At 46.9% G+C, this 72,089-nt stretch overlaps 1 pseudogene across 1 annotated transcript; it reads left to right on the forward strand.

The window, feature by feature from the left end:
- The first annotated feature begins 4,033 nt into the window (after positions 1-4,033).
- LOC308578202 (protein CIMAP1C-like) lies at positions 4,034-43,198 on the forward strand (annotated as a pseudogene). The gene is made up of 4 exons: positions 4,034-4,085; positions 11,140-11,250; positions 11,871-11,984; positions 42,449-43,198. The product of its transcript is annotated as a protein CIMAP1C-like (transcript).
- The last annotated feature ends 28,891 nt before the right edge of the window (positions 43,199-72,089 follow it).

The following is a 72,089-nucleotide window of genomic DNA, read 5'->3' on the forward strand; positions in this document are numbered from 1 at the left end:
CTCTCCCCTAGTATGGAAGACGAAGAGCAGACTCCATTTGAGGATCTCTCCCTCATTACAGTCGATCAGGTATATGAAGACGAGCAGCAAAGTCAGTCCTCAGGGAATGTGCAGGCGACCTTGGAACGGACAGCTCACGGAAGAACCCCGACCAAACCCAAGAGGAGGCGTGTAGTGGTGATAGGGGATTCCCTACTGAGGGGAACAGAAGCAGTGATCTGTGGGCCTGACAAGATGTCTCGGGAAGTGTGCTGTCTCCCCGGGGCTAAGATCCAAGATGTAACTGAACGACTGCAAGGAATCATAAAACCCACTGACAAATACCCCTTCCTCTTGGTTCATGTGGGAACCAATGACACTGCAAGCAATAGCCTCCAGAAGATCAAAAGAGACTACGAGGCTCTCGGCAGGAAATTGAAGCAACTAAATGCACAAATTGTCATCTCATCTGTCCTCCCAGTTGAACGACGTGGCCCAGGGAGAGAGGGGAAAATAGTGGAAGTGAACAGCTGGCTTCGCAAATGGTGTAAACAGGAACGGTTTGGATTCTTAGATCACAGACTGCAGTTTCTTGAAGATGGACTTCTGGCAAGTGATGGGCTGCACCTCACAATGGTTGGGAGAAATGTTTTTGCCAAAAATCTCAGAAACCTCATCAGGAGGGCTTTAAACTGACTAATATGGGGGAGGGAGACAGTGCTCCTGAAGGTAGGAGTCTATCAATTAATGAAGATGATCATCCAAATGTCATAGACCAAATGGAGCAAACAGCACGCGGACCTAGTGGTGGGAGGAAAAAATCCTTAAATAGGAGACACGGGGGAATGATTAATGGACTTCAATGTCTGTACACTAATGCGCAAAGCATGGGAAATAAACAAGATGAGCTTGAGCTCTTGGTACAGCAAACTAAATATGACATAATAGGCACCACTGAAACCTGGTGGGATAAGTCCCACGATTGGAATGTAATAATGGGGGGATACAATCTATTTCGGAGAAACAGACCAGACAAGAAAGGAGGAGGAGTGGCGTTATATGTCAGGGATGTGTATACCTGTGAAGAGATCCAAGATTTAGAACCTCAAAGCCAAAGTGAGAGCATTTGGGTCAAAATTAAGGGAGAGAAGAATAACAGAGACCTCATTGTGGGAGTTTACTATAGATCCCCAAGCCAAACGGAGGACATAGATGATGCCTTCCTGGAACAGATGGCCAAGCATGCAAAAGGAAGGGAGATAGTAGTAATGGGGGACTTCAATTACCCGGATATTTGTTGGATGTCAAACTCAGCCAAGAGCATAAGGTCAAACAGATTCCTCACTGGACTTGCAGACAACTTCATTGTCCAGAAAGTGGGAGAAGCAACAAGAGGAACAGCCATTTTAGATCTGGTCCTAACCAATGTTGATGACCTGGTTAGTGGGGTAGAAGTGGAAGGATCATTAGGCGCGAGTGATCATGCTCTTCTGAAGTTTACTATACAGCGGAAAGGAGCAGCCAAGCATACTAGGACTCAATTTCTTGACTTTAAGAAAGCCGACTTCATAAAACTTAGGGAAGTGCTGGGTGAGATCCCATGGACAACAATACTAAAAGGAAAGGGAGTTCATGATGGCTGGGAGTTTGTTAAGAGGGAGATACTAAAAGCACAACGTCAGGCAATACCAATGAGACGGAAACATGGAAGGTGCCTAAAGAAGCCAGGGTGGCTATCTAAAGAACTTTTAACTGAATTAAGATTAAAAAAGGATGTGTACAAAAAATGGAAAAGGGGGGAAAGCACCAAAGAGGAATTCAAACAAATAGCCAGCACGTGTAGACACAAAGTCAGAAAAGCTAAAGCACAGAATGAACTCAGGCTTGCTAGAGAGGTTAAAAGCAACAAAAAAGGCTTTTATGGGTATGTTCGTAGCAAAAGGAAGAACAAAGAAACAATGGGGTCACTCAGAGGAGAAGATGGTGAAATGCAAACAGGGGACACAGAAAGGGCTGAACTACTCAATGCCTTCTTTGCCTCAGTCTTCTCCGATAAAGAAAACAATGCCCGACCTGAAGAATTTGGAGCAAATGATTCAGCAAAGGAAACACAGCCCAGAATAACTAAGGAGATAGTACAAGAATATTTGGCTAGTTTAGATGTATTCATGTCTCCAGGGCCAGATGAACTGCATCCAAGAGTATTAAAAGAACTGGCAGATGTGATCTCAGAACCACTGGCAGTCATCTTTGAGAATTCCTGGAGAACAGGCGAAGTCCCGGCAGACTGGAGGAGGGCAAATGTTGTCCCTATTTTCAAAAAGGGGAAAAGAGAGGACCCAAATAATTACCGCCCAGTCAGTCTGACATCAATAGCAGGGAAGATTCTGGAGCAGATCATTAAGCAAACAGTCTGTGAGCACCTAGAAAGGAATGCTGTGATCACCAATAGTCAGCATGGATTTCTGAAAAATAAGTCATGTCAGACTAACCTGATCTCGTTTTTTGACAGAATTACAAGCCTGGTAGATGAAGGGAACGCAGTGGATGTAGCCTACCTTGATTTCAGCAAGGCATTTGACAAGGTGCCCCATGATATTCTTGTAAAGAAGCTGGTAAAATGCGGTCTTGACTATGCTACCACTCAGTGGATTTGTAACTGGCTGACTGACCGAACCCAAAGGGTGCTCATCAATGGTTCCTCTTCATCCTGGAGAAGAGTGACTAGTGGGGTGCCACAGGGTTCTGTCTTGGGCCCGGTCTTATTCAACATCTTTATCAACGACTTGGATGATGGACTCAAGGGCATCCTGATCAAATTTGCAGATGACACCAAACTGGGAGGGGTGGCTAACACCCCAGAGGACAGGATCACACTTCAAAACGACCTTGACAGATTAGAGAACTGGGCAAAAATAAACAAGATGAATTTTAACAGGGAGAAATGTAAAGTATTGCACTTGGGCAAAAAAAATGAGAGGCACAAATACAAGATGGGTGACACCTGGCTTGAGAGCAGTACATGTGAAAAGGATCTAGGAGTCTTGGTTGACCACAAACTTGACATGAGCCAACAGTGTGACGCGGCAGCTAAAAAAGCCAATGCAATTCTGGGCTGCATCAATAGGAGTATAGCATCTAGATCAAGGGAAGTAATAGTGCCACTGTATTCTGCTCTGGTCAGACCTCACCTGGAGTACTGTGTCCAGTTCTGGGCACCACAATTCAAGAAGGACACTGACAAACTGGAACGTGTCCAGAGGAGGGCAACCAAAATGGTCAAAGGCCTGGAAACGATGCCTTATGAGGAACGGCTAAGGGAGCTGGGCATGTTTAGCCTGGAGAAGAGGAGGTTAAGGGGTGATATGATAGCCATGTTCAAATATATAAAAGGATGTCACATAGAGGAGGGAGAAAGGTTGTTTTCTGCTGCTCCGGAGAAGCGGACACGGAGCAATGGATCCAAACTACAAGAAAGAAGATTCCACCTAAACATTAGGAAGAACTTCCTGACAGTAAGAGCTGTTCGACAGTGGAATTTGCTGCCAAGGAGTGTGGTGGAGTCTCCTTCTTTGGAGGTCTTTAAGCAGAGGCTTGACAACCATATGTCAGGAGTGCTCTGATAGTGTTTCCTGCTTGGCAGGGGGTTGGACTCGATGGCCCTTGTGGTCTCTTCCAACTCTATGATTCTATGATTCTATGATTCTATGATTATAGGATAGGATAGGATAGGATAGGATAGGATAGGATCCCTCAGAGGAGAACACTCCCCCCTCCCCAAATAGCCCAATGTGAACTTAGCATACTTATTGGAAATTGAATACTGTTTGGGGTGGGGTAGAACGGAGTAGCTGGAACCCTGAGCTGCAACACTCCATGGTGCAACATTTTATTGCAGGTTGGACTTGCATTCATTCATTTACTTTCATTCCCCAGAGCACTGGTGACACATACGACTCCCCACTGCAGTGGGCACACTCCAATGCCGACTTCCAGAGCCAAAGGTGCAGCTCAGCCTGTTAGTTGTCTTTCTGGTATCTCTAAGCATCCAGCCAGAGTGCCGGCCATCAAGAAGCAGTATGCGTCCATCAGTGCCAAGTATAAAGGTGAGCTGTGGGAATAGATGGGGCAAGAGAGAGAAGGAGATCAGGAATACAGAGGTACCTATATCTTTGCCAGTCTGGATGTGTTCAACAGCATTGTTGAAAGACCCTCTGGCATCTGGTTAGCCCCTGTGAGAACAGGATGCTGGACTCGGTGGCTGGCTGGCTTGATCCATCAGGGTTCAAAGAAATTTCAAAGAAATTTTATTGCGGCCGTAGGCCCATACAGATAAAAACAAGACATAAATAACAGTTTTTGCACGTGGGAAAAAACAGCCACTAAAACACCACTATAACAATAAAATACTGTAGTATGGAATGGAAGGAAGGAATGACATGCTGCACCTTAATTAACTTGTAGTGCTCCTTGGCAGCGCTTTTGGGTAAGGACAGCGACCAGGAACCTAGCCACTTTCAGTGTCGTATGGATGTCCTTATCCTGCAAGATTTGGGCAAGGTGGAATTTTGGTGGGGTACCCTCTAGCTTCTGTATGATTAATCCCAACAAATTTGCCCGTGGCACATTGAACAAGGGGCAAGTGAACATAATGTGCTGAAGCGACTCCGGCGTCTCCTTATCACATTCGCACATGGCGGAGGCTTGGCCCTTTGAGAATCTATGTCTCAGGACATTAGAGGGGAAAACGTTAAACCTCGCCTTGGTGAAGGCCAGCCTATGGGCAACAGACGAAAGGGAGGAGAGGTATGATGGAACGCAGTAAGTTAAAGTGATACCAATGTTCTGGGGCGAACAAACACCTCCCCCCAGCGTATAATTTCGCTGTAAATCGATGTCGTCCAGTCTTTGGCGGATCAGTCTTTGAGCAGTGATTTGATCTAGTTTTAGGGAATCTAGGGGAGAGATTCCATAACTCAGGAGTTTGGCATGAATTCTACTAGTCCAAAGGCTGGAGAATTCATCTCGCCATAGGCATTGGACAAGGTAATGGTCTGGTAATCTGTGCCACAATGATAACCAATAATTGAAGACTTGCTTCCACAGGCAAGTTTCTAAGGATGCGATCTTCAATTCTAATCGGATGGCTGCGTTGCTTACGCACAGGGGGAGCATTAGGAGCCGACGTAGGAATTGGTTTTGCAAAGTCTCAAGAGGAGCAAGATCTGTCATCACGGCCCAGAGCGGGGCAGCATAAGCAAGCACGGGAACCACTTTTGCCTTGAACACCTTTAGGGCCGAGGGAACATTGCAAAGCTCCATCCGAAAAGAAAAATCGGAGGAGCGCATATGACAGAGTTTTGGCCTTGTTGAGTAGGTGTTGAATTTGTGCTTTCCACCCCAAATTGTGTTGAAAAATAACTCCTAGGTATTGAAATTTTAGGACTTGCTCTATTTTTGCTCCACCAAGCTTCCATTTGTATAATCTCCGATTTCTGGCGAAAATCAGAATCTTAGATTTAGCATGGTTGATGGTTAATTGGTTGAGTTGACAGTACGTGGCAAAGATCTTCAGAGCTCTGGTTAGTCCAACACGTGTATAAGATAGAATTACCGCGTCGTCCGCGTATAAAAGGAGTGGACAGCGGTAATCCGCTAGTCTAGGCGCGTGTGTACTTGGAGATGAGTTGACTAGGGGTGCTCGCATGTCGCTGATGAATAGGTTGAATAGGCAGGGAGCTAATATACATCCTTGGCGCACTCCCTTGTTTATTGGAATCGAATTTGTGAGGTCGCCCGCAGGAGTAAGTCTCACTCTGGCAAGGGTACCTTCGTGGAGCTGGCTTATAAGCCATAAGAGTCTTCTATCGATGCCCTGTTTTGCAAGTTTCTCCCAAAGAATATTTCTAGGAACGCTGTCAAAGGCTGCCTTTAGATCTAAGAAGGCAGCACAAAGGTAGCCCCGGGGGGGGGGGGGGGGCGAGTACTTCCGTGCCAGATGGTAAAGAACTATCGCATGATCAGTTGTTGAACGTTTAATTCTGAACCCTGCTTGTTCGTGACCAATCTGATTAGTCTCGTCTGCCCATCGCAATAGTTTAGTCAGCAAAAAGCTGGCATAAATTTTCCCTATGATCGAAAGGAGGCTGATGTTACGGTAGTTTTCCGGCTCCATTGGAGAACCTTTTTTATGAATTGGTACTATAATGGCCTCCTTCCATATTTTGGGGATGAGACCAGAAGCGTTGATTGCGTCGAAGGTTTTGGCCAAGATGTCAGCCCACCATTTTGGGTGTAGTTTGATGGCTTCAGCAGGGATCAGGTCGGGCCCTGGGGCTTTGCCCGGTTTCAGCTGGGCTATTAGCTTGGCTATTTCATCCGGATCGGTGGGAGGCCAAATAGGTAGGTGGGAAAACAGATGCATCAGATGGTCGGAGGGAGCATCTGCCTGTGAGAAACATTTCTTCAGGAACAATTCCCATGTCGGTGCTGGGATGACTGCCCTTGGGAATTTCCTCGCCCTTCTGTTAATCAAAGACCAGAATTCCCTGGATCTATGTGGTTTTGAAGCAGTAATCAAGGCCTGCCAGCGATTGTGTTGCCACTCGCGTTTGGCAGTTTTCTGCGTGCGTTTGTAAACTTGCTTGGCTTGTGCATAACTAGCTGGCAGAGTAGATGCATCGGAGGTCTTGTACACATTATATATAGCACGGAGGCGCTGTCTTGCTTGTTTACACTGAGAATTATACCAGGGGGCACCGTAAGTATACTCGTTTCGATTTAATATTTTGGGTGGTAGCCTGAAGAAGGACGTAAGATCAGTCGTATGGTGGTGGAAGCGTTTCAACACTATGCTATACTCGTCTGAGGCAGAGTCTATGTTGGAATGGGGCCCGAGGATTTCTTTTTGAAAGAATTCCTGATACCTTTGAGCCTGGGTCTCCGACCATTTGATTCCTCTTACTTGGAGAGATTCGTTGGTTACCATCTGGGTCGCATGTCTATGGGCCTCTGACTGCCAGTTCAGGGAGAGCTTGGCTACAAGGGGAAGATGGTCACTAGATTGTACATTCTCGATCTTAAAGGTGGAGATACACTTAAGTATATCACTGGAAACCAGCAGGTAATCGAGAACGCTGTTTGATTTAACGCTCAGATGAGTGAAATCCCCTGGAATATCAGGGAGGCATGTTCCATTTAGGGGGACCAGATTTAAACGGATGGCCATTTGATAGAGGAGTACTCCAGCCTCGTTAACTCGTTGGTCTTTAGAAGTTCTCCTCATGATATGTTCCAGCTCATAATTATCAAGGTTTGGGGTAACCCACCATTTGGCTTTGGTTAGCGAGTCCCAATTTGCTGCTGTGCGGGCATTAAAATCGCCACCTATTATGGCCGGGGTGTTAGGAAACTTAACATAGCATGAGAGCAAATGCTCTTCTAGCGAGCCCCATTTAGAGCCCAGTTCGGAGGAAGAGCCCCCAGGTGGCAAGTAAGCATTTGTAACTAGAAGTGAGATCTTTTCCCCCGCAATCAGTCCAGTAAGGGCGTAAGGAGGCAAGGCCTGTACTAGAGTAAGTTTAGAATGTAGGTTGAGGGAGATGCCTATTATTAGGCCCCCTTTAGGGCGGCCTCCTTTCAGGGAGGGGCAGGCAGGGAGTTCTAGAAGCTCAAAGCCATTTAGGGAAATTTTCTCTACTTCCCACGATTCTTGGAGCAAGATGATATGAAACAGGTTAATATACTCCAGAAATTCTGGGTCAAGTTTTTTCCCCCTCCAGCCCGCAATGTTCCAGCTGAGGACTGATAGGGGGGAGTTCCTGTTGTGCCCAATTCGCTGTCATTTCAGGGAGAGATGTGAGTCCTTTGGAGGCAGGGCAGACCCCGCAAAAAAGTCAGTTATTTTACTTTGCATGGCAGGCACCTGCTGAAGGTACCTAGTCTTGAAGTTGGTAGTGAAGTATTCTGACTGAGGCGACAAAACGGGTCTCCCGCTGGGTAACCCAAGGGTGGACACTTCAGTGGGAAACTCCACAGGATTTGCTGAGACTGCCCCACCGCGAGGGCTGAAGGTCGCCAATGAAACCATTTGATTTATATGTCCGGCCGGGTCTTCAATCAAATCCGGGCCATTTTTTGATGTAGGTGGAGCACTCCCATGACCTGATGCTGGTGAAGGTACAGGGGATGCTTGGCGTACTGGTACCGTTTGTATGTCGGGTCTATGCCGCTCAGGGGAATAAGAGGACTCCAGTTCCGGCATTGATGGATTAGATGGTAAGGAATTGTTTTGGTGGAAGGAACTCTGAGATACACTCCTCAGCAGGGGACTCTTGGAGGGCGAGTCAAAATTTATCAAGAGTTGCGGTGAGAGGCCAACTTGTGGGGCAAGACCTGGGTCTGCCAGGCGTCGGTGGGTTTTGCCCACAAATGGGGGAGACATGGGTTTAGGAGCAGGACTAAGGTGAGGAAGACTTCCTGCTTCCTTAAAACACGACTCCGAAAAGCTGGCAGGGTAGTCCTGAAAAGTGGGCAGAACTTTTCCGTTCTTCTGGACATGTATGAGCTGATGATTAAGTACTTCTAGTCTATCAATTATTTCTTGTTATTCTCTCGTTGGAAGGTCGCCAAAGGTGGCTAAAAGCTCTCTTTCCTCCGGCGGGGTCAGAGAATTACTTGCGCCAGTGGGTTTCTTTAGAGCTCGTGGGGGCGTAGGGTAAATCCAGTTTCGGTGCGGGTGGATATCCTCCGGGAGAGGAGGCTCAATGTCCTGAGGTACTCCCGACCTCTCCGACAGAGTCCGCTCCGTGCCGTGACCGGCAAGTAGAAGGGGGTGGATCATGCTATCCATAAAAACTCTTGTTGGGATGATATCATACCTAGCCAAGAGTGATTTCTGCCTGATGATAGCTGAAGGGATCCTTGGAGAGTAAAACGCAAGCATCACTTTCTGTTGCCTGAGGTGCTGGTTCAAGGGTAATACTGCAATGAGATCACATTGTGAGATTTCTATGTTTAGGAGATTGCTTAGATGCTTTTTAACCCCACTCAGAGTAAGCCACCTTGGTGACCCTGCCCCGATGTTTAGGCAGATTTTCTTAGGTTGTAGGGACAACGCTTGGTGTTTCAGTGCAGGATTTGGTTTATATTTAGGGATCACACTTCTTTTTTTGGTTGAAGGTATGGACCTCTGGCACTTCAATTCCCCTGTGTCTACAGTTGGTTTAAACTTTGACCAGGAGTTATCAATTTTCTGTTCGAGGTTACATAGCTGGGAGGATAGCACATCAATCTTCTTGAATATGCAATTAAGGGTTCTGACCACAAGATGGAGATGTTCATGTTGTTCTTGTCTTGCGCAGTCCTCAGCTCCGGCGTCCTGCACCACCCTCAGTGGGACACACCCTCTTCCTCCAAGCTTGCCGTCCGCAGATTTAATCTGAGGTAAAAATAATTCCTCTGGTGTTGACATTGTTTCTGGAGACGTTAGAGGGTAGAAACGGTTCTGAGTTTTCACCCTATAGCAGAATTCAATGGGGTCACTCCGTTTGCCAGGCACGGGGGGGTCGGTTTTTAATTGTTTGGCTCTTGGGGAGGGCAGAGCCTCGTCACAATCCCTTAGGCGTTTGCCTTGGCCCATCGTTATAAGTCTTTTAAAATAGCGGTGCTTAAAAGGTAGTAAAAAGTGGTAGAAAGGTAGTAAAAAGTGGTAGAAATAAAAACAACAACTGAATGTGAGCTGGCGGAGAGCCAGTAAGTCGAAGGCTGCTTCCAAGGCTGCCGGAGAATACAATTATCTGCTCATTAAAGCTGATTTACGATGCAGGCTTTACAGTTATCAACAATGTGAACTCCTGGCATGGGCTCCAACACCCTGATACAATCTTCAGCAAAAACTTGCAAGGCTGGGAGCCACAACACAGATTTTAAAGAGGATTCGAGATGAACTCCGGCAAATGCGTCTTACCTCATCGCCATCTTGACGCCGCCTCCCATCAGGGTTCCTTTTTTGTTCTTGTGGAAACCAAAGAAGGAAACTGATCTACATTTCTCAGTCACCATCAGAACTTTCTTCCAAGAGTACTGCTAGCATGCGAGACAGTGCATATTTCCTTGTTAATAAATAATAATAAATAATAAATTTTATTTATATCCCGCCCTCCCCAGCCGAAGCTGGGCTCAGGGCAGCTAACAACAATAAAATAATACAACATTCTAAAATCATTTCATTATAAAATTTATTCAAATCAAATTGATGGCAACCATTGGGCTAGAGTTCTGTGAAGATTGCCAAAGGAGGGAGTCAGGCTAATAATATTTTTTTTCTTTTGTTTTCCTTTTCCTGTGGCTGGTATGTCACCACTGCTGTTGTCCTACCAGGGTAACGCTTGTTTAAAGGGGATGAAGGAAGGGGGTTGGGAAAGTACAGGCAGAGCATAGGTGGTTGAGTAAAATGGGAAATCTTCTCTGGCTTGAATTATAGTCCGAGCCACAGAAGAATTCAGGTGCCTTGTAATGCTCACTTCCTATTGCAATGCAAATATCCTGGCCCAAGGCTAGCGAGATTTTACCAGAGGGAGAAGAAAAGTATGTTGTGGGACTTCCATCAGCCCCAGCCAGTCTGGTTCAATGGTCAGAGATGATGGGAGTTGCAGTGCAGCAACACCTGGAGATCAAACACATCCATTCTTAAGGAAATTAGCCCTGAGTGCTCACTGGAAGGACAGATTGTGAAGCTGAGGCTCCAATACTTTGGCCACCTCATGAGAAGACTCCCTGGAAAAGACCCTGATGTTGGGAAAGATGGAGGGCACAAGGAGAAGGGGACGACGGAGGATGAGATGGTTGGACAGTGTTCTCGAAGCTACAAACATGAGTCTGATCAAACTGCGGGAGGCAGTGGAAGACAGGAGTGCCCAGCATGCTCTGGTCCATGGGGTCACGAAGAGTCGGACACGACTAAACTACTAAACAACAACAACAACACCTAGAGAGCTGTAGCTCCAAAACCCAATATATTATTCAATATATTATTCAACACAATATATTATTCCATTTTGCCCTTTTACCCAGTGTGGCAGCTCATAATCTGCAAATGCTAATGGTTCCGGGTTGTCTTCCCATTATTTTATTCCTCCCCCCCTTGTGGTTCTCTTGCAGGGCCAGGACCTGGGAAGTATGGTAGGTAGCCTCTCACTGGCATTAAGGACCATGACTTCACCAAGTATGCTGAGCCAGCCTACACAATGCGTGTGAAATCCAGTGAAAGATGTAAGATGCTGACAAGTTAGGTTCTGTGTTATTTGGGTTTTCCCAACAGCATTAACTGACCCACAGGGTGAAGCTGGCTAAACAACTGTTAAATTTGCTGGCAAAACATTTGAACAGAGATTGACAACCTGTGTTTTTGGGACTCTCTAATTATCGGGGCCACAGTTGATGGGACCTGGGTGATCCATGATCAAGAGCTGGTTGGCTTTCCAAAGTTTCCATTCCAACTGGATCAATGGCACTGCATGTAGGGGGCTAATGTAGTTGTTTCTTGACTACAACTCCCATCAGCCCCAGTCAGCATGGTCAAGAATGATAGGAGTTGTAGTCCAGCAAGGGCTGGAGGGTCTTATACTGCTGATTATTATGGTTGCACAAAAATCAGGGTTCTCAGTTGTACAGCTGTGGACCTTAGTGGGAAGAGGATGATCTACACTTAAGACATGTTGAAGGATAACAGGAATGGAGGTGCAGGGGGGCGGAGCTTAACATATTCACTGCTATCTAGCTAGTGGGTGCCTTTAATTGATATCGGATAGGAAGTCAGTCATTGCAACCAAGCTAAATAGCTCAGAATCCACACCATGCCTCATGCAGACAGTTCTTCTTTCCTTTGCAAGTGATCTCGATCACGGAGAGTCCTGGGCCCTGCTACTATGTGGACCCAAGCATTTCCCGTCTAGGGATATGGAGACCAGTTTCATTCCGCATGGTGCAAGAGAGAAAGCGGGCATGTAAGTTGAAAGATGAGAGATACTATGATGGTCAAGATGGGGCTGGAGTGGCATCTGTGCAATTTTGTGATGAAAATGTTTCTTTCTCACCTTGTGCAAAGAAGGCTTGTTGGTCAATCCCTGAACATGAAAGAGAGGGAATGAAAAAGAATGAGTGTGAGTGAATGAGCAGGTGTGTTATGCATGAAAATGGATGTGTGGGAGCATTATGTGTGGAGCTGTGGTCTTAAACCACTGAGTCTCTTGGGCTTGCTGAGCAGAAGGTTGGTGGTTCGAATCCCTGAGACAGGGTGAGCTCCTGTTGCTCTGTTCCAGCTTCTGCCAATCTCGCAGCTTGAAAGCATACCTGTGCAAGTGGATAAATAGGTACTGCTCCAGGGGGGAGGTAAACGGCGTTTCCATGCACTCTGGCTTCTATCACAGTGTCCCGGTGCACCAGAATGCTGGCCACATGACCCAGAAAGCTGTCTGCTCCTTCAGCCTGAAGTGAGATGAGCGCCACACCGCATAGACGCCTTTGACTATGTATGTAAGGCCCTTTACCTTACATTTACCTTTTACCTGCATGCTTGTGGATTTGTGTATGAATGACAGAGAGCAGGGGTAGACTTTGGTAATACGGTTTTCTAAGTGAGGACAAAATTTGGCACTTCCCCCAATATATTTTATTTCCACAGTAATTCCTTTTGGTACAGTTGCTTTTTAATGGGGTTTCTCAGTAGGTACCCACATGAATATAAGTATTAATTATTACTATTATTATTACTATTATTATTGCTACTACCAATATTATTATTACTATTATTATTATTTTATGCCCCCTTGGCTCAGCACCCTGAGCAGGGGAACAGCCTGCACTGCCCTAGATCTGGCACTACAGAGAGAAGCATATGAAAAAGAGACAGGTGGCCTCACCCTCTTTTTTTATCAGCCACACTCACTGTTTGTCCCAGCCCCACTGGTTTGCAGGCCCTGGAAGGTTGACTGCATGGGAGTGTTGTCCATAGGCTGTAAAAGTTTATTCACTCTTTGATTAAAAAAATATTTCTGAGTAGGGGGTTTTCAAGAACCAGACAGGAAAACCAGCTATGTACAGAGACCTTACCTAAGTGGGCTGTTTGATGTGGGAGATTGTCTGGGGTGATATCAAAGTGTAGTTTAAAAGTGTCTGTGACGCCCATCCATCCCTCCATTCATTCCATGTGTGTGTGTGATCCCTATTGCTTTCCAGCTATTGGCCTTGACCGAGTGGGGCTGCTCTGGATAAAGGGGCATTCAAGGAACTGGGGGAAATATAGTTTTCCTGATTGGTGTTCCACCAAGTCAACTGGGTTGAAAAACACTTTTTACCATTAGGGTGTCTAAGTGTCCTACTTTACAGAGGGCAGTCCTCTAGCCAAAGGGTTCTTCCATGTGCTATATATATCAATAGTAACACCTTGAACCTGGCCTGGTAGCAAATCAGCAGCCAGTGCAGATCTTTGAGCACAGGTGTTATATGCTGACAAGGTCTCACTCCTGCCAGCAATCATGTTGCAGCATTCTGGTCAATCACGCTGGAAGTCTCATCTTCCTGATGCCAAGGGACCATAAGATGTTGAGCATGTGGCTGATGAACGGACAGAAAGGAGAGCCACCAAAAACAGCATAAGGGAAAACAAGAGGGTCATGTTGCTTTAGAGTCATAATCTAGGAAGTAGTCTGGAGGGTACCTATGGAATTAACAGTAAATGACAGTGAATTGCAAGGGAAGATGTCATGGAAGAGATTAATAGCAGTGCACTCTTAACTCCACAGGTGATGAACTTAGTTGGAAAGGCTGCTAGAAGAGGAGATTGGAGGACAATGCCATGATTTTTAAAAGTGGGGGGGATTTTCAGTCAAGGCAAGGAGGATAGTGCCTCTTCCTCCAACATCCTCAAAATCACAACAGTTTACAAATGATTCAGCTTAAGAACAAATAGAATTCTCAAATTTAGAGAGAGAAAGAGAGAGAGAATATGCAAGGCTTGTCATCTACAAGGAGGAGCAGAGTATTGTAGCAAATACATGGGGAATGCTTTTCCCTTTCGTTTGAGAAACATCAATGGAAGCTTGGGATCTACTAATAGATCAATAAGTGGGTTTTTTTTACTCCTAACATTAGCAAGTAAAACAGCAACTTAAAAAACAAACAAACCCTGCATGGCAGATTGCTCCTTCTCTTTAAGCCTCAATGTTTCTCACCTGTCAGATTTTACATCCATCATTCCTGCCTCCTCCTGTGCTCCTGTAGGATATGATGTATCTGTTACAATATAGAAGCAATGCGGCCGCGAGCTGGTAGCTTGAAAGCAAAACATAATGGGAATGTTGGGACTGTTCCGTGGGAAACAGAGGGACAGTCAATTAACAGTGCAGAGAGCACCGGAATTAGCTGAGAGCGTAATATGAGCTGTACAGGAAGTACAGGTGGAGTTTGTCTCTCGGCTGTTGGAGTTTGAAGAGAGCAGTCGTGTTTTTCTGTAACGCTGCAAAGACAGAAATAAAGGCATGTAAATACGTTTCTGTCTATCTCTTTCCCCTGCCTGGGGGGGGGGCAGGAAAGAGGGGGGGTGTTCTTCTCACGCTGAGAAGGATCGCCTATCACGACCTAGCCTGTATCCTGCTGGGGAATGCAGACAGGGAGGTCATCAGGAGATCAAGCCGGGTGCCTAGAGAGTTGCCAGTTTCTCCTAATAAAGGCTTGATTCCCAACATCTGGTAGCAGAGGATGGTTTTGATCCATGAAAGCAACAAGAGAGGTTGATGGAGCGTACTTCATCCTCTGCAAGGAGATAAGGAAGATATGGTAGCGTGCGGATGGAAGCACCGGAGGAGGTGTTTTTGCTGAGCAACGGAACCCCTAAGGTATGCTAATTTTATGGCTGTGAGAGTGAACGCGAATTGAGACATTCTTCGGTTCACTGAGTGTCTGCTTTTTGATGAAACCAGCACTGAAAGAGAGCCACATATTTCGCATACCTGAGTCTTGATAAGCCTGGAATGTCCAGTTGCTAAGCAACGAAACGTCAGTAAAGTGGAAAGTTACCGGCCAACAACGGAAGAGGGGCTGGGACTGTGAGAGGCTGGTAAACAGCATTTGTTTTGTCTAATATCTCACTGCTCTTGAAAGGACTTTCAAAACAGCCTGTGTTTAACTGCCAAGTGAGGCAGTAAACAGCCAATAGACTCTTGGAATTTTACAGGCTCGAGAGTGAGAGCTGAGGCTTGGATTCAAAATGGATGCCAAGAAGGGAGGAGGCTTACCTTACCCACCTCCACTGACTAATGACAATTATTCCTCATGGTCTGTAAAGATGAAAGCCCTGCTTCAGAATCAGAGGATTTTTGGGGTGATTGAAAACCCCATCCCTGCTGCACCAACGCCAGGTTGGAATTCACAGAATGTGAGAGCCAGGACGGCCATAATTCTGTGTATCTCAGATGATCAACTCGTGCATATTCAGAATTTGCAATGCGCGCGTGAGATTTGGCAAACGCTGCTGTCAGGGGTTCAGGAGCAGAGGCACAGGAAAGGGAGGAAACAGAGAGCGAGGGGGGGGAATCCGGAGGTAATATGAGCGATGACAGCGGCCCGAGATCTCTGAGTCTTTCCAGTGAATCGGAAGATTCACAGAAAGGGGCGCCAGTGGTCAGAGCAAGGGGGGCGCCTAGGGGGACACCCCAGGTAGAAGGGACCAGAGGGGACTCAGAGAGCAGCAGTTGGAAATCGGGACCAGCTTCCCCACCAGAGCGCAGTAGGGGGGAGGGGTCCCAGGTATCGGGATCTGGCGGCTCGCCGCAAGCGGGAGGGCAGGAGTTAGGATTGGCCACACCTCCATCGGGGAGCGAGGAAACAGTCAAGAGGAAGGTTGAAGGCTGCGCGCGCGCGCCAAGTTCAAATGCACAGGAAGCCCGCCGCAAGGAGGGAGAAGAGTCGGGGGGGGGTCAGCGTCAGAAGAGTCCAGGAAGGAAGAGACCACGGGGGGTAGAGGGACCCAGAGGAGAAAGGAAAGACGGAAGAGGTGGAGTAAGGCTAGAGTATTAAGTTGGTGTACAGGAGGCGGAGACTCAGACGGAGCTTCGCCGGTCTAGCTTCTAAGACGTAGAGCTGCGCGCTGCGGCTTGAAAATGGAAACTGTAGCTCAATAAAGAAGTTTGTACAATACTGCCGGCTAGCGTGGTCCTCTGAGAGCTGGGACCTGGAAGCGGCTCTGACAGCTGCGTAGAATACATCAAAGAGATGCTGGTTCTTCAGCGTTGCTGCATTTTGAAAAGCTGACCAATCTAAGGCTAGTGCCAGATGGAGATGAAATTCTTACGCCAGCAGATGGCGGAATGCAATTTCCCTCTACAGGAAGAGATATTCTGCTTCATGATTATTAACAGCCTTAATCGGACTTACGCTGCTGCATCGTGAGTGTCGGAGAAGGCCTCTCCCTCCTCAGGCTCATTCCATCCGGCCTAGGGGGCGGGGCCCAGGCTCACCTTCGCCACAGCTTTAAGAGGCCTCATTGGGGTCTGGGACATCGCTGCTGCTGCATCGTGAGTGTTGGAGAAGGCCTCTCCCTCCTCAGGCTCACTCCATCCGGCCTAGGGGGCGGGGCCCAGGCTCACCTTCGCCACAGCTTTAAGAGGCCTCAATGGGGCCTGGGACATCGCTGCTGCTGCATTGTGAGTGTTGGAGAAGGCCTCTCCCTCCTCAGGCTCACTCCATCCAGCCTAGGGGGCGGGGCCCAGGCTCACCTTCGCCACAGCTTTAAGAGGCCTCATTGGGGTCTGGGACATCGCTGCTGCTGCATCGGAGTGTCGGAGAAGGCCTCTCCCTCCTCAGGCTCACTCCATCCGGCCTAGGGGGCGGGGCCCAGGCTCACCTTCGCCACAGCCTTAAGAGGCCTCATTGAGGCCTGGGACATCGCTGCTGCTGCATCGTGAGTGCTGGAGAAGGCCTCTCCCTCCTCAGGCTCACTCCATCCGGCCTAGGGGGCGGGGCCCAGGCTCACCTTCGCCACAGCTTTAAGAGGCCTCATTGGGGTCTGGGACATCGCTGCTGCTGCATCGGAGTGTCGGAGAAGGCCTCTCCCTCCTCAGGCTCACTCCATCCGGCCTAGGGGGCAGGGCCCAGGCTCACCTTCGCCACAGCTTTAAGAGGCCTCATTGGGGCCTGGGACATCGCTGCTGCTGCATTGTGAGTGTCGGAGAAGGCCTCTCCCTCCTCAGGCTCACTCCATCCGGCCTAGGGGGCGGGGCCCAGGCTCACCTTCGCCACAGCTTTAAGAGGCCTCATTGGGGTCTGGGACATCGCTGCTGCTGCATCGGAGTGTCGGAGAAGGCCTCTCCCTCCTCAGGCTCACTCCATCCGGCCTAGGGGGCGGGGCCCAGGCTCACCTTCGCCACAGCTTTAAGAGGCCTCATTGAGGCCTGGGACATCGCTGCTGCTGCATCGGAGTGTCGGAGAAGGCCTCTCCCTCCTCAGGCTCACTCCATCCGGCCTAGGGGGCGGGGCCCAGGCTCACCTTCGCCACAGCCTTAAGAGGCCTCATTGGGGTCTGGGACATCGCTGCTGCTGCATCGGAGTGTCGGAGAAGGCCTCTCCCTCCTCAGGCTCACTCCATCCGGCCTAGGGGGCGGGGCCCAGGCTCACCTTCGCCACAGCCTTAAGAGGCCTCATTGGGGTCTGGGACATCGCTGCTGCTGCATCGGAGTGTCGGAGAAGGCCTCTCCCTCCTCAGGCTCACTCCATCCGGCCTAGGGGGCGGGGCCCAGGCTCACCTTCGCCACAGCTTTAAGAGGCCTCATTGGGGTCTGGGACATCGCTGCTGCTGCATCGGAGTGTCGGAGAAGGCCTCTCCTGAGGTATCTAATCATAGCCTGCATTTTTATCAAGGCTTATAGTTTGATTAGGGTCTGTATTTTAAAATGAGCTTAAAGATTTTCAAATGTTTTATGCCAGGCAGAAGTACTTTGACAAGATGTTTATCCTCCTGGACAAGGGGCCCCCCTGATTTATAGCAGAAAACAATTCTCAAAGTCGTAAAAAGGGAATTACAGGCTGAGACCAAGGCTACACTGACCCTACATAATTAATAGTAGGTAAACATTAAAATAAAACCATGTGCCTTAAACTTGAGCCATATCTTCTTAAGGTTAAAGGCCAAGAGTAAATGGAAAAGAAAACAACTGGCTGAGAAGGGAAGTGTAAATAGAAGAAGAGGCTTTTATTTTGAGGCTGTAAACTGGTCCATCCTTTCCTTTGAGAAGGTTTATTCTTCTAAAAAGCTATCTATGGTAATGTATGAAATATACTGGCTTAAATATAATTATGCAAAGGATCTAGAAAGAAAGAAATGTTAAATTCTTATTTCATAGAGTCATATTGCTGTAGGAGACCAGAGGGGCAGATGAACCCAGCCCCCTGCCAGACAGGAGACGCCATCAAGCACTCCTGATATATGGTTGTCAGGCCTTTGTTTAAAGACCTCCAAAAAGGAGATATTTCATTGATGATGCATGAGAATGTGAACCCAAGATCCCTGACATCTGTCTAAGATAAAAATTTAAAACTATTAACCATCTGTTTTGGAGGGCCATAGGGCAAGGAGGGCAAGAGGTGAGCTGGTAATTAAGGTTCCTTGTTGAGACAAATGTAAGATATATGACTACTTATTTGTCATTTATAGATAGAAGAATATATAGCTTTTTGTATCCCATAAAAGGCAATAGGAAATGGGTGTATCTTTTAGGATTGGTTATAGCAATCAGCCAATAGGAAATTCAACCAGGCTGATTGGACAGAGGCAGCCAAAGGAGGAGCAAGGGGGCTGGACTGAGGGAATATAAGTGCTGGCCATAATGACAGGAGACCAGGCCAGAGCTTGGTAACCATATACCACTGTGCCTCTCATTTATTTGTCTGACAAATAAATTATTATTTTAATTTCTCTATTGCTGCGTTGAATATTTTATTCCAGCTAAGCGTTAACCACAAGCAGGGTGCTACACTCCCTCCTCAGGCTCATTCCCATCCGGCCTAGGGGGCGGGGCCCAGGCTCACCTTCGCCACAGCGTTAAGAGGCCTCATTGGGGTCTGGGACATCCCTGCTGCTGCATCGTGAGTGTTGGAGAAGGCCTCTCCCTCCTCAGGCTCACTCCATCCGGCCTAGGGGGCGGGGCCCAGGCTCACCCCCGTAATAGCTTTAAGGACACTGCTGCTGCTGCAGCAAATGTTGAAGATGTTTATATATATTTTAAGGTGTTTTAAAGGTGTTTTTATTGTTTACTTTGTTGTACCACCGTGAATGGTGGTTTTTATCTATGTATTTTTGTTTGTTCCGTCTTGTTTTGTTTTGGGGGTTGGACATCGAGTGGGGTGGGGATTGGTTTTGTTTGGGCATAATTGTTTTGGTTGTTTTGTTTTCTAATTTGTAAATGGAGGTTAGTATGAGGCTTGGGATTGCTACCGTGGAGGGGCGAGGGAGGTATGGAGGTGGGGGCAGATGTTATAGGCGAAGGGGATTGAGATACGGATATGCTCGTACCCCTTCCAATCTGCGCCCCATCTCGAGGGACGAGGGTAGGGTGAGCAAGGATTACTCACCTCCTTCACTGGTGTTGTGCAATGCCAGGTCTATAGGCAACAAAACCGCTACCCTGCGAGATTTCTTTACCTCGCAGGGGGTTGACCTGGCTTGTGTGATGGAGACCTGGGTGCACGAAGGGGTAACTGTTACCTTACGAGAGATGGCGCCCCCGGGTTTCTCCGTCCTCCACCAGTCACGGACTGTGGGCCGGGGGGGAGGGGTGGCAGTATTAATCCGGGAAGATTGTTCTTTCAGGGCTCTACCATCACCATTGATCCCCGGCATTGAATGTGTTGGCCTAGTGTGGGGCTCCGAGGAGAGCTTGGCTGTCTGGCTGGTGTACCGGCCACCTAGCGTACCAGCAGCCACCCTGTCAGGCCTGTTGAAGGCGGTGGCCGGCTGGGCCTTGGAGTTCCCTAACCTATTGGTATTGGGAGACTTCAACTTCCACGCTGATGCCACTCCCTCCTCACAGGCTCTGGACCTGGTGTCTTCCATGGCGACACTAGGGCTCTCCCAGTTTGTTTCGGGCCCCACACATCAAGCAGGCCACACGCTGGATTTGATCTTTGGCGCCGGTATAGATGTGATCATGTCTCCTTCGATGAAGGTGCCATGGTCTGATCACTATGCTCTGAAAGCCAGGATTGATGTTCCACCCCCACCCTGCTTAGGTGGCGAGCCGATTTGGGCTCGCCCGCAGAGGCTGATGGACCCTGATAGATTCCGTCAAGCCTTGCGGGACCTTTCTCCCCCTGGCGACTCATTGACTGAGCTTGTTGAGGGCTGGAATACCCAGCTCCTGGCAGCCATCGATGAGATTGCACCTAAGCGCCCTCTACGACCCCGCAGAAACCGGGCTCCCTGGTTTACCGAGGAGCTTCGGAAAATGAAGCGGGACCTCAGACGGCTAGAGCGAGTATGGCGGGGTGCCCGTGACGGAGCCTCAAGAACATCTTATAGGGTTTTTATGAAAACCTATGAGATGGCAGTGAAGGCCGCTAAGAAGTCTTACTTCTCGGCTTGCATTGCATCCGCTAGCTCTCGCCCGGCGCAATTATTTAGTATAATTCGGTCTTTAACATCCCTTGAAGGACAGCCAAATTTAAATAACAATCTGACACACAGCTGTGAGGCATTTGCGAGCTTTTTTGCGGAGAAGGTCCTGTTGCTCCGCCATGACCTCCCTGCCAATTTGGATACAATAAAGGAACTGGAGGCCCCTCGACTGTCCTCGGGTCCAGTATTGGACCACTTTGACCGGATATCTCCAGCCGATGTGGACAGATTCCTCCAAGCTGGAAAGCCCACCACCTGTCCTCTTGACCCGTGCCCGTCATGGCTGATTAGAGCGTGTCCAGACGAGGTGCGGGCCCCCCTGGGGGATATCATCAATTTGTCCCTTGGCACCGGGATATTCCCAGGGGAACTGAAGGAGGCGGTGGTGCGTCCGCTCTTAAAGAAAACATCATTAGATCCCTCAAATCTATCCAATTACCGCCCGGTCTCGAATCTTCCATTCCTGGGTAAGGTGATTGAGAGAGCGGTTGCTGAACAGCTTGGTAGGTTTCTGGATGAAACATCTGCTTTGGATCCATTCCAGTCCGGCTTCCGCGCTGGTCATGGGACCAAGACGGCTCTGGTCGCCCTAACAGATGATCTCCGCAGGCAGCTGGATCGAGGCGGGTCGGGGCTGCTGATTCTTCTAGATCTGTCAGCAGCCTTTGACATGGTCGATCACGAACTCCTGGACCACCGCCTTGCCGACGTGGGGATCCAGGGCACAGTCCTTCAATGGCTGCGCTCGTTTCTCTCTGGTCGGGGACAGAGGGTGGCGCTTGGGGGGGAATTGTCATCGCGCCACTCCTTGGTGTGTGGAGTGCCTCAGGGTGCAATTCTCTCCCCGATGCTTTTTAATATCTTTATGCGCCCCCTCGCCCAGCTTGTCCGGAGTTTTGGGTTGGGTTGCCATCAGTATGCTGATGACACCCAACTCTATCTGTTGATGGATGGCCATCCTGACTCGGCCCCAGACACACTGACCAGATGTCTGGAAGCTGTGGCTGGATGGTTACGTGGGAGCCGGTTGAAGTTAAATACTTCGAAGACAGAGGTCCTCTGGCTGGGGCGGGACGATATGGGATTGAGGGGGCAACTCCCATCTCTTGCGGGGGTGCAATTAGTGCCAGCACCGTCCGTTAAGAGTTTGGGTGTAATCTTCGATACCTCCCTCTCCATGGAGGCGCAGATTACAGCTATAACAAAGGCGGCATTTTTTCATCTCCGCCAAGCTAAGCAGTTGGCCCCTTATCTCTCTCGCCCTGACCTAGCCACTGTGATCCATGCGACGGTCACCTCCAGACTGGATTATTGTAACTCGCTCTACGTGGGGCTGCCCTTGAGACTGACCCAGAAACTCCAGCGGGTGCAAAGTTCTGGAAGACACCAGATTTACCCACACTGGAGGACTGGCAGACGCAGCTGATGGACTACATGGAGTTGGCAGAAATGACTGGCAGAATCCGAGATCTGAGCGAAGAAACAATGGAGGAGGACTGGAAAAAATTTAAGGACTATTTGCAAAAATATTATAAGTTGTTTGAATGTTAAGATTGTGCACGATTAAGAAACGTTATGCTTCTGCAATTTATTTAAGTAAATGATAAAGTAAGTAATGACGAAAAAACGAGATAAATTAGAAACAAAATATTATGTTTATTAAAAGTGTCAAAATTAAATTACAAACTTCTGAAATTGGCAACATAATAAATTCAAAGGTACAATAAGATGTGAAACAAGATAACAAATTGCTGAACTGGCTAGAATAATGAATGCAATGTTGAGAGGATGTGAGGAGGTCCAAAAGAAAGTGAGTTGTTGAAGGACGTTGTGAAAGATATTTAACTTTTTCTTCTTTTTTTTATTTTTCTTCATATATAAAAAAAGTTTCTTGCATGTTGCTATGTAAACTAATCTGTTAACCTATGGAAAGAAACGCAATAAATTTTTTTTTTTTTTTTAAAAAAAAGAAACTCCGGCGGGTGCAGAATGCCGTGGCGAGACTCCTTATGGGGTCTTCGCTGCGAGATCACATTCACCCGGTACTATACCAGCTGCACTGGCTCCCGGTGGAGTACAGGAGAAAGATACAGTGTTTATAGAGTGCTGGTTTTAACCTTTAAAGCCCTATACGGCCTAGGACCCTCGTACCTACGGGACCGCCTCTCCTGGTATGCCCCACAGAGAAACCTACGGTCTGCAAATAATAACATCCTCAAGGTCCCAGGCCTCAGAGAGGTTAGGCTGGCCTCAACTAGAGCCAGGGCCTTCTCGGCTGTGGCCCCAATCTGGTGGAATGCTCTGTCACAAGAGACTAGGGCCCTGCGGGACCTGACATCTTTCCGCAGGGCCTGCAAGACAGAGTTGTTCCACCAGGCCTTTGGTCAGGGCGCAGCCTGACTCCCTCCTCTGGCAACCTGCACATAATTTTGCTTAATTGGTTGCCTTCAATTTGATTTAATTAATTTTTATAATGAAATATTTTTAGATTGTGTAACTATTTTACTGTTTGATTATTTGATTGTTGTTAGCCGCCCTGAGCCCGGCTTCGGCTGGGGAGGGCGGGATATAAATAAAATTTATTATTATTATTATTATTATTATTTATTATTAAACGGTTGCAAGTCAGCTTGGTTCTCTACTTGCCGCAGAACTCACGACGGAGAGAATCTGCGCCGTGATTCTCAATGAGAAAGATCGCCTTGCTGCAATAGATGTCAAAGACAGGGGGAGAGAAGCTCGGAGTTCTGACACCCCCACTGCTATTGCTAGTGAAGAACAGGCTGTTGCTTTGAACGTTGTCCATTGTTTCAATTGTGGACAGACTAGGCATCTTCAGCGGAATTGTAAGAAGCCATGTCAACACAAAGGAGCTAAGGGGAGCTCTGCAAAGCCTGAAGCGTCAGGCAAAAGTCGTACCAAGTCCCAGGTGAAACCTGCAAAAGACTTCCGGTCAGCACCAGCGACAAATGGCGGATTCCCTCTGAGCTCCGGAGGGAATCGGCTCCACGGGGACAGGGTCTGACCGCTGCGGCGAAGCGGGACCCGAAGAAATCTCAGGCGGGGAAGCCTGAGAACTTGGAGACTCGGCGGGCTCCGTTTGCGCCCCCCTTTTTAAAGGCTCCGGAACGGAAAGGGGGTGTGTGGCGCGGAGAGCGCTGATTTCTTTCTGGACAATTGGAAGCTAAAGCAACTACCCGTGAGTAGGAGTAAGCAAGTAATTGGAAGAAAAATTTAGTTAATTTGGCACCGAAACGGGAAAGGCACAAACAGGAAGTCTGCCTCTTCCGACTTGTAAATAGATTAAAGTAAAGAGACTGTAAAGCTGTAACCCTGAAAGACGACTTTTAAAGGTCAAATCCAGCACCAAAAAAGACGACTCCCCTCCGGTTTGCAGGAGTGGAGGGGGGAGAACCGAGCATTATTTTACCTGCAAGAAAAGAGGGTGTAAATATATTTCTGCTGTCTCGGAAATCTGGGAACGGACTGCCTATGACAGGGAAGGTCGACCAGTGGGAAGAATTGTCTGCATGTTAAGGGTAAAGAATATTGACACTTTGAGAAAGATACAGTGTTTATAGATCTGCCTTTGACTATAAAGTAACTTTTTAGAGACACTGAAACTTTTCTAAAAGCATTGAAACTCTGGCTTTTGAGGGATATTGGAACTTTTAAGAACTATACTTGTTTTTAACAGTTGCATAGTGAAGTTGGAAGGGTGTCCCCCTAGAGGAGACTACGTTGTAACAACTATTTTGTCATCAAGTTACCAAGCTCTGGAAAATTACTTTGCAAAACAAACTCACCAAGCGTGTGACTGACCTTGGGCTTGTTATGGCAGATGGGAAAGGGAAGATAGAGCTGGTGAGTGGCATACAGGATAAAACTACCAGATCCGGCAGACAATACAAGACTGATATTACTTTTCAGAGAAGGGCCTCAACATCCGGAGCGGCAGGCACAGTAGGAGCTGCTGCTTCGCAAGTAAAATCAAAAGCTATGTCATCTGAAGAGCTATTGGCTCAGGCACTTGGCAAAATTGATGCATCTTTGGAAAAATTAGCCAAACAGGTTGCAGAGACAAATAAACAAGTAGCTGGGGGCTCAGCAAAAATAGATTTGAACACTCCAAGTATTAATGAACTGGGGAACAAGGTGAACTCCAATACACAGTCCATTGAAAAACTATTAGAGGAATCGGCCTCGACTCGACAGATTGCAGAGGAAGCTAAGGATATTGCAACTGCTGTTCAAGAGAAGATACCACCGGTATATAAGAAATTAGAGGATCACGACCTGACACTCTCTATGATTGAATTACAAAGAAAGGAGAGAAACCTAAGAATTAGAGCAGTACCTGAAAGTGAGAAAGACAACTTGATAGACTTCCTTACAAAGGAATTCACAGACTTTTGGCTACAAGACCTGGGGAAAGATGAATTCAAGATAGTGAGTGCATTTAGACTCAGCAAAAGACAAGGAAAGAACAGAGCAAGAGATTGTTTGATCACCTTAAGAACAAAAGAAGAAAGAGATAAAATCTTGAATCTGCACTACCAAAGAACCTTGGAAATTGAAGACTCATTTGTTGAGTCCTTCAAGGATATACCTAAACACATTTTGGATATAAGGGCTTATTATAAAGATCTTGTCGGCCTACTTAGAAGAAATAAAATACTCTTCAGGTGGGAATTTCCCCAAGGTTTATCTTTTAAATACAAAGGAAGGAAAATAAGAATAAGGACAGTGAATGATAAAGACAAGTTTCTGAAAGATCACGAGGAGGACTTACAGAAGGAAGTGGAATCAGGAGAGGAGCTGACTGCATCAGGAAAAGGAATTCTAGACATAGCAAACTTGTCATTTGGATTCCCGGGCCCAGGGAAAGACACACCACCGACAGAAGAACAACAACAACTCGGTGCAGTTGGAGGGAAAGCTAAGTAACTTACCATGGCTCTGCAACTTTTAACCTGGAATTGTAATGGACTGAATTCCCCTTGGAAGAGGAAATCTGTTTTTCATGTATTAAGGAAAGAACAATTGGACTTGATTTGTTTAAAAGAAACACATGTAATGAGGCTACACAGGAAAATGCTTATTAATAAGAGATTGGGACAAGAATTTATTTCGTATGACAAAGTTAAAAAGAGAGGCTTGGTGATATATGCAAAGGAGAAATTGCTACCAAAATTTCATAGAATCATAGAATCATAGAGTTGGAAGAGACCACAAGGGCCATTGAGTCCAACCCCCTGCCAAGCAGGAAACACCATCAGAGCACTCCTGACATATGGTTGTCAAGCCTCTGCTTAAAGACCTCCAAAGAAGGAGACTCCACCACACTCCTTGGCAGCAAATTCCACTGTCGAACAGCTCTTACTGTCAGGAAGTTCTTCCTAATGTTTAGGTGGAATCTTCTTTCTTGTAGTTTGGATCCATTGCCCCGTGTCTGCTTCTCTGGAGCAGCAGAAAACAACCTTTCTCCCTCCTCTATGTGACATCCTTTTATATATTTGAACATGGCTATCATATCACCCCTTAACCTCCTCTTCGCCAGGCTAAACATGCCCAGCTCCCTTAGCCGTTCCTCATAAGGCATCGTTTCCAGGCCTTTGACCATTTTGGTTGCCCTCCTCTGGACACGTTCCAGTTTGTCAGTGTCCTTCTTGAATTGTGGTGCCCAGAACTGGACACAGTACTCCAGGTGAGGTCTGACCAGAGCAGAATACAGTGGCACTATTACTTCCCTTGATCTAGATGCCATACTCCTATTGATGCAGCCCAGAATTGCATTGGCTTTTTTAGCTGTCGCGTCACACTGTTGGCTCATGTCAAGTTTGTGGTCAACCAAGACTCCTAGATCCTTTTCACATGTACTGCTCTCAAGCCAGGTGTCACCCATCTTGTATTTGTGCCTCTCATTTTTTTTTTGCCCAAGTGCAATACTTTACATTTCTCCCTGTTAAAGTTCATCTTGTTTGTTTTGGCCCAGTTCTCTAATCTGTCAAGGTCATTTTGAAGTGTGATCCTGTCCTCTGGGGTGTTAGCCACCCCTCCCAGTTTGGTGTCATCTGCAAATTTGATCAGGATGCCCTTGAGTCCATCATCCAAGTCGTTGATAAAGATGTTGAATAAGACCGGGCCCAAGACAGAACCCTGTGGCACCCCACTAGTCACTCTTCTCCAGGATGAAGAGGAACCACTTATACCGAAAACAGAGACTGAAAAGACTCAACTTAAGAACTACCGTCCCATATCCTTATTAAATGTGGATTACAAAATTTTTGCTGATATTTTGGCTAAGAGGCTGAAAAAAGTACTGATTGAAGAGATTTAGATAAATTTATTGTCATTGTCCGTATATACACAGTATACACAACAACGAAAATCAAACACCCACCCAAAGACTGGGTTCACATATACATTTGCACATATCTCCGACACTCTCATCCTATTCAAACATAATCTATAAAAACATAAAATCCAGAATATAACATGACCTATTAAGGCATAACATAACCTAAAACATAACCTAAAACCTATCTCATTCCTTCCTACTCTCTGCTTGCTAAACCTTGCAGCTGGCCCTGAGATCATTATTTAGTGCAGTCAGAGCTCTTGGATAGAAACTATTCAGAAGGCGTGTGGTTCGTGTTTTCATTGTCCTATATCTTCTGCCCGAAGGCAATAGTTCAAAGAAGTTGTGAGCAGGGTGGGTGGGATCTCTCAGGATATTATGTGACTTCTTCAAAATGCGAGACGTGAAGATCTCATCCAGGGTTGGTAGTCGGAGCCCAATAACATTCTGGGCAATTTTAATTGTTCTCTGTAAAGCTTTTTTATCCGTTTCAGAGCTGCTCCCATACCACGATAATATACTATAGGTTAAGACACTCTCAATGGTACTATGATAATAGGACAGAAGTAGGTGCTGGGATAGATTCAGTCCCCTGAGCATTCTCAGGAAATACAACCTCCCCTGCACCTTCCTCACAACCATATTAATATTTGCAGTCCATGAGAGGTCCTCCGAGATATAAATGCCCAGGTATTTAAAACTACCAACCCTCTCCACTTCCTCGCCATTTATGTGCAATGGTAAAAATACACTTTTCTTTCTCCTAAAGTCAATTATGAGTTCTTTGGTTTTTTTGGTGTTAAGCATGAGATTATTTTCTTTACACCATTTCATAAGGACCAAGCGGGTTTTCTGCCGGGAAGACATTTATCTGATAATCTGAGGAACGTAATTGACATTTTGGAAAAGTTAGAAGTGAATATAAACACTAAAGCAGTTTTGATATTCGTGGATGCAGAGAAAGCCTTTGATAATATATCTTGGAGTTTTATGAAAAAGAACTTGCAGGGTATGGGGGTAGGCCAAGGTTTTGAAAATGGTATAGGTGCAATATATTCTGAACAAAAGGCTAAATTAATTGTAAATAATGTGGTTACGGAACAATTTAAGATAGAAAAAGGAACACGACAGGGGTGCCCAATTTCCCCATTGCTTTTTATATCGGTCCTGGAGGTTCTGCTCAATATGATCAGAAGAGACCGGCAGGTTAAAGGTATACAGGTCGGAGCTAAACAATATAAATTGAGAGCATTTGCAGGTAACCTAGTTTTGACGTTACAGGAGCCAGAGTCTAGTACCAAAAGAGTATTAGAATTAATTCAAGAGTTTGGTCAGGTGGCAGGATTTAAATTGAACAAATTAAAAACTAAGGTTTTGGAGAAAAACTTAACATCATTGGAAAGAGAGAAGTTCCAGAATGAAACAGGTTTGACTGTGGTTAAGAAAGTGAAATACTTGGGGATTAATATGACAGCTAAAAATGGAAATTTGTTTAAAGATAACTATGAAAAATGCTGGACGGAAGTTAAAAAAGATTTAGAAATTTGGTCAGACTTGAAGCTTTCCTTGTTAGGTCGAATTGCTGTTATAAAGATGAATGTATTGCCAAGAATGTTATTTTTGTTTCAATCATTGCAAATTTTGGACAAAATGGACTGTTTCAAGAAGTGGCAGAGAGAGAAAAAGGTTCTAGAAATAATCCAACAGTTTGGCCAGGTAGCTGGATTTAAGTTGAATAAACAAAAAACCAAAGTTTTAGGAAAAAATTTAACAGATACCGAAAAGGAGAAATTCCAAGAGGAGACAGGGTTGACAGTGGTCAAGAAGGTGAAATACTTAGGGGTTTATTTGACATCTAAAAATGTGAATTTGTATAAGGATAATTATGAAAAATGTTGGTCAGAGATCAAAAAAGATCTAGAAATATGGTCAAATTTGAAATTGTCAATGTTAGGCCGAATTGCAGTGATCAAAATGAATGTATTGCCTAGAATGTTATTTTTGTTTCAGACCTTGCAGATTATTGACAAGATGGAATGTTTTAAGAGGTGGCAGAAAGATATTTCGAAATTTGTCTGGCAGGGCAAGAAGCCCAGAATAAAATTTAAAATATTAACTGATGCAAAGGATAGAGGTGGATTTGCCCTGCCAGACTTTAAACTCTACTATGAATCAGCGGCATTTTGCTGGCTGAAAGAATGGCTGCTTCTTGAGAACACAGACATTTTGGATTTAGAAGGTTTTAATAACGTTTTTGGGTGGCATGCATACTTGTGGTATGACAAGGTTAAAGCACATAAAGCATTTAAAAATCATATTGTCAGAAGAGCATTGTTTAATGTCTGGATAAGATATAAAGATTTACTTGAAAATAAAACCCCAAGGTGGTTGTCACCGATGGAAGCAAAGGCCCAGAAAAAGCTCAATATGGAGGCCAAATGGCCGAAATATTGGGAAATTTCGGAACAAGAAGGAGATAAACTGAAATTACAGAGTTTCGAGAAATTAAAAAGTAAAGTGAGAGATTGGCTCCATTATTATCAGATAATGGAGGCCTACAATTTGGATAAAAAAGTTGGCTTCCAGGTGGAAAATACTAAACTGGAAACAGAACTGTTAGAACCCAAAACCAAGATTTTGTCAAAAATGTATAACTTGCTGTTGAAATGGAATACTCAGGATGAAACGGTTAAATCTGTCATGATTAAATGGGCACAAGATGTTGGACATAATATTAATTTTGCTGACTGGGAACAGTTGTGGACCACCAGAATGAAATTTACGGCATGTAATGTCTTAAGAGAAAATATTATGAAAATGATTTACAGGTGGTACATGACCCCAGTCAAGCTCGCAAAAATCTATCTATCATTTGCCCGATAACAAATGTTGGAAATGTAAAGAAATGGAAGGTACATTCTTTCACCTTTGGTGGACGTGCCCAAAGATTAAGGCTTTCTGGGAGATGATATATAATGAACTGAAAAAGGTATTTAAGTATACCTTCCTGAAAAAAACAGAGGCCTTTCTCCTGGCCAATTGGTGCCAAAGAAGGACAGAACTTTTTTTATGTATGCAACGACAGCAGCAAGAATACTTATTGCAAAGTATTAGAAGACGCAAGATTTGCCCACTTTGGGAGAATGGCAGATGAAGCTGATTGACTGTATGGGACTGGCAGAAATGGCTGGCAGAATCCGTGACCAGGGAGAAGAGTCGGCAGAGGAAGATTGGGAAAAAATTAAGGACTATTTACAAAAATACTGCAAAATTAAGGAATGTTGAATGATGTTGGATTGAAATTAAGCGGTTTTCAGCTGTAATGGTAAAAGGAATTTGATAAAATGGTTTTCTATTATTCAAAGTTATAATAATCTAAGAAAATAAGGCTTTTTTTCTTCTTTTTCTTTTTAAGCTGTAATGCTTTCAGATAAGGATTTGCTGTATGAATAATCTGAATTGGATATACAAGAAGGGGAGGTATGAGGAGGTCGGGGAAAGATGTTATGAGAAAATAAGCTGTGAAATTTATGTGTTTTGGGTTTTTTTGTTCTTTTTTCTTTTTGTTTGTAAAAATTGGAAACTCTAATAATTTTTTTTTTAAAAAAAGAAAGAAACCTGCAAAAGCATTGCTGTCAACAAAAGCCGCATTTTCAACGGAGAACGCTTTTGTTCTTGACACGGGATGCACACAGCACATGACATCGCACAGAGATCTGTTTTCAACATTTAAGAAGCAAAGCTTCACTGTGAAACAGGCCAATGGCCAGGAGCTGAAAGCGACCGGGTTTGGAACTGTGCATCTTGAAAGTCTGAACTTGACTATAAACAATGTGTATTTGGTTCCTGATGTAAAGTTCAATCTGCTGAGTGTTTCGCAGATCACAAAGAAAGGACTGACTTTGTCCTATGATAGAGAAAGCTGCAAAATCTTCAAAGATGGAGAGCTGTATCTTTCTGCCAGAGAGAAAGATGGGCTGTATTTGTTGACTTTTAATCAAAATGATTGCATAAATTGTAATGCATCTGAATCTAACATGATTTCTTTCGCAGGTGTGTAGAATCATAGAATCATAGAATCATAGAGTTGGAAGAGACCACAAGGGCCATCGAGTCCAACCCCCTGCCAAGCAGGAAACACCATCAGAGCACTCCTGACATATGGTTGTCAAGCCTCTGCTTAAAGACCTCCAAAGTAGGAGACTCCACCACACTCCATGGCAGCAAATTCCACTGTCAAAAAGCTCTTACTGTCAGGAAGTTCTTCCTAATGTTTAGGTGGAATCTTCTTTCTTGTAGTTTGGATCCATTGCTCCGTGTCCGCTTCTCTGGAGCAGCAGAAAACAACCTTTCTCCCTCCTCTATGTGACATCCTTTTATATATTTGAACATGGCTATCATATCACCCCTTAACCTCCTCTTCTCCAGGCTAAACATGCCCAGCTCCCTTAGCCGTTCCTCATAAGGCATCGTTTCCAGGCCTTTGACCATTTTGGTTGCCCTCCTCTGGACACGTTCCAGTTTGTCAGTGTCCTTCTTGAATTGTGGTGCCCAGAACTGGACACAGTACTCCAGGTGTGGTCTGACCAGAGCAGAATACAGTGGCACTATTACTTCCCTTGATCTAGATGCTATACTCCTATTGATGCAGCCCAGAATTGCATTGGCTTTTTTAGCTGCTGCGTCACACTGTTGGCTCATGTCAAGTTTGTGGTCAACCAAGACTCCTAGATCCTTTTCACATGTACTGCTCTCAAGCCAGGTGTCACCCATCTTGTATTTGTGCCTCTCATTTTTTTTGCCCAAGTGCAATACTTTACATTTCTCCCTGTTAAAATTCATCTTGTTTGTTTTGGCCCAGTTCTCTAATCTGTCGAGGTCGTTTTGAAGTGTGATCCTGTCCTCTGGGGTGTTAGCCACCCCTCCCAGTTTGGTGTCATCTGCAAATTTGATCAGGATGCCCTTGAGTCCATCATCCAAGTCGTTGATAAAGATGTTGAATAAGACCGGGCCCAAGACAGAACCCTGTGGCACCCCACTAGTCACTCTTCTCCAGGATGAAGAGGAACCATTGATGAGCACCCTTTGGGTTCGGTCAGTCAGCCAGTTACATATCCACTGAGTGGTAGCATAGTCAAGACCGCATTTTACCAGCTTCTTTACAAGAATATCATGGGGCACCTTGTCAAATGCCTTGCTGAAATCAAGGTAGGCTACATCCACTGCGTTCCCTTCATCTACCAGGCTTGTAATTCTGTCAAAAAACGAGATCAGGTTAGTCTGACATGACTTATTTTTCAGAAATCCATGCTGACTATTGGTGATCACAGCATTCCTTTCTAGGTGCTCACAGACTGTTTGCTTAATGATCTGCTCCAGAATCTTCCCTGCTATTGATGTCAGACTGACTGGGCGGTAATTATTTGGGTCCTCTCTTTTCCCCTTTTTGAAAATAGGGACAACATTTGCCCTCCTCCAGTCTGCCGGGACTTCGCCTGTTCTCCAGGAATTCTCAAAGATGACTGCCAGTGGTTCTGAGATCACATCTGCTAGTTCTTTTAATACTCTTGGATGCAGTTCATCTGGCCCTGGAGACTTGAATACATCTAAACTAGCCAAGTATTCTTGTACTATCTCCTTAGTTATTCTGGGCTGTGTTTCCTTTGCTGAATCATTTGCTCCAAATTCTTCAGGTCGGGCATTGTTTTCTTTATCGGAGAAGACTGAGGCAAAGAAGGCATTGAGGAGTTCAGCCCTTTCTGTGTCCCCTGTTTGCATTTCACCATCTTCTCCTCTGAGTGACCCCACTGTTTCTTTGTTCTTCCTTTTGCTACGAACATACCCATAAAAGCCTTTTTTGTTGCTTTTAACCTCTCTAGCAAGCCTGAGTTCATTCTGTGCTTTAGCTTTTCTGACTTTGTGTCTACACGTGCTGGCTATTTGTTTGAATTCCTCTTTGGTGGTTTCCCCCCTTTTCCATTTTTTGTACACATGCTTTTTTAATCTTAATTCAGTTAAAAGTTCTTTTGATAGCCACCCTGGCTTCTTTAGGCACCTTCCATGTTTCCGTCTCATTGTTATTGCCTGACGTTGTGCTTTTACTATCTCCCTCTTAACAAACTCCCAGCCATCATGAACTCCCTTTCCTTTTAGTATTGCTGTCCATGAGATCTCACCCAGCACTTCCCTAAGTTTTATGAAGTCGGCTTTCTTAAAGTCAAGAAATTGAGTCCTAGTATGCTTGGCTGCTCCTTTCCGCTGTATAGTAAACTTCAGAAGAGCATGATCACTCGCGCCTAATGATCCTTCCACTTCTACCCCACTAACCAGGTCATCAACATTGGTTAGGACCAGATCTAAAATGGCTGTTCCTCTTGTTGCTTCTCCCACTTTCTGGACAATGAAGTTGTCTGCAAGGCCAGTGAGGAATCTGTTTGACCTTATGCTCTTGGCTGAGTTTGACGTCCAACAAATATCCGGGTAATTGAAGTCCCCCATTACTACTATCTCCCTTCCTTTTGCATGCTTGGCCATCTGTTCCAGGAAGGCATCATCTATGTCCTCCGTTTGGCTTGGGGATCTATAGTAAACTCCCACAATGAGGTCTCTGTTATTCTTCTCTCCCTTAATTTTGACCCAAATGCTCTCACTTTGGCTTTGAGGATCTAAATCTTGGATCTCTTCACAGGTATACACATCCCTGACATATAACGCCACTCCTCCTCCTTTCTTGTCTGGTCTGTTTCTCTGAAATAGATTGTATCCCCCCATTATTACATTCCAATCGTGGGACTTATCCCACCAGGTTTCAGTGATGCCTATTATGTCATATTTAGTTTGCTGTACCAAGAGCTCAAGCTCATCTTGTTTATTTCCCATGCTTTGCGCATTAGTGTACAGACATTGAAGTCCATTAATCATTCCCCCGTGTCTCTTATTTAAGGATTTTTTCCTCCCACCACTAGGTCCACGTGCTGTTTGCTCCATTTGGTCTATGACATTTGGATGATCATCTTCATTCATTGATAGTCTCCTACCTTCAGGAGCACTGTCTCCCTCCCCCACATTAGTCAGTTTAAAGCCCTCCTGATGAGGTTTCTGGGATTTTTGGCAAAAACATTTCTCCCAACCGTTGTGAGGTGCAGCCCATCACTTGCCAGAAGTCCATCTTCAAGAAACTGCAGTCCGTGATCTAAGAATCCAAACCGTTCCTGTTTACACCATTTGCGAAGCCAGCTGTTCACTTCCACTATTTTCCCCTCTCTCCCTGGGCCACGTCGTTCAACTGGGAGGACAGACGAGATGACAATTTGTGCATTTAGTTGCTTCAATTTCCTGCCGAGAGCCTCGTAGTCTCTTTTGATCTTCTGGAGGCTATTGCTTGCAGTGTCATTGGTTCCCACATGAACCAAGAGGAAGGGGTATTTGTCAGTGGGTTTTATGATTCCTTGCAGTCGTTCAGTTACATCTTGGATCTTAGCCCCGGGGAGACAGCACACTTCCCGAGACATCTTGTCAGGCCCACAGATCACTGCTTCTGTTCCCCTCAGTAGGGAATCCCCTATCACCACTACACGCCTCCTCTTGGGTTTGGTCGGGGTTCTTCCATGAGCTGTCCGTTCCAAGGTCGCCTGTGTTGGGAAACTGCCAGGGAGATAACGTCCATCACGGCCCCCAAGCCGGAGTTCGGAGATTCCATCGGCCTCCCGTAGTCACGCAGATCCAACAGTTAGGGGCACAAAGCCTTTGGAATTCCTAGCCACATTCCAGGGCTTGGTGCACCCTCTTTCAGCAGAAAGCACAGTCAAAAGCTTGCACCGCAGAAGAGCAGAAGAGCATTTTTACAGACTTTATTTAGAACATGAACAGAACAAAAGAAAACACGTCCATTCTCAGTCAGCGTCTCTGACCATCTGACAAAAACGAAAGGAATATCTGAACAAAAACATCCTGTGATCAGGACATGCGCAGACTCTGTGACTCCCCAAAGCCTGCTCCCTTTAAGGTGGAACGGAAATATCCTAACATCCTCCCCCTTTCCGTGTAACCTGTTGTACCTGTGGTTCACCCAATTGCAACCTTTGTACATAAGCCTTAAGTTGTTCTTTGTTAACAACCTTAGACAACAGATCAGCAGGAATTTCATTTCCTGCCATGTAGGACACCCGAATCAGTCCTTTCTGAATACACTCTCTTGCACGATGTAGCTTAATCTGCAGGTACTTGGTTCTCTGCTTGCAACTCTCCGAGTTCAGCAAAGCCAAACAAGATCTATTGTCTTGATACACTTGTACAGGACATTTCACAGACACTCTGATGTCCTTAAACAGTTGCATCAACCATTCACAATCCATGAGTGAAAATGACAGAGCATTGAGTTCTGCTTCACAGGAACTTAGGCTCACTGTTGTCTGCTTCCTGCACAACCAGTCAAACAGGCAGTGGTTGTACATGTAGCATACTCCAGAAGTGCTTGTACCATCCGTGGTGTCACTTCCAAAACTTGCATCTGCAAAGATTTCAAGACCTCCAGTCTTCTGACTGGTGAACCTCAGCCTGTAGTGCATAGTCCCTTTCAAATAGCGGGCTATGCGCTTCAGAGCTTTCCAATCCTGAACCGTAGGATTGTTGGCATGTCTGCTAAGCAGATTACAGCTTACAGCTATGTCAGGTCTTGAACATCTGGCAATGAAATTTAGCTTGCCTAGAATGCATCTGTATAGCGTTGTGTCAGAAAACGCTTCAGCAGTACTGTCTACCTGGTAACCTGTCACCATCGGTGTGTCTGCTGGGTTTGCATCAACCAAATTCAACCTGGTTAATACATCAGCAATTTTCTGTGTTTGGTGTACCAGAAAATTACCTGCTTGGTCCTTCTCCACCTGCAGAGAAAGATAGTTGGATACCTCACCAAGATCCTTCATGTCAAAGTGCTCCTTCAGTTGAGCTAGGGTGCTTTGGTAAAATGCCTGATTCTTCCAAAACATCAGAAGATCATCAACAAAACATAAACAATACAGTTTGTTTTGCCCCTCCTCCTTGACAAACACACATGGATCAGCTTTGCCCTGGTGAAAACCTAGAGAAAGCAATGTCTCAGTGAGTTTTGTGTTCCAACACCTGGCACTCTGCTTGAGACCATATAAGGATTTCCGCAGTTTACAGACCATTCCCTTCTGTATCTCCATCCCATCAGGTGGAAGCATGAGACCATATAAGGATTTCCGCAGTTTACAGACCATTCCCTTCTGTATCTCCATCCCATCAGGTGGAAGCATGTACAGCTCCTCCCCCAAAACCCCGTACAAAAAAGCTGTATTAATGTCATGATGGGTAACATGCAGTTTCTCCTCCGCAGCGATCTTGAGCATTAGCCGAATGCTCTCATATTTGACTGTGGGAGAGTAGGTCTCGTGGTAATCCTGTCCTGGTACCTGTGAAAAACCTCTGGCAACCAATCTGGCTTTGTGTCTGACTACCTTGCCATTCTGGTCTGTCTTGGCCTTGAAGACCCATTTGCTGCCAACCAGTCTCATTCCTGGGACTACCGGTACCAGTTCCCAAGTTTGGTTCCTGTTCAAGGAATCAACTTCAGCCTTCATGGCATTAAGCCAAGGCTCAGCATCTTTAGAGGTTAACTCCTGAACCTCTTTGAAGCTTGAAGGTTCCCATACCTTCTCTGAGCTACCAAGAACAGCAGTTGCTGTCTTAGCAAACTCATCAGCATACCTCTTTGGAGGTCTGCCCTTGGTCGCCCTTTCAGACCTACGTACTAGACGCAAGTCTTCTGGACTCATCTCCTCTTTCTTAGGAGAAAAGTGACCAATGGTGAACAGTGGTTCTTCCAGTTCATTGTCAGACGCATCAGATGGTCTGACTGAGGCCTTTGCGCTCTGGTAGTCTGCTGTGTCATCACTTTCACTGACATCAGCAGCAGCGCCGCCCACTGAACTGGAATCCGAGCTCTGATCATCATCATCATCATCATCTTCATCCTCATCATCATCAGCAGCAGCTTTCTCATCTTTAGCTGCTTGCTTGACATCACCTTCATCCTCCTCTGGGTAACTCTGGAAAATTCCCACATTTTCCCCCCACTTAGGATTGTACTCAACACTCCTTGTGAACTTAATGGACTTAGAGTCAGTCATCCATACCCTGTATGCACCTTTTTCGTACCCCATGAACAAACCATGTGCCCCACGCTTCCCAAGCTTGTTGGTTTGTTGTGTGCGTACCCACATGTCCGAACCAAAGATTTTCATGTGTTTGGTGTTGGGTTTCTTGCCAAACATCTTCTCATAGGGGGTACAACCAATGGGTGATCACAATCTGCGATTAAACGCGTAAACAAAATTCCCCAGAGCCTCCCCCAAAACTTATCAGGGAGATTGGCATCATGCAACAAGGTTTTTATTCCTTGCAGCAATGTTTGATTTGCTCTCTCCGCAAGACCATTCATCCATGGCGATCTGGGCGTTGACATGTCATGCTGGATTCCCTTCTCAGTCAGGAAAGCTTCAAACTGCTGAGAAGTGAACTCCCCGCCCCGATCAGTAAACAAAGAAGAAATACGTTTACCGTGCACATTCTCCAACCAAGCACAGAATGCCTTAAACTTCGGAAACGCTTGCGATTTCTGTTCGAGCAAATACACATGAATGTACCTGGAAAAAGAATCAATCAGAATCATGAAGTACCTTGCTCCTCCTAAAGAGGGCGCAAGTGGACCAACCAGGTCCGCATGTACTAGCTGGTAGGGTTTGGAAGCCTGCCTGCTAGACTCCTTGCCTTTTGGAGCAACCTTCACCTTGTTCTCTGCACAAGATACACACTTCATGTGAAATTTACAGGGTTTGATGTTCAAACCCTCAACCACCTCTGGCATCTTGGCCAGTGCCTTCCAAGAGAGGTGACCAAATCTTCGATGCGCATCGTGAATGCAACCTGCATGAAGAACTTTGTTAGTTTGTGCAACACAACAAGAATCAGCCTTAGATACAACAGCAGTGTCATCATAAGATATATGGAACAAACCATCCATAAACTTTGCATGCAAATAGTCCTCTTTTCCTTTACTGATGACACAGACGCTCCTCTTGAAGGAAATCTGAAAACCACGCCCAGTAAGCTGTGGGACGCTCAGCAAGTTGCTTGCAGCTCCTGGAACAAAAAGTACATTACTGATGGTAGTGTGCAGACTTGCAAGTTTCACAGTCCCTTCTCCTGCAATTTGCAACGTCCTTCCATCAGCCAGGTGGATCTCACCTTCCTGAGGCTTGAAGGAGATAAAGAGATGGCGATCCTTCGAAATGTGGCGGGTACAGCCTGAATCAACAACAAAGCTGCCTTTGGCTGTTGGAGCAGTCCTTACAGCAAGCAAACCCTTGTTTTCCACTGGTGTGGGCTTTTGCAGCTTGCCCCCCTGCTTCTGGTCAGCAGACGTGCCTTTAGCCTTTGGTGAAGCTGAGCCAGCAAACAACGCTTTGTTTTTCCCTTGCGCGGGCTCTTCACCCTCCCTCTGCTCCTGGCCATCTGCAGGCGGCTGCCTGTGTTTACCTTTGCCTTTCCGGCCTCTGCAAAGGCGATGGCCTTGGTTCTCACGAGAACCAGAGCTCTCAGCTGCCGACTCCTTGGCTCCCCCTGGAGGCTGGAATGCTGCCTGGGATGACGTGACGGTCAGCTCCCCCTGCAGCTTGCAACCGGTGCCCTCAGCATCCCTACATTCATTCGCATTCTGGGAAACAGCTAGGACCTCCGATGCAGTCAAACTCTGGGCTGGGATTATTGGCTTGTGAGCTTTCATCAAAGCAGTCCACATCCCACGTGCAGTGGTGTTGCCAGCCAGCGTCTTAATTTCCTCAAGAGATACGGATAGGACTATTACGTCTATCGCTTTCGAATCATGCGATTTCCATCTCTCTGTCAGAGGAACCGGAGGGGGCTCAGAAACGACATGCCACACCCCAAACTGACGCAGCAAACTCTCACACCATTTTGCCCAGGTTTCATAATTCTGCCCATCCAACTTAGGGCATTCAGCATTTGCCTTTGGGCACTGAGTGGCCTCTGAAGCTTCAAAAGCGTGGAAAAACTCCATTCCAGCTTTTACAATTAGCCGTGAGTCTATTTTAACTCGAGAGACTCCTTATCTTGGCAGCCATTAATCACGAAGCCTTTTTGGCTCAGCTCGCAGGCCAATTAGGCCTTGCCGGAGATCAAAGGCTCCTTGCGAGGTAAAACAGAAAAGCGTCCCTTTCCTTTCGCTTTTCCCCCAACATACCTCAAACGCAGTCTGTTGCAGCTTTACTCTCCTGTAGGTGCTATGAATCTGGGCCCGAAACCTTGTTGTTGGGAAACTGCCAGGGAGATAACGTCCATCACGGCCCCCAAGCCGGAGTTCGGAGATTCCATCGGCCTCCCGTAGTCACGCAGATCCAACAGTTAGGGGCACAAAGCCTTTGGAATTCCTAGCCACATTCCAGGGCTTGGTGCACCCTCTTTCAGCAGAAAGCACAGTCAAAAGCTTGCACCGCAGAAGAGCAGAAGAGCATTTTTACAGACTTTATGCTTTTCTGCTCTTCTGCGGTGCAAGCTTTTGACTGTGCTTTCTGCTGAAAGAGGGTGCACCAGCCTAGGAATGCAGCCTGAATTTCCAAAGGCTTTTGTGCCCCTAACTGTTGGATCTGCGTGACTACGGGAGGCCGATGGACGTCCAGAACTCCGGCTTGGGGGCTCATGATGGACACTAATGGATCCAACAGTTAGGGGCACAAAGCCTTTGGAATTCCTAGCCACATTCCAGGGCTTGGTGCACCCTCTTTCAGCAGAAAGCACAGTCAAAAGCTTGCACCGCAGAAGAGCAGAAGAGCATTTTTACAGACTTTATTTAGAACATGAACAGAACAAAAGAAAACACGTCCATTCTCAGTCAGCGTCTCTGACCATCTGACAAAAACGAAAGGAATATCTGAACAAAAACATCCTGTGATCAGGACATGCGCAGACTCTGTGACTCCCCAAAGCCTGCTCCCTTTAAGGTGGAACGGAAATATCCTAACATCCTGCACATTCTCTGAGGACTGACTTTGCTCCTCGTCTTCATATACCTGATCGACTGTAATGAGGGAGAGATCCTCAAATGGAGTCTGCTCTTCGTCTTCCATGCTAGGGGAGAGGACCTCAAAGTGATTGTGTATTTCTAAACAATCAGAGTGAACCCTGGGCCTCCTACTTCTTTGAGTCACGTTTCTCCATATATCTGGCTCCTGTGTTGGTGAACTAGCCTCCTTCTCAGGGGAGTCCCCTGTCTCCTCCTTGGTGGAGACGGTGTGCTCTGTTGCTTCCAAGAAGAGCTCCAGCTCTCTAATTCTTTGGAGCGTAGCTACATGTTCCTCCAGTTGCTGGACTTTGTCTTTTAAAAGGGCAATCAACATGCAATTACTGCAGGTAAAGCTGCCTGCAACCTTTGGCAAGATGGCAAACATTGCGCAGGAATTGCAGGCGACTGCAGCTGTTCCCTCCCCTTCCATCTTGAGATCGTGTCGTTGGGGGTGGCTACAGAGGTCCTCCATCATAAAAAGCTTGAAGACAGGACAAATAACTCCCCCCCAAAAAAAAACGTCCAGAAGACGACGCAAGTAATCAAAGCTTTTCAGCGAGTGTATGCTGATGTGATTGGTCCTCTAGCACCATCTAGAGGCAATGCAAGATATTATCTTGTGTGTGTGGATTATTTCTCTCATTATGTGTGGGTATATATATTGCAGAAACCACAAGAAGCCTTAGAAAGGTTTAAAGAATTTTGTGACAAGGTTAAGAATGTTCATAATGCTAACATTGATTGTCTTTTCACAGATGAAAAGCCAGTTTTTCTTTTACAGGATTTTCAGGATTTCCTGGATAAGAAAGGGATAAGGCACAAGACACAAGACTGCTGTTTCTGCAGAAGCATGGAACAGAAGTGTCTGTGTGCAAGTGAACAAAGAATTGTAAAATGGCATGAAGGCACAATTGCTGAGTTCACATTTGCCACATGAGTATTGGGCGGAGTCGATATTGTGTTATTGTTAGTCTTGATTGAGAAAGGTTTCAAAAGATTTGGGAAGTTCTCCTTTTGAGAAGCTGTTCCGTAGAAAACCTTGTGTTGCCCATTTTAAGGTTTTTGGGTCTCATGTGAAGACAGAAGCTCCAGGTGGAGTAAAGAATGCTAGAGGCATTTTTGTGGGTTATGAAAAGGGTCTCTACAGAGTAATTTTGTCTGAATCTGGTCAGGTGATTCTCAGAAAATTTCTAGAGAGTGCTCCTGAACAGGAGAGAGTAATTGTTCACACATTTCCCACTGAGGACAATTCAGATGTTGATGATGATTTTACTGATTACAGTGGTACTCAGAGTGACAGTGATAGCTCAAAGAGCTCAGTTGACACAGTCATTGAGAGGAAATCTCACACAATGGCTAGACCTTCACAAATGAAGGATGAACCACTGTTTACTATTGGAACTGGTTCTCCAAAGAGTCCTGAGACTGAACCAGTGAGCAAAGAGGATCAGCACCTCATACGTAGGTCTGAGAGAGTTACAAAGGGTGTACCACCCAAGAGGTATTCAAAAGAGTTTGCTAACTTAGCTGTTGCATGTGTTACTATTGTTGACAAGTCAAGACAGGTTGAAGCTGTGTCTAAGTCAGAGACAAAGACACAACAGGGAGTTGCTAAGTGTAACACTACATTCCCTAGCCAAGGTAATGCAGATGCACTCATTCCTTGGAAGTCAGACTACCAGAGAGGTACACTGGGAAAACCAGTGGCGGGTAGTTCCAAGGGTGGAACTGAAACAACAGGGGAGTGTTATATGTATAACAACTGTTTGTTTTCTTCTCTGGATCACGCTTTGCTCGCAGCGCACATTGATTCATATGGGGGAGTATGTTACGATATAGAAGCAATGCGGCCGCGAGCTGGTAGCTTGAAAGCAAAACATAATGGGAATGTTGGGACTGTTCCATGGGAAACAGAGGGACAGTCAATTCACAGTGCAGAGGGCGCCGGAATTAGCTGAGAGTGTAATATGAGCTGTACAGGAAGTACAGGTGGAGTTTGTCTCTCGGCTGTTGGAGTTTGAAGAGAGCAGTCGTGTTTTTCTGTAACGCTGCAAAGACAGAAATAAAGGCATGTAAATACGTTTCTGTCTATCTCTTTTCCCTGCCGGGGGGGGGGGCAGGAAAGAGGGGTGTGTTCTTCTCACGCTGAGAAGGATCGCCTATTGCGACCTAGCAATGCAGACAGGGAGGTCATCAGGAGATCAAGCCAGGTGCCTGGAGAGTTGCCAGTTTCTCCTGATAAAGGCTTGATTCCCAACAGTATCCACAGGTTTATCCACATGCTCGACAGTGGGGAGCACCAAGTGAGGGGTGTCACCTCCTATCTGCTCTTGGCTTGCAGTTATATCTTGTACGCCTGCCCCAAATGAGTACTACGTGGAGAAGATACACCCACTTGAAGAGTCGAATGCACCAGCGTACACTATGGGCCTTTGAACGCACTACTGGGTGAGCAGCCCAAACCCAGCACCCAACCAATACACCCTTCCACAGACACTGGGTCCAAAGCTGCCTGTCAAACCTGCAGCTCCCTGCCTCTCAATGGCATCCAGTGCCTCTGTGTGGGGCTATGCTAAAGACCTGGTGAGAGGGCCTGGCCCGGCAATGAATACCATACCTGAACCAGATGTTTACCTGTGCCACCAGCCATCCTACAGCATCTCCCAAAGGTTTGCTTCCTCCAGCAAGAACTATACACCAGGACCCCCTGACTACAATGCGGAGCTGGTCACCACCGACAAACCCAGAGCCCCACAGTTCAGTCTTGGGATTCGTCACTCTGAGTATTCTCATGGCACACCTCCAGTTTGTTTACTCAAAGAGTGAGGGTGGACTCACAGGCCACAGAGGTGACTTGCCCCTTTGGGTAGACCCACCTCCAAATAATTCCATTGTGACACAGTGTCAGGAAGCAGGTGTAAATAGCTTGTTTCAGAGGGAGAGATTCTGATGAACTTTGAACACGTTTGGGCTATGCCAGGGTCAGGTAATTGGGGAGGGGGACTAGATAGCCCTCCTTTGTGAGACAGGGGGTCTGCCTTGGTTCTTGGCAAAATCCTTTCTCTATCCTTCCTCCTTCCAGTGTGCATTACTAGTGAAGTGTTTCTCACCCCACCACTTAATTCGCTTTCTGTTACAGAAGATTATTGGGAAGAAGGCTAAGATGCTCTTTTTGCTCATATAAGAAATAGTTTTATAATTTTATAAGTATTACCTTTTTTTTTTTACAAAGCTCCATAAATATTTATTTTCCTTGCTACTATTCTATTTACACTGAGAATGAAATGCAAAATGAGAGAGCTGTTTTTAATATTGTGTTTTACCAGTGTATATTGAAGAGCCTTCCAAAGAGTGAATTTATAGGGCAGTCTATGTAACTTGTTTACATGTTACTTGCTTTGCGTAAGTAAGTAAATAAATAAATCCAATTTAGATCGCAGTTTTGGATTTTGTCAGCTTGGGATGACTAATGTACCTTCTAACATGCCATCAAACCACATTCATTATGCTCTCAATTGATAAATGTAGGCTACATTGATTATGTTTATGAGCTCTGTGCATCCCTTCCCCCTCCATACCCAGGTGATTCAATGTATGAAAGGGAGAGTGAGACTGGGCTGCTTAGGTATCGTTTTCTATCCTAACCTCTTATTTGTTGCATGCAGCACCATTTCTGTTCTGCTACAGTTTGTCTCCTGCCAGCAAATATGTTATTTGTCATCCAACAAATATGTGGGTAATTGAAGTCCCCCATTACTACTATCTCCCTTCCTTTTGCATGCTTGGCCATCTGTTCCAGGAAGGCATCATCTATGTCCTCCGTTTGGCTTGGGGATCTATAGTAAACTCCCACAATGAGGTCCCTGTTATTCTTCTCTCCCTTAATTTTGACCCAAATGCTCTCACTTTGGCTTTGAGGTTCTAAATCTTGGATCTCTTCACAGGTATACACATCCCTGACATATAACGCCACTCCTCCTCCTTTCTTGTCTGGTCTGTTTCTCTGAAATAGATTGTATCCCCCCATTATTACATTCCAATCGTGGGACTTATCCCACCAGGTTTCAGTGGTGCCTATTATGTCATATTTAGTTTGCTGTACCAAGAGCTCAAGCTCATCTTGTTTATTTCCCATGCTTTGTGCATTAGTGTACAGACATTGAAGTCCATTAATCATTCCCCCGTGTCTCTTATTTAAGGATTTTTTCCTCCCACCACTAGGTCTGCGTGCTGTTTGCTCCATTTGGTCTATGACATTTGGATGATCATCTTCATCAATTGATAGACTCCTACCTTCAGGAGCACTGTCTCCCTCCCCCACATTAGTCAGTTTAAAGCCCTCCTGATGAGGTTTCTGAGATTCTTGGCAAAAACATTTCTCCCAACCGTTGTGAGGTGCAGCCCATCACTTGCCAGAAGTCCATCTTCAAGAAACTGCAGTCCGTGATCTAAGAATCCAAACCGTTCCTGTTTACACCATTTGCGAAGCCAGCTGTTCACTTCCACTATTTTTCCCTCTCTCCCTGGGCCACGTCGTTCAACTGGGAGGACAGATGAGATGACAATTTGTGCATTTAGTTGCTTCAATTTCCTGCCGAGGGCCTCGTAGTCTCTTTTGATCTTCTGGAGGCTATTGCTTGCAGTGTCATTGGTTCCCACATGAACCAAGAGGAAGGGGTATTTGTCAGTGGGTTTTATGATTCCTTGCAGTCGTTCAGTTACATCTTGGATCTTAGCCCCGGGGAGTCAGCACACTTCCCGAGACATCTTGTCAGGCCTACAGATCACTGCTTCTGTTCCCCTCAGTAGGGAATCCCCTATCACCACTACACGCCTCCTCTTAGGTTTGGTCGGGGTTCTTCCGTGAGCTGTCCGTTCCAAGGTCGCCTGCACATTCCCTGAGGACTGACTTTGCTGCTCGTCTTCATATACCTGATCGACTGTAATGAGGGAGAGATCCTCAAATGGAGTCTGCTCTTCGTCTTCCATGCTAGGGGAGAGGACCTCAAAGCGATTGTGTATTTCTAAACAATCAGAGCGAACCCTGGGCCTCCTACTTCTTTGAGTCACGTTTCTCCATATATCTGGCTCCTGTGTTGTTGAACTAGCCTCCTTCTCAGGGGAGTCCCCTGTCTCCTCCTTGGTGGAGACGGTGTGCTCTGTTGCTTCCAAGAAGAGCTCCAGCTCTCTAATTCTTTGGAGCGTAGCTACACGTTCTTCCAGTTGCTGGACTTTGTCTTTTAAGAGGGCAATCAACATGCAATTGCTACAGGTAAAGCTGCCTGCAACCTTTGGCAAGATGGCAAACATTGCGCAGGAACCGCAGGCGACTGCAGCTGTTCCCTCCCCCTCCATCTTGAGAATGTGTCATTGGGGGTGGCTACAGCGGTCCTCCATCATAAAAAGCGTGAAGACAGGACAAATAACTCCTCCCACAAAAAAAACCCTAGGTCTCCCCCAACGAACTTTTGAGACTAGCTCCCCTAAATCTACACGATGGATCAAACTGCGCGCGCTGCTGCCCTGCAAGCTCTGATAAGCTCTTCCCACAGCTAATCACCTGCCTCAACAGAAACCCTGCCCCCTCTGACCTTTGCACAGGGAGAACAGCTAATCAGCCACAAAGAAACACACACACACAAGAAAACCCTTTTTGCTCTTTCTTCAACTGCTGCCCTGCGAACGGCGATCTGGCACTTCTCCCTCTTTACCTTGAGCGCGGCCTCCTGGAACCTGGTCAGTACGGTGTGGAGGCGCTCGAACAGCTGCTGGTGTGAGTCTGCGGACACCAAGACATCATCAAAATATGGTACCATGCCCGGAAGCCCTTGCAGGAGACGCTCCATAAGGCTTTGGAAGATCCCAGGAGCCACATTTACTCCGAATTACAAACGGCGGCAACAGAATGCCCCTCGGTGGGTGACGATTGTCGGGGCTTCAGCGGTGGCATCATCGACGGGCAGTTGTTGATGGGCTTGGGCAAGGTTCAGCTTAGCAAAGACCTTACCCTCATCCAAGGAACGCAGCAGGTGTTGAACAATAGGAACCGGGTAAGCGTGCTGCTGAAGTGCCTTGTTGATTGTGCACTTGTAGTCGGCACAGATTCTCACCAACCCATCCGGCTTGACAGGCGTGATGATGGGGGTTTCCCACTTGGCGTGGTCAACTGGCTCCAAAACTCCTTGGGCGATCAGCTTGTCCAATTGTTCATCCACCTTAGCCTTGAGAGCAAAGGGAACCCGGCGTGGCTTTAGCTTGATGGGGGCGACTTGTGGATCAAGGCTAAAGGAGATGGGCGTACCTGTATATTGCCCCAAGTGCCGTCAAAAACCTCAGCAAAGTCTTTGACCAGATCCTCAGTCTCTGCGTTAGAGATGCGGTTGATGCTGGTGACTTCCATCAAACCAGTCTAGCCCTAGGAGGCTTGGCCGCTGACCTTCGACCACCACCAGTCAGAGCAGGCCTGAAAAATCCTTGAAGGTGATCTGGAACCGGCCAACGCCTACCACGGGAATGTTGTTTCCCTGGTAGTCTCTCAGGTGTACACGGTGAGAGTCGAGTTGCCTTTTAGACACTCTGGGTACCAGTCTTTTGATGGTGCTCCAAGACACGATGGACAGGGCAGACCCAGTGTCAATCTCCATGTCACATGGAGCTCCTTCAATGAGCACCGTGACGTTTAGCTTGCGTCGCGTAGGCGAGTCGGTTTGGCTAATAGTGGTTCCAGACGGGCAGTGGCAGTTGGTGAGAGCGAAACAGCTTTCCTTGGCGGACTGGAGTGAAGACTTGGACTTGTGAGGCAGTGAAGGGGGGGTGCCGGACGGAGCCAATCGGCAGACCTTAGCAATGTGGCCCCTTCTGGAACACTTCCGACAGATGGCATCTCTGAATCGACACTTGGCACGGGAATGGTTGCCTCCGCAGCCGGCATATTCCGATTGACCTTTGGACTTCTGTTGGAACTTCCTGCGCTCCCGCTTTATCTGGTGCACGTCATCGTCTTCACTGGAGGATGCCTCATCACTGCTGGCCTCTTCATGATGCACTGGAACTGGCTTCCTAGCAAGACGTGGGCTGCTGGCTTGAGGATCAGCAGCTTCCGAGGCCACGGCCTCCTCAATGGCTTTCTGCAGCGTGAGGTCTGGTTTGGTGAGGAGACACCGTTGCAGACAGATGTCCCGGACCCCGCAGGCGAATCGATCCATCAGGGCATCGTCTAAGTCTCAGAACTTGCAGTGCATTGCAGCCTGTCGCAGGGTGGTGGTGTAGTTGTTGATTGACTCCCCCGCTGCCTGGTTCCGGTGGTAAAACGCATGGCGGGCAGCAATCTTGGATGGCTTTGGCGCGTAGTGGTTGCGGAGCTTCTCTTGAATCGTGTCCCACGGAGCTGCCTGGACTGCTTCAGGTGCAAGCTGCTTCAGGTGCAAGCAATGCTCAGGCCATCTCAAACACCTCAGGCCCACAGAGGATTCTTCTTTCTATGTAGATGGAACCCAAAACAACCTGTTTTGCTTTGTTTAGCCTTATTACACTTCGCTTTGCTATTTGTGGGTGAATGAACAATTTGTTCAGGACCTGAGACAGTGGTGGGCAACCCAAATTCCCTTCTAAATTCCCTTCCTGGCAGGAACTACATGGTACAGCGCTGCAGATCTATGCTATGCATTCTTCAGTCTCCCTCTAGCCCCTGAGAGTCAATTCCTCTTCGCCTTCACCTGGGGACCTAGTTAACTAACCTGGACCAGACTACCCCAGGGTTATGCGGAATCACCCGCTATATTTTCTGCAATATTACACCAGGATTTACAGGATGTACATCTGTCTGGTCTACCTATCTGCTCTATGTAGATAACATTTTAATATGTTCTACCAGCGAGGAGGCGTGTAAATTAGACACAAAACACCTCCTTCTCGAGCTAGCATATAAAGGACACAAGGTGTCCCCTAAGAAGCTGCAATACTGCAAGCAGGAAGTAAAATACCTCGGACATATCCTGGGGATAGGCACCCAAAGCCTACCAACTGACAGAATAGAGGCAGTCACCAAAATCCCCCTCCCCAAAACAAAGAGACAATTGCCAGGCTTCCTTGGTATGGCAGGCTTCTGCCAAGCTTGGATTGCCGGCTACAGCGAAATAACTAAACCCCAGTCCACTATGACCCGCCAAGATCATCCTGATGAACTGATTTGGGGAGAGGAAGCCTATAACACCTTTGAAAGCCTTAAGAGGGAATTACGATCTGCCCCCGCCTTGGGCCTCCTGGACTATCGCATCCCTTTCAACCTATTCATTCATGAACAAATGGGGGTAGCCTCAGGAGTTCTTACCCAGCCCTTCCGAGATCAAGAAAGGCCAGTGGCATATTACAGTCTATAACTCAATACTGCAAAGGGAGCAGTGAGTTGCTTGAGAGCCATTGCTGCCACTGCACTCCTCCTTCAAAAGGCTCAAGAGACAGTGTTGGGACATAAGATCACAATACACGTTCCCCACGCAGTCTCAACCCTTCTAGCTCTAAGGGGCTGCCACCACTTCTCAAACCCACGTCTAAACCGTTATGAAGCCCTCCTGTTAACTCCATACAATGTCACTATTAAACAGGTCAACTCCCTAAACCCAGCAACCCTACTACCCCTCCTGTTGCGTTCGCAAAGTAAAGGAAGGATTGAACTCTGATTAATAAGAATACACACAGAGGCTTGAACCAGCAAGACTCTGGGAAGGGTGCATATAAATCGTCTCTCTCTCTCTCTGTGCCTGTCCATGTGCAGCCCCTGGCCCAGGCCGTTTTATTCACAAAAGAACTTTTTACAGAGTGTTCGTAAGAACCAATCAGATTTCTTCTGAGCATTTCCACAAACCCACGTGGGGACAAGTTAAACTACTAAAACTAATTAAGCACAAATATTTCTGGGGTAAACAAAGAACAGAACTACAAAGAGCATATGGCAACCCCGGAGGTAATAAACAATCAGTACATATGATAAGAAGGATGACCAGGAGGACAGCGGATCATTATCACCTTCATGTGAGATCTGTTTCCTGGCCCTAAGATTAACATCCTAAGATTAATATATAAGAAACTGCTTCAAAGAAACTTGCCCACTATCTTTATGGCCCATGATGCCTGCCTGGTGAAGCAACTGCTGTGTACGTGACATGTGAGGAAGAGAGGAATGGAACAGGGATGCAGGGGTGTAGATTGATCAAGAATCATATCAAAATATGATATGTCAGGAAAAAAGCAGCAATGTGAGAGCGAGCTGCAGGTGGCTGCAAAGCAAAACAGGATGTTGATGTTTGGGACTGTACCATGGGAACGAAGGGGCAGTCTATTCACTGTTCTGAGCACCGGATGTTAGCTCAGAGTGTCATCTGACCTGGACTGGAAGTACAGGGGTGGAGTTTTTTCTCTCTACTGTTGGAGTCTGATGAGTGCAGACGCGTTTCTCTGTACTGCTGCAAAGACAGAAATAAAGCGATGTAAATAGAATTCTGTCTGTCTCTTTCCCCCTCCCTGAGGGAGGCAGGGAGGAGGGAGGAGTGGTGTGTCCCTCTCACGCTGAGTGGGATCGCCGATAGTGACCTAGCCTGTATCCTGCCGGGAGACGCAGACGGGGAGGTCAACAAGGATCTTAAGCCGAGTGCCTGGAGAGTGGCCAGTTTTCCCTCTGATAAGGCTTAAGAATCCAACATAAACCCAGTCAACGCAATGCTTTCATTGCTGACACAGATGGCTTACCCTATATCTGTTATAATTCCTCATAGCAATCCCACCTGATCACTACATCTCTGGATATTTGCACTCCTACACCCTCCCAGATGATGGCACCCTGCACCATGATTGTACAAAGATAGTCCAACAAGCTGAGAAACCCCGAGAAGATTTAGACCACCTCCCTCTAGAAAACCCTGATCTAATACTCTACACAGACGGCAGTTCCAAAGTCATAAACGGGGAAAGGAAGACTGGATATGCCGTAGTCTCTGACTTCAAAGTCTTAGAAGCCAACCCTATATATATTTTTTTTTTATAATAATTTTTATTACATTTTTTTACAACAGAAAAAAGAAAGAACATAGAAAATAGAAAGAAAAAAGAACAGAAAGGTCAAACCATTTCAACAACTTATTTCAAATTTCCATCGGACTTCCCCACATCTCCCGCCCAGTGCATTCTTAACAATGACCGCTCCCCGCTTAAAATGGGGGGCGCCCTTTGCGTGGACGCGTGCAGCCCCTAGATCTGGAGCGGCTCCAACAGCATAGGCTTGGCTTTGCCTTCCCTCAGGTGGGATACCTGGAGGTCTCCACCTACCTCAGTCAGTTGTCCAATCCCACCTGGGGGAAGCGTTGCCAAGGAGACCAGGCCAGGTAGGGGAGGGATTACCTGCCCACACAATAGAGGGAGGATCTTACCTAGGAATCCACACTTGGCTCCAGAGCTTATCCAGGAAGGACGTTGCTGGACTTCCTCGCTCCAAAAGGTAAGCCTGGGCCTTTGCCCCCCCCCCACTAGAGGGATCCCAAGGGATAACGGGGGGTAATGGACTGCTGGATACCCCTTCAAAAGGGGATCCTTTTCCTTAGGTGGGCCCTGATGCCCCGGGGTGTTGGGTGGTGGCACGGGGGCCCCTCTAGCTGCCCCCCCATGCCTGCGGGGGCGTGTGGGCCGCGGGGGGGGGAGGCAACGCCATGCGCGGCCCCTTCCCTTCCCCCGCCAGGCCTGGCGGCCCTGGGGTGCGGCGGGTGGTGGAGGGGGGGGTCCCCGGTCGCCTCCCAGGGCCTTGGTGGCCCCCAGACGGCCTTTTTTAGGCCGCAGGGAGGCCCGCGGCGTTTCGTGAGGCCTTACTAGGCCTCGGTGGGGCTCCTCCGTGTCCCCCAGCCCTGGAGCCTCCCCCGGGCGGCGGGGGCCTTCCCGCCGCCCCCCTGATCGCCGGGGGGGCCGCGGGCCCCGCCACGCGGCCTCCCCCGGCTCCGGAGGGCTGCCTGGGCCGCAGGGAGGCCTGGCTGGGCCTCGGGGAGGCCTTGCCGCATTTTGCGGCCTAGCCGGGCCTCCGGCGGCCTTGGGGCCTTTGCTGGGCGGCGGGGGCCTTCCCGCCGCCCCCGCGATCGCCGGGGGGGCCCGCGGGCCCCGCCACGCGGCCTCCCCCGGCTCCGGAGGGCTGCCTGGGCCGCAGGGAGGCCTGGCTGGGCCTCGGCGAGGCCTTACCGCATTTTGCGGCCTAGCCGGGCCTCCGGCGGCCTTGGGGCCTTTGCTGGGCGGCGGGGGCCTTCCCGCCGCCCCCGCGATCGCCGGGGGGGGGCCGCGGGCCCCGCCACGCGGCCTCCCCCGGCTCCGGAGGGCTGCCTGGGCCGCAGGGAGGCCTGGCTGGGCCTCGGCGAGGCCTTACCGCATTTTGCGGCCTAGCCGGGCCTCCGGCGGCCTTGGGGCCTTTGCTGGGCGGCGGGGGCCTTCCCGCCGCCCCCGCGATCGCCGGGGGGGGGCCGCGGGCCCCGCCACGCGGCCTCCCCCGGCTCCGGAGGGCTGCCTGGGCCGCGGGGAGGCCTGGCTGGGCCTCGGCGAGGCCTTACCGCATTTTGCGGCCTAGCTGGGCCTCCGGTGGCCCTGGAGCTTCTCCTGGGTGGCGGGGGCCTTCCCGCCACACCCACAATCACCGGGGTGGGGGCGCGGGCTGCGGCACGTGCCCTCCCCCGGTTCCGGGAGGCCTAACCGGGCCTCGGAAGGGCTCTGCTGAATAGTGCGGCCTAGCTGGGCCTACAGCGGCTTTGGAGCCTCCCCTGGGTGGCGGGGGCCTTCCTGCCACCCCCCCATTCCGTGGGGGGGCTGCGGGCCACACCGCATGGCCTTCCCCCACCTTTGGTCAGCCTTTAAGGCCGCAGGGAGGTCCTGCCGCCTCGTATGGCCTACACCAGGCCTCTGGCGACCCTGGAACCTCCCCTGGGCGGCGGCGGGGGGGGACCTCTGCAGCCGCTGGGCATACCCGCCTCCCCCCCCCAGATGGCCCCGGGGGACAGTGTGTGCCTCTGCTTGCCCCCCCCCCCATAAACCGTGGTTGGGCCTGCTTAGTGGTGGCCCCAAGTCTGCAGACATTTCAATGGCAATCGCATGGCAGCAGCCATTGCGCCGGTGGCTACATGGCGGCGGCCATCCTGGATCTGGCTGCAGGGGCGGTCATGCTTCGGTGGTCCTTAGGCGCACCTATGGCCTCATCAGGTACGTATTGGTTTTGCATCTCACTATCATAGCTTGCCAGCAGGTGCAGTGGACAGCAGGCATCGCGCTCATTATCGACGAGGGGAGACTACCCATGGACCTCAACTGAAATCTGTGCAGTGATTTTCTATTGCTTGTTTTATTTTGCAGCCTTTAGTAGCGATCCCTGCTGCGACTCAGTCCTTGCCTTATCTCCTCCCCTCCCATTATTTGAACCCTTACCTTTATCACTAGTGTGTGTTTGCAAATTGATGGCGGGCATTTTCTACCAATCATTGCCCCCCCCCTTGTTCTACGGATTCCCTAGCATACCCTACTCTATTAGCCCCACACCATGCCACCAAAGCGTCAGGCTGCTTCTCTGCCCCGCATTAGAAGGGGCACTGTAAGGGGCGCGTCCACCAAGCCTGCCCAGATACAGGCCACTGGACAGCGTAAGGCGCGTGCGACCAGGGAGGAGCAGCCCAAGAAGACCGCGCCCAAGAGGGCAGCAGCACCTAGAGGGTCTTCTGGGTCCATAAGCCCACTAGCCATGGCGAGTCACGCCGGCAAGGGCTCGGCTGCCAAGCCGAGATGTACAGAGAGCTCCTCCTCTACCCGCTCCTGCCTTAGTAGCAGTCCCTCGCACCCGGTGCGTGGAGACAGTAAGGATAGGACCATTGCCCGGCTGAGGCGCCGCCTGGAGCAGCGGGATTCGCGCACAGGGCGCTCTGGGTCACCTCACAGCCGCAGGCAAGGGCGCAGTAGCAGCTCCGCTGACCGCCGTGTCCAGGAAGGCGCATCACGCTCATCATCCCTAAGTCGCACAGATCGCGTCATCGTGGGAGGAAACACCGCAAATCCAGGAGGAGAGCCACAAGTCCAAGAGGGACTCTTCTGGATCATCTAGTTCCTCAGGTAGGTCCAGCTCCACTGATAGTACACGGGGGCGAGCATCAAAGGCTATTGGGTTACAGGCCCCCACGCCCCAGGGCTGCCGCACTGGGTCTGGCGGTGCCACAACCGGAGGCACAGGCGTGAACATGGTGCTATTGCGCTGTGTGGCGAGGAGGGCATTGACTCCAGAGGTAGCATTAGGAAATCCAACTTCAAAAGAACTGACCAGCCCCCAGGCCTTCGCCTGCGCAAGAAGTTGCGGGAACGCGTCCTTAATGGGGAGTTTGTGGATTTGTTTGATCTGCTATCCCCTGCCTCTTCGACATGCCTAAAATCTAAATCCGCCAAGCAGAGGAAAAAAAGATAAAAAAGTGAGTGTTGAGCGTACCTTTCGTAATTGGCTCACTGCATACACCACTTACATGGGTATTATAGTCGCTAGTTACCCTGACGGGTTGGCACCTGACCAACTACCTACTTATCATCCTAAAGGCTGAAGCCATGTCTGGGGGGGGGGGAGGCGGCACTTGCCTATGACCAGGCATTCAGGGAGCGGGCGGCAGGGGACGACACAGCTAGATGGGATATCGAAGATGATGACGTGTGGTCTGAGTTGGTTGCCCCATTCTTCAAGAAAGGGTCTGACAATGTGAAACAGTCCAAATACCAATCCAAGGCCCCCAAGAGATTTTGCTGGGAGTATAACAACGGTTCCTGCTTCAGAGAAAAATGCCGATTTGCTCATGAATGCGGGCGCTGTAGTGGATCTCACCCACCACAAAATGTTTTTTGGGGTAGAAGTTTTTTCAAGGCTCCCGTGGATCAGGCGCAGGCACATCTCAAGACAAAGAGAGGCCGGAGCCTCTACAGGCTCCTCTGGCACACAGCAAAGCAAAAACAATGCCCGCAAATAGTGTTCTCCTTTCCCTAGCCCCCTCACCCGTATCTATATCAGCAATGCTGCCTTTTTACTCCAGTACCCCAATAAAGAGGCAGCAAAATAGTTTGAGGAGGGCTCTAGGGAAGGTTTCCACATCCCAGTGGTAGTCACCCCTTCATGCACCAATCCCCCCAACCAAAAGTCTGTCTGAGATATGCCACACATTGCTGAGAAGAAGATCACCAAAGAACGTTTGCTGGGGCGAGTGGCAGGTCCCTTCTCAGAACCTCCATTTCCCACCCTCATAGTGTCTCCACCAGGTATCGTGCCTAAGAAGGCCCCAGGCGAGTTTCAATTAATACACAACCTTTCTTACCCAAAGGGTGGGTCAGTAAATGATGCCAATCCTCAAGAACAATGCTCAGTCAAATATGCATCTCTTGATCAGGCTATCAGGCTGGTTAGGGAGTGCGGCTCGGGCACGCTCACGGCAAAATGTGACATCGAATCGGCCTTCCGTTTGTTACCAGTCCACCCCAGGGACTTCTGGTTGCCAGGTTTCAAATCATATCTGGGTATTGAACTGGATTCTGTCAGCCAAACCTATTGCCTGCCCCTAGCCGAACTCGCCACGTTGAGGGAATTGGTTACCACCACGATGGCCCAGAAAACGACTACGTTGCGTCAGGTCCAGACACTCTTAGGACGCCTCTATTTTGAAGGCAGGGTTATCTCGCCCGGTCGCGCCTTTTGCGCACGCCTAGCCCGTCTCACGGCTGGTGGCGTTGCCCCCCACCAGGGTCACTCAGACCATAAGGGAGGACCTCAAAATGCGGCTGACCTTCCTGTAACCAATGGGGTATCCTTTTGGCGAGATTGGCTGCTGTTTAAGGAGCAGCTACAGGTGCACTCTGACGCCTCTGGTCGCTCTGGCCTCGGTGTCTACCTCAGGGGTCACTGGCATGCGCAGCCTTGGCCGACATCTTGGCACGCAGAGGGCATTACACGTGATTTAACTTTTCTTGAGTTCTTTCCAATCCTAGTAGCTCTCCGGGTTTGGGGGACCTTCTCAAGGACACCAAGGTGTGCTTCTGGTCAGACAACCAGGCGGTGGTAAGAATCATTGCGAAGCAATCTGCAAAATCCAACAGGGTAATTTGCGTGCTCCGTCTCTTCGTGCTGGAATGTCTGAAAGGTAACATCACCTTTTCCGCGTGGTTCATCCCGGGCCTCAATAACGACATTGCAGATGCCCTGTCTCGCTTTCAGATGGAGCGTTTCGGTGACCTAGCACCCGAGGCCAATCAACTCCCAGAAGCCTTTCCGGAGGACCTCTGGGAACTCGGTCGAGAGAAGTGACAGCAGGGGTACTGAGCCCCCTTGCACCATCAACATTGCAATCCTACACCGGAGCATGGTCCCAATTCGAGGGGTTCAGATAAGTTTGGTTTACGACGCAGACGTGCAGCTAAGGAGTATGATGTTCTAATAGTTCACCTAAAGTGTAGAGGCATGGCCCCTTAAGACAATCAGCCTGCACAAGGCTGCTTTCTCATATTTCAGCAACTGTTTTTGGCTCCCAGACCCCTCTTAACAATTTCCACGTAAGGAAGCTTTTTCAGGGTGGCGTCACTCCCACCCGCCCATTCCAGATAAGAGGAGGACAGTAACCATTGAGATCCTCCGGCTGATATCGGATGTGCTCCCCAGTATCTGCTGGTCCAACTATGAGGTTAGGCTATTCAGGGCGGCCTTCTCCCTGGCCTTCCTTGGTGCGCTCCGTATCGGAGAGTGCGTTGGGGGCACATTGCCATCTCATCGCAGGGGCTTGTCTGTGGCTGATATCAACCCTGACAGGCGCATGCTACAAGTCAAAATCCGAGCCTCCAAAACTGATCAACTAGGTAGGGGTACCATGCCAAGTCTAGCCCCCTCCCCACACACTGGACCATGCCTGGTCGCGGACACACGCAAATTCTTGAAGGTACATCCTCCAGGACCAGGCCCTCCCATTCATGCATCAGGCCGCCCCATGACCCATTGCCAATTTGTTTCAATATTGCGTAAGGCCATCCATGCTTGTGTAGGCGACCCGGCACAATTTTCTGGGCATTCCTTTTGTATCGGTGCAGCAACCACGGCAGCTGCAAGCGGCCTCCCGGCAGAACACATAAAAGCAATGGGGCGGTGGCGTTCAGCTGCCTTCAAAGGCTACATTAGATACAACCAGCAGACACTGACGGATACCATATAATCCTTTCTTTCAGGCTCAACCCCCAAACTTCGGCCACAGCATTGTGCATTGGGCGGCCATCCATGCCACCACTGGTCCAGGCGGAGAACATCTGGGTCTGCAGCCAAAGATCTCCATTGCCTGGTTCGGACAACGGGGAAGGCGTTGGGATCCCCTGCTCCCTCGGTTGCGTCATGAACTTGCGTTCCACGGTGGGATGCCCTGCTCCCTCGGTTGCGTCATGAACTTGCGTTCCACGGTGGGATGCCCTGCTCCCTCAGTTGCGTCATGAACTTGCGTTCCACGGTGGGAAGCCCTGCTCCCTCGGTTGCGTCACGAACTTGCGTTCCACGGTGGGATGCCCTGCTCCCTCAGTTGCGTCACGGACTTGCGTTCCACGGTGGGATGCCCTGCTCCCTCAGTTGCGTCATGAACTTGCGTTCCACGGTGGGATGCCCTGCTCCCTCAGTTGCGTCATGAACTTGCGTTCCACGGTGGGAAGCCCTGCTCCCTCGGTTGCGTCACGAACCTGCGTTCCACGGTGGGATGCCCTGCTCCCTCAGTTGCGTCACGGACTTGCGTTCTGCCACCCGCCAAGCGCGGTTGTGCTCCACCTCTGCGAAAATGACTTGGTCGTGCACAAAAGCATAATTTTGATCAAAACAGCGATCGCAGACCTGGAAAGCGTGCACGCCACTCACCCCAATATCACGATTTTCTGGTACGAACCTCTACCACGCTTGCATTGGCGTGGCAACATCAAACCCACTAGACTTAATTACACTGTGGAAAAAATCAATAGGGCAGTGCGCTCTGCAACCACTCGCATGGGAGGTCAGGTCATGAAACACCCCAACATTAAAGTTTACATGCAGGAGCTATTTCAGCCCGATGGCGTGCACCTATTGGACCTGGGTAATGAGCGTTGGCTGAGCGACATCAGGCATGGCCTGATTGATTGGTGGAGGATGGCAAAGGCGTCTTTCAGATGTTGGTAGTCTTGGCGGCGAGACCGCAATTGCGGTCTCGGGTGGCGGTATCAGGCCTTGGGCGGAATCCTTTTGTCCATCTTCCTCTTGCGGCGGCGATACCAGGGTTCCCCGTTAAAGGGGTTTTCTGAAGGGAGGCTTTGGCCGTACACCGAAAGGTCGTCATTGCTCCCTCCTGCGGCGGCGGCGTTACAGGGGCGGCCATCTCTGCTTGAACATATGTTCTCCAGAGCCGGCCCATCCCCCACACACACACTGGATAACCCTGATGCTCCCTAGGTCCCCGGCTGGGGACCGGGGAGGGAGAACGCCCAATGCCTGAGCCAAGGTCTACCAACATTTGAAATTTAATAAAGTTGTGGCCAATTTAATCCCATATCACGTTGTCTTGAGTCGTTATTCACATGACGGGGGGACCGTGCAGGATCTGGGGACTCCGCCTGTCCACGCAATGACCGCTCCCCGCTTAAAATGGGGGGCGCCCTTTGCGTGGACGCGTGCAGCCCCTAGATCTGGAGCGGCTCCAACAGCATAGGCTTGGCTTTGCCTTCCCTCAGGTGGGATACCTGGAGGTCTCCACCTACCTCAGTCAGTTGTCCAATCCCACCTGGGGGAAGCGTTGCCAAGGAGACCAGGCCAGGTAGGGGAGGGATTACCTGCCCACACAATAGAGGGAGGATCTTACCTAGGAATCCACACTTGGCTCCAGAGCTTCTCCCACCCTACCCACCCTCAGTTAAGGTCTTATTTTGCAGGTTAACTTTTCTTCACAGGTTTTGCAGGTTAACTTTTCTTCACAGGTATGCGGGCGCTGCTACGTTAAGGTCGCTGTTAAAGGGCCGGAAAGGAATTTCCCTGCATTGGCAGGTTTCGCCTTTCCCGTAGCAAAACGTCACAACTTTGGCGGTATCAGGCCTTGGGCAGAATCCTTTTGTCCATCTTCCTCTTGCGGCGGCGATACCAGGGTTCCCCGTTAAAGGGGTTTTCTGAAGGGAGGCTTTGGCCGTACACCGAAAGGTCGTCATTGCTCCCTCCTGCGGCGGCGGCGTTACAGGGGCGGCCATCTCTGCTTGAACATATGTTCTCCAGAGCCGGCCCATCCCCCACACACACACTGGATAACCCTGATGCTCCCTAGGTCCCCGGCTGGGGACCGGGGAGGGAGAACGCCCAATGCCTGAGCCAAGGTCTACCCACATTTGAAATTTAATAAAGTTGTGGCCAATTTAATCCCATATCACGTTGTCTTGAGTCGTTATTCACATGACGGGGGGACCGTGCAGGATCTGGGGACTCCGCCTGTCCACGCAATAAAAATTATCAGCAAGTTATACCCTTGTTTCTTGTGTTTCTTTGTACTTTCAATTGCAATTTTAAGTTTAAATCCCTTATTTTCCATTTACTCTAAAAATATAGCATATTATCGTTTTTACCCATTTAAACTTTGATTCTTTCATGAATATTATCCAATTTCTTATATAATCCACTCTCATTGCTGGGGCTGACCTTCCAAATCATACGGCATCTCACAGTTCATATAACTTATAATACTTTTGCAAATAGTCCTTAAATTTTTTCCAGTCCTCTTCCATTGCTTCTTCTCCCAAATCTCGGATCCTGGCAGTCATCTCAGCTAGTTCCATGTAGTTCATCAATTGCGTCTGCCAATCCTCCAGTGTGGGCAAATCTTGAGTCTTCCAATATTTGGTGATAAGGATCCTTGCTGCTGTGGTGGCATACATGAAAAAAGTTCTGTCCTTCTTTAACACCTTCTGGCCGACAATGCCCAGGAGGAATGCCTCTGGTTTCTTAGGAAAGGTGTATTTAAACACCTTTTTTAACTCGTTGTAAATCATTTCCCAGAAGGCCTTCACTCTTGGGCAAGTCCACCAGAGATGAAAGAATGTCCCTTCAGCCTCCTTACATTTCCAACATTTATTATCGGACAAATGGTAAATCTTAGCAAGCTTGACTGGGGTCATGTACCACCTGTATACCATTTTCATAATGTTTTCTTTCAAGGCATTACATGCCGTAAACTTCATACCGGTGGTCCATAACCTTTCCCAGTCCTCAGACATGATGTTGTAACCAATGTCCTGAGCCCATTTTATCATGGCTGATTTAACTGTCTCATCCTGAGTGTTCCATTTAAGTAGCAAGTTATACATTCTCGATAATAACTTGGTCTTTGGTTCTAACAATTCTGTCTCAAGTTTCGATTTTTCCACCTGGAATCCTGTTTTTTTATCTAGCTTAAAAACCTCATTAATTTGGGCATAATGAAGCCAGTCTTGCACTTTACCCTTTAATTTTTCAAAGCTCTGCAACCTCCAGTTGTCTCCAATGTTTTCTATTCTTTCCCAATATTTCGGCCAACCAGCCTCCATATTAGGTTTTTTCCGAGCCTTGGCCTCTATTGGTGATACCCACCTCGGAGTTTTGCTTTCTAACAAGTCTTTGTATTTTTTCCAGACCATAAATATTGCTTTTCTGACAATATGGTTTTTAAACATTCCATATGTTTTTGCCTTGTCATACCACAAATACGCATGCCAACCTAGCGAATTATTGAAGCCTTCCAGATCTAGGACATCAGTGTTTTCTAACAAAATCCAATCTTTCAACCAGCAGAAGGCCGCAGCTTCATAATATAACCTTAAGTCTGGCAGGGCAAACCCCCCTCTCTCCTTTGCATCAGTTAATATTTTAAACTTTATTCGGGGCTTTTTGCCCTGCCAAACAAATTTAGAAATATCCCTCTGCCACTTTCCAAAACATTCCACTCTGTCCACAATCTGCAAGGCTTGAAACAAAAACAACATTTTTGGCAAAACGTTCATTTTTATAGCTGCAATTCGGCCTAACAAGGATAATTTCAGTCTTGACCAAATTTCTAGGTCTTTTTTAACTTCTGACCAACATTTCTCATAATTATCTTTGAATAAATTCAAGTTCTTGGAAGAGAGATTGACCCCCAGGTATTTCACTTTTTTAACAATATTTAGTTCTGTTTCCTTCTGAAACCCCTCTGTTTCAATAGTTGTCAAGTTTTTCCCTAACACCTTAGTTTTTTGTTTGTTCAACTTAAAGCCCGCCACCCGACCAAATTTCTGGATCAATTCCAGAACTCTTTTTGTACTAGATTCTGGCTCCTGTAATGTTAAAACCAAATCATCTGCAAATGCTTTCAGTTTATATTGTTTCACTCCGACCCGTATTCCTTGTACCTGCCGATCCTTCCTTATCATATTCAGCAAAACCTCCAGGACTGAAATAAACAATAAAGGGGAGAGGGGGCACCCCTGGCGTGTTCCTTTTTCAATCTGAAGTTCTTCTGTCACCACATTGTTCACTATCAACTTAGCTTTTTGTTCAGAATAGATTGCTTCTATTCCGTTCTCAAACCCCCTTCCCACTCCCATCCCTTCCAAGTTTTTCTTCATAAATTTCCAAGAAATATTGTCAAAGGCCTTCTCCGCATCAATAAAAATTAACACTGCTTTAGTGTTGATATTTGTTTGTAAAAGTTCCAGAATATCGATAATATTCCTAGTGTTATCAAACAAATGTCTACCTGGGAGAAAACCTGCTTGGTCCTTATGAATTACTTCATTTAATACTTTTTTAAATCTGTTTGCCAAAATATCTGCAAATATTTTGTAATCCACGTTTAGGAGTGAGATGGGACGGTAGTTCTTAAGTTGAGTCTTTTCAGTTTCCACTTTGGGTATCAATGTGATGAATGCTTCTTTCCACGTTTCTGGTGCCCTCCCTCCCCCCATAATCTGGTTACAAACCTCCAGTAATGGTTGTATCAAGTAGTCCTTTAACATCCTGTAGTACTTGGAGGTAAGTCCATCAGGGCCTGGAGATTTGCCTAGCTGCATATTCTGGATGGCAACCTCAATTTCCTGTTGTGTTATTTTACAATTCAAGATTGATCTCTTCTCTTGGGATAGTTCTGGTAGGCCATTGTCTTTCAAGAATTGTTCTATCTCAGTCAGTTCCTCGGGCCCTTGGGTGTACAGTTTTTTAAAATATTTCTGGAAGCACTTTCTAATTTCTCCCGGTTTCTGAATACTTTTTCCTTCAACTTCTAAGTTGGTAACATAATTTAGTTTTTGTCTCTTTTTCAACTGCCAAGCTAGCAGTTTCCCACATTTATTTGCAGATTCAAAAGATCTTTGTTTCATTTGTTTGATTTTCCATTCCACTTCTTGGTTGATCAATTTCATATATTGTGACTGATGGAATTTAATTTCTCTTAGAGTCTCTTTTGATTTTGGATTCAATCTTAATTTTTTCTCTCCATCTCTTATCTTCTCTAATATCTTGTCCTTTTTCCCATTCCAGAATTTTTTCTTGATCGTGTTTTGTTGTATCAGAAACCCTCTCATAACAGCTTTACTTGCGTCCCAGATTATTCTTTTTTCCACCGAGGTGTTGAGGTTAATTTCAAAGCAGTCCTTTAAAGCTTTTTGGGCCTTCTTTACAATCTCTTGATCTCTTAGCAGGTTGTCATTCATTTTCCATCTGAAGGAGTCGGCAGTAGTAAATCTCATTTCCATTTTCAGAGCGTTGTGGTCGGAGCAGGTCTTTGGGCAGATTTCTACTCTTGTGGTCTTAGGTGCCAGCCCTCTAGTTGTCCAAATTTGGTCGATTCTTGTCCATGACAGGTGGGCCTCAGAGAAGAAAGTTCCTTCTTTACCTAGGGGGTTTCTCGTCCTCCATAGGTCAATCAAATCCATATTGTCAGTTAGTTTGAAAAAAGTTTTTGGTAGTCTTCCATCTTTAGTCAGATTCTGGTTCTGTGACTTGTCCATATAGGTAGAGACCACCCCATTCATGTCTCCCATCATGATGATGTTAGAATAGTCCAGATAGTCCAGTAATGTCTCATGAAGCTTCTTGTAGAATTCTGATTTCCCCTCATTTGGTGCGTAGATTCCTAAGATCAAAACTTTTTCTCCTTGGATTTGTATTTCAATTGCCAGGATTCTTCCTTGTTCATCTTTAAACAGAAATTTTGGTGATAAATTCTCTTTTGCATAAATCACCACTCCTCTCTTTTTAACTCTGTCTGATGAGATAAATTCTTGGCCTAGTCTTTTGTTTATTAACACTTTCCTGTGAAGCCTAGTCACATGAGTTTCTTGCAGACAGATTATATCCAAATGTTCCTTCTTCAAAATATGAAAAATCCTTTTGCGTTTTTCCGGGGAATTTGCGCCATTAATATTCCAACTATACAGCTGCAGAGACATCCTGTAACAATCTGTTGTTGCTCTTTATGGGGCGTCTTCTTTCTTGTCCAAATCCGAGGGTGCTGGCTCTTTTCCAGACTCAGGTGGAGGCCAAGGAGCAGCTACTCCTTTCTGCAGGTCTTCTCCGTGGTCGTGTAGAAACTTCTGGCTGTCCTCTTTCGTCCTGATTTTAATCTTCTTTCCTGTGTAGTTGAATGATAGGCCTTGTGGAAACTCCCACCTGTAAGGTATTCCGTTGCTTCTCAGAAGTCCAGCTAGATCAGTATAGTTAGATCTGAGATCTAGTAGTTGTTTAGGAATATCCTTGTAGATTTGTGCTCTTCTGTCCTGGATCTCAAGTGCTTTATTAAAATGTAGGTCAAGTAGTTTGTCTCTCTCCTGCTTGGTCCTTAAGATGATCAAGCAATCTCTAGGCCTGTCTTTCTTGACAACTCTTCCCAATCTGAATGCAGTTGTTATTTTAAAGTCTGTATCTTCCTCTATACCCCAGAATTTAGAGAATTCTGCTGTCAAAAAGCCGGTCAAATCCTCTTTCTCAATCTCTGGGATAGAGCGTAATCTTAAATTATTTTCCCTGTTTCTCAGTTCCACCATAGACAGGTAGGCCTGCTGGTCGGTGATGTGTTTGTGTAGCGGCCTTACCTCTCCTTTCAATTCATCCACTTTCTGAATTGCTTGACTTGCTTTTTCGTTTGCAGCCTCGGCCAATTTCCGGTTCTCAGATGTTGCGTCTTTTAAATTCCCAATTTCTTGTGAATGCTTAGCCACTTGTTCAGATAGTTTAGTAATTGAGGATGTGGCTAAGTCGATTTTTGCTGTTTGGTCATCAACCTTCTTATTCAAAATTGCAAATTGTTGTAGCATTTGATCTAGAAGAGTGCCAGATCCCCCTGCTGCCATATCCTCAGTCGTTGGCTGGTCAGCTGCCTTAGATGGGGCTGTTGTTGGAGGTGCAGCTCCCTGTAGAACAGCAGGGACCGAAGATCTGCGAGACTGGGAAATCAAAGTTGTTTGTACAAATTGGCCTTTCCCTGCTTTCGACGCAGCTCTTGTTTTTGGAGGGTCGCTCATTCCCCACCTGTCTTTGGATTCAAGGTCAAACTGTCAAATGTTCCATGGGAAAGACAGGCCTCAAAGTAAATAACCAAACCACAGAGAGTCAAAACAAAGTTAGTTCTCAGGAATTTGTAAGTCCCAAAATCCACTAGAGGGAGTATTGTTGCAGTTCAGGAAAGAAGGAATAAAGTTTTAGCCGCCATTAAAGTTCCTGCAGCTGAATAAGTTAACAATAGTCTTTAAAAAAACTTTTTTCCCTGGCAGAGCCCTTTCAATGTTACCACAATATTGTATCCAAAAGTGCAAGATACAGTTGTTTAATTGTATCTTTCCAATGGTGCCTTTATGTGTCCATTTCAACTTTATAAAAGTATCCGCAAAGCGACCCTTTTCCCCCTGCCAGCCCGGGACTGGGTTTTTTTTTTTCCTTAAAGTTTTTAGAATCCACAAAAGGAGAGGATCTCCAAGTTAAATCAAAAAGAAAAAAGAGAGCTTGCCTTTCCCTTCAGTTGCTAATTCCACCAGACGCATGAAACATCCCGTTTTAAAGTCTCTTTCTATTGCTTCCAGCTTGTCTGATCCTTTGCCTTTGATCATAAGCACTACCGGGAGACGGACTTCCTTTTTCTCGTCTCCCGCTTTCAGCCAAATTTCTAATTTACAGTTCCAAATTAATACTCTTCTTACTCACGAGTAGATGATTTAGGATCCAATGCTTAAGGAAGAAAGGTCGGCGCTCATCGACAACAGCCGCGCGGCTTCGCTCCCGCAGAAAGAGCGATGTACTCTCAGCACCGCTTCCCCTCCGCGCTTCCGGAACCCCTTACGGGGTCCCTTCTTCGTTTTGGGGGTCGCTCCAGGTGCCCGCCGAGTCCCACGGCCACGAGCTCACTCTGCTCGTGGTTTATCTTGATGGATCGTCGCTGTGCCGTAGCGAACGATCCTTTCCTGCGGAGCCCCTCTTCAGAGACTGAAGAGGACCGCCATTGCTCGTTTCGCGCCGCCTCCGGAAGTCCATTCCAGAAGCCAACCCTATAAACCCTCAATATAGTGCCCAGGCGGCAGAGTTAATTGCCCTCATAAGGGCTTGTGAGATTAGCGAAGGAAGAAGGACAACACTGACAGCAAATATTGCTTCGGGCTAGTACACACAACTGGCCAGATATGGCTCCAAAGAGGCTTCCTGACCGCAGCTGGTTCTCAGCTCTCCCACGCCGCCCTAGTGGAAAGGTTACTAACAGCCATCCACATGCCCAAAGCAATAGCCATCGTCCATTGCAAAGCACATACAAAGGGGAGGGACTCAGTCTCCAAAGGTAACAGGCAAGCCGACAGGGCAGCCCAAATGGCCTCACTACATCCCCCAGAGGACGAGACTAAGTTCCAAGGTATACAACTCCCTGCCAACATTGACTTCAAACAAATGTACCAATCGGCCACTGAAGAGGAATAAACAATGTGGGAATCCATGGGCGCCAACAAAACGGGTGGCGTCTGGCTCCTCCCAGACGGCAGAACCGTCATGCCAAAAGCCTGGACTCCAAAATTTGTGAGGGTCCTCCACCAACAGACACATTGGGGAAAGGGAAGACTAATAGACCATGTCCAAAGGTGCTGGTATGCTCCAGGGATAGCGGCTGCAGCCACAGCAGCCTCAAAGAATTGCATAACATGCATAACATGAGAGTTTACAGCTGGATTTCATCGACTTACCCCAGTGTCAGGGGTTCAAACATGCCCTAATCATAGTGGACAAATTCTCCTCCTGTGTGGAGGAATTCCCTTGCAAGAAGGCAACCGCTTCAGTACTCGCCAGGGCCCTTTTACAAGATATCATTCCCCGGTATGGAGTACCCCGTCGACTGGACAGTGACTGCAGAGGCAGTCCAACAGGAGGCCCAAGCTCTTCGAATAAAGTGGGAATTCCATACACCCTACCACCCAGCCTCATCAGGACAAGTAGAGAGCATGAATCAAGAGGTAAAGGTACAGCTAGGGAAACTTTGTAGTACCACCGGACTAAAATGGGTAAATGCACTCCCACTAGTTCTCCATAATATTCGGAGTGCCCCCACTGGACCGTTAAAACTGTCCCCCTTTGAACTTCTGTTTGGGAGACCCCCTCCCTCTGTTTATAACACTTTATTTCCCCTCTTGGAACTTGAGGTGGGGGAAGCAGAACTTACTAATTATGTCATTCAGCTCCAAAAACAGCTACAACATCTCCACAAGTATGCTGCCATAGAGGGACAGAATCTACCAATCAACGTCCCAGCACACTCCTTCCACCTGGGGGACTGGATCCTGGTTAAAGTGTACCAGAAGCTGCCCCTTCAACCTGCCTGGGAGGGCCCGTACCAAGTACTTCTAACCTCGCCTACTGCTGTGAAGGTGGGAGAAAAGAACGCCTGACTACATCACACTAGGTGCAAGGCAGCACCACTGCCCCAGGAGGCGCAGGAGAGCCAGGGAGAGGACTACACCTTTGATGCCCCGCCTCCTGCCGCAACCTCCTACATCAACGAGGACGAGGCCCAACAGACCGGACCAGATCGGGGTCAGGATCGGGCCCAACAGACCGGACCAGATCAGAGTCAGGATTGGGCCCAACAGACTGGACCAGATACTACCTCTGAGCCCATCTGGACCTCCGAAGTTGTCCTGGACACAACCGCCATCAAACTACACCTCAAACATGTTTGACAGCTCAACTGACAGCTCCACTGACAGCTCATTGCTTCGTCGCTTTCCTTCAGCGCTCCGTTTGACAGCTCAACCGACAGCTCCACTGACAGCTCACCACTTCATAGCCCAACTCCTCTTTTCCGAGCGCCAACCCAGCCCTCCGTTCATCCTGTTTACCACCCCGCTGCTGAACATGGAATATTGCCCACCCTTTTTATCCTCTCCTCCCTGACCAGGATCTCCGCTTTCGCGTCGAGCCACTGCACTGGATTACAAACAAACTACCATTTCTTGGACTTTCACAGTATCGAATCTGGGGGGAAATCCAACCCTGACTGAATGGGGGACTTGGACTTCTGTCTCTCTGTGTCACTGACTCTGTTGCACCATTCATTAGTACCCAGACTTACCAATAACCAGTACTGGGAACTCTTTATACGAGACCAAAATCTCCAACGTATAGGGTCAGCCATCCTCACTCTCAACCATCAGTATTGGTACTGATATGTACCATGGGGACATATTCACCCAGTGCTTTTCAAGCTGCACTGGCTCCCGGTGGAATACAGGGTCAGATTTAAGGTGCTGCTTTTGACCTTTAAAGCCCTTCACGGCCTAGGACCCTCGTACCTATGGGACCGCCTCTCCCGGTATGCCCCACGGTCCATAAATAGTAACACTCTAGTGGTCCTGGGCCCTAAGGAAGTTAGATTGGCTTCAACCAGTGCCAGGGCCTTTTCAACTCTGGCTGGTGGAACGCTCTGCCTCATGAGACCAGGGCCCTGCAGGATCTGATTTCTTTCCGCAGGGCCTGTAAGACAGAGTTGTTCCACCTGGCCATTGGCTTGGAGCCAATTTGATTCCCTCCCTCTCTTTCTTTTTTCTTTTCCTTCTCCTCCTGCGAGGAGACTACATTTTAATATTTTAATGTTTCAATATTTTATTGTTGTATTTTTAATTTTGTTTTTAAGTTGTAATAATTCAACTTGTTTTTATTATTGCTTGTAAGCCGCCCTGAGCCTGGCCTTGGCTGGGGAGGGTGGGGTATAAATAAATATTATTATTATTATTATTATTATTATTATTATTATTATTATTATTATTATTTTATTTTTTAAAAAAATTATTAGTTTTACAGAATTTTTAAAAACAAACAAACACTAAAAGACATACAAACACGTATAATTTAATAACATTTTTTCATACTCCTCTTTTCTGGGACTCCCCCATACCCCCCCTTTCTGCATCCCAATGTCCATAATTTGGTAGCAACTCCCAATTGTTACTTTCCAACCTCTGTCATCTTAGATATCTCTATGATCTGACCTTCTATCACTGCATCCCCTTGTTCCTAAAAACCACAACACTCTAACATTCATCAAGTTTATAATAGTCCTTAAGGTAGCTTTTAAATTTTCTCCATTCTTCTTCCACTGTCTCTTTTCCTTGGTCACGGATTCTGCCTGTCATCTCGGCCAATGTCATGTAGTCCATCACCTTCATCTGCCATTCTTCCAGAGTGGGTAGATCTTGTGTCTTCCAATACTTTGCGATAAGTATTCTTGCTGCTGTTGTAGCATACATAAAGAAAGTTCTATCCCTCTTTGACACCAACTGGCCAACAATGCCCAAGAGAAAGGCCTCTGGTTTTTTAGAGAAAGTACATTTAAGTACCTTTTTCATTTCATTATAGATCATTTCCCAGAAAGCCTTGATCTTCGGGCATGTCCACCAAAGGTGGTAGAAGGTACCTTCAGTCTCTTTACATTTCCAACATTTGTTATCGGGCAAATGGTAAATTTTTGCCAGCTTGACTGGGGTCATGTACCACCTATAGACCATTTTCATAATGTTTTCCTTTACGGCATTACATGCCGTAAATTTGATACCGGTGTTCCATAACCATTCCCAGTCAGCTGACATAATGTTATGACCAACATCCTGTGCCCACTTAATCATAACCGATTTGACTGTTTCATCCTGTGTATTCCATTTCAGCAGCAAGTTATACATTCTTGATAAATTCTTAGTGTTGGGTTCTAACAGTTCAGTCTCTAGTTTTGATTTTTCCACCTGGAAGCCAATTTTCCTGTCCTGTTTGAAAAACTCCATTATTTGGTGATATTGAAACCAATTTTGTACTTTATGTTTCAATTTCTCATGACTTTGTAATTTTAACTTATCTCCATCCTGTTCTAAAATTTCCCAATACTTCGGCCATCCGACCTCCATATTGAGTTTCTTCACTGCCTTAGCCTCCACTGGTGACAACCATCTAGGGGTTTTGTTTTCCAACAGATCTTTGTATCTTATCCAAACATTGAACAATGCTTTTCTAACAATGTGATTTTTAAAGGCACTATGCAGCCTGATTTTATCATACCATAGATATGCATGCCAACCGAAAGCATTATTGAAACCTTCCAGATCCAAAATGTCTGTGTTCTCGAGGAGCATCCATTCTTTCAGCCAGCAAAAAGCTGCTGCCTCATAGTACAATTTTAAGTCGGGCAGGGCGAAACCCCCTCTTTCTTTAGCGTCTGTCAATATTTTAAATTTAATTCTGGGCTTTTTGCCCTGCCAGACAAATTTCGAAATATCTTTCTGCCACCTCTTAAAACATTCCATCTTGTCAATAATCTGCAAGGTCTGAAACAAAAATAACATTCTAGGCAATACATTCATTTTGATCACTGCAATTCGGCCTAACATTGACAATTTCAAATTTGACCATATTTCTAGATCTTTTTTGATCTCTGACCAACATTTTTCATAATTATCCTTATACAAATTCACATTTTTAGATGTCAAATAAACCCCTAAGTATTTCACCTTCTTGACCACTGTCAACCCTGTCTCCTCTTGGAATTTCTCCTTTTCGGTATCTGTTAAATTTTTTCCTAAAACTTTGGTTTTTTGTTTATTCAACTTAAATCCAGCTACCTGGCCAAACTGTTGGATTATTTCTAGAACCTTTTTCGTACTAGTGTTTGGCTCTTGCAAAGTCAAAACTAGGTCATCTGCAAAAGCTCTTAACTTATAATGTTTAGCTCCGACCTGCACTCCCTTAACCTGCTGGTCATTCCTAATCATATTCAGCAACACCTCCAGAACTGAAATGAAGAGTAATGGGGAGATTGGGCATCCCTGTCGTGTTCCTTTTTCTATCTTAAGTTACTCAGTTATTACATTGTTTACAATCAATTTGGCCTTTTGTTCAGAATATATTGCAGCCATACCATTCTCAAAACCTTGGCCTACCCCCATCCCATGAAGATTCTTTGTCATAAAACTCCAAGAAATATTGTCAAAGGCTTTCTCCGCGTCCACAAAAATCAGTACTGCTTTAGTGTTTATATTCACCTCTAACTTTTCCAAAATATCTATTATATTCCTTACATTGTCTGCTAGGTGTCTTTTTGGGAGAAAGCCTGCTTGATTCTTGTGAATCTTTTCCATCAGCACTTTTTTAAATCTTTTTGCCAAAATGTCTGCAAAAATTTTGTAATCCACATTGAGTAGTGATATTGGGCGGTAGTTCTTCAGTTGAGTCTTTTCAGTCTCTGTCTTTGGTATGAGTGAAATATATGCTTCTTTCCACGATTCAGGTGCCTTTTCTCCCTCAAGGATCTCATTGCAGACTTCTTTTAATGGTTGAATCAGCCATTCCTTCAACGATTTGTAGTATCTGGAAGTCAGTCCATCTGGTCCTGGAGATTTGCCCAATTGCGTATTCTGAATGGCAGCCTCTATCTCTTGTTCTGTTATTCTCTGGTTCAGATCCGTCTTATTTTGATGAGAGATTTTTTGTAATCCATATTTATCAAGGAATTTGTCTATATCTTCTTCATTTTGCGGGCCTTGAGTATAAAGTTTTTTAAAATAACTCAAAAAGCAATTTCTGATTTCATTAGGTTTAGATATATTCTTTCCGTCCACTTCTAGACTTGTAACTGTATTTAATTTCTGCCTTTTCTTCAATTGCCATGCCAGAAGTTTGCCACATTTATTTGCTGATTCGAATGTCTTTTGTTTCATTTGCTTTATCTTCCATTCAATCTCTTGATTCATCAATTCCATGTATTGTGTTTGATATAACTTAATCTCTCTTAAAATCTCCTGGGACTTTGGTTTTACTCTTAATTTTTTCTCTCCTTTTATCTTTTCCAAAATCTTTTCTTTTTTCTCATTTTGTTTTTTCCTCTTTATTGAGTTTTGTTGAATCAGAAAGCTTCGCATCACCGCTTTGCTTGCGTCCCAGATCACTCTTTTTTTCACATCAGTCCTCAAATTTATTTCAAAATAGTCTTTTAAGGTTTTTTGGGCCTTCATAAGGATCTCCTTATCTCGAAAGAGGGAGTCATTCATTCTCCATCTAAATTGACCAGTTGTTGTAAGTTTCATTTCCATCTTCACAGCGTTATGGTCGGAGCAAGTTTTTGGGCAGATTTCTACCTTCTTAATCTTTGGAGCCATGCCACTAGTAATCCAAATTTGATCAATTCTGGTCCAGGTCATCATTGCTTGGGAGAAAAAGGTTCCCTCTCTCTCCAGAGGGTTCCTTGTTCTCCATATATCTATCAAGTCCATATTTTCCGTCATTTCAAAAAAGGTCTTAGGAAGTCTCCCTTCCTTAGAAACTGTTAGCCTTTGTGCCTTGTCCATGTTAGTGGAGACCACGCCATTCATGTCTCCCATAATTATCATATTGTAGTCCAAATAGTCCGTCAGAGTTTCATGAAGTCTCTTGAAGAAGTCAGATTTGCCTTCGTTTGGTGCGTAGATTCCAACAATCAAAAGTTTTTCTCCTTGTACTTGTATCTCCACTGCCAGATATCTCCCCTGCTCGTCTTTAAACATCATTTTTGGGGCCCATTTCTCTTTTACATATATCACAACTCCTCTTTTTTTAACTTTGTCTGATGAGATGAATTCTTGTCCTAGTCTTTTGTTTGTAAGTAATCTCCTATGAGCTCTGGTTATATGAGTTTCTTGTAAACATATCAGATCCAATTGTTCTCTATTCAAAATGTGAAATACTTGTCTTCTCTTCAAAGGCCCATTGAGTCCATTACAATTCCAACTAAGGAATTGCAGAGCCATCTTGTTATTTTTCTGACACTCCTCCAACAGCTCCAAGTTGTTGCTCTTCCTCTGATGGTGGTGGTTTTTGTCCAAGCGAGAGATTCAGAATGTCTAATGCTCTCCTCTGTTCTGCAATCGGGTCCACAGTCCCCTTCTGCAAGTCCTCTTGATTTCTTCCCAAAAATTTGTCTTTATCTTGAATTGTCTTTATTTTCACCTTCTTTCCCTTGTAATCAAAAGACAGTCCCTGTGGGAATTCCCACCTGAAGCGGATGGAGTTTTTCTTTAACAGAAGAGCTAAATCCTTGTAGAAGTTTCTTAAATCCAAGATATATTTTGGGATGTCTTTAAAAATCTGTACAGCTGAGTTTTCAATTTGCAAGGCCTTTTCAAAGTGTAATCCTAGTATTTTGTCTCTTTCTTCCTTAGATCTGAATGTAATCAGACAGTCTCTCGGGGTCTTTCTGTCCTGCTTTTTGCCCAGTCTAAAAGCTGTTGTAATTTTGAATTCGTCTTCCTCCAGATCCCAGCAGTCAACAAACTCCCGTGTTAAGTACTCCGCAAGATTGTCTCTTTCATTCTCTGGGATCAGTCTCAATTTCAAATTTCTCTCTTTTCTCTGTAATTCCCACAGAGCCAAAGTAGCGTCATGCTCATGGACCTTCTTGGCAATCGGTTCTAAATTCTCTTGT

This window comes from Podarcis bocagei, assembly GCF_964188305.1.
Source record: "Podarcis bocagei genome assembly, chromosome: W".
Lineage (NCBI taxonomy): Eukaryota > Metazoa > Chordata > Lepidosauria > Squamata > Lacertidae > Podarcis > Podarcis bocagei.